General features: G+C 35.2%; 2 protein-coding genes across 2 annotated transcripts; one reads left to right on the top strand and one right to left on the bottom strand.

The window, feature by feature from the left end:
* Positions 1-5,493: 5,493 nt before the first annotated feature.
* CT83 (cancer/testis antigen 83) lies at positions 5,494-6,829 on the top strand. Its single transcript, XM_011977124.1, has 2 exons — positions 5,494-5,745; positions 6,507-6,829. The coding sequence occupies exons 1-2, from the start codon at positions 5,668-5,670 to the stop codon at positions 6,771-6,773; spliced, it is 345 nt and encodes a 114-aa protein (XP_011832514.1). The 5' UTR covers positions 5,494-5,667; the 3' UTR covers positions 6,774-6,829.
* A 230-nt stretch (positions 6,830-7,059) lies between these two features.
* On the bottom strand, positions 7,060-31,859 carry LOC105537505 (sodium- and chloride-dependent neutral and basic amino acid transporter B(0+)). Its single transcript, XM_011977123.1, has 14 exons — positions 31,677-31,859; positions 30,483-30,648; positions 27,349-27,480; positions 25,586-25,747; positions 24,644-24,791; positions 23,383-23,515; positions 21,522-21,662; positions 16,881-17,109; positions 15,367-15,492; positions 14,060-14,178; positions 13,420-13,519; positions 13,034-13,143; positions 10,722-10,889; positions 7,060-9,698 (listed from the first exon to the last, which is right to left on the bottom strand). Exons 1-14 carry the CDS (start codon positions 31,722-31,724, stop codon positions 9,552-9,554), a joined length of 1,929 nt encoding a protein of 642 aa, XP_011832513.1. The 5' UTR covers positions 31,725-31,859; the 3' UTR covers positions 7,060-9,551.
* Between the last annotated feature and the right edge of the window lie 19,741 nt (positions 31,860-51,600).

Genomic DNA, 51,600 nt, shown 5'->3' with positions numbered 1-51,600 from the left:
TAACAAACCTGCACGTTGTGCACATGTACCCTAGAACTTAAAGTATAATAAAAAAATAAAAAATAAAAAAATAAAAATAAAAGAAATATACAGTTGGCAAATAAGCATAAAAAACATGCCAAGCATCAGATATCATCTGAACAATCCAAATTAAAACAAGAATGAGATATTACTATGCATCTATTAGGGTTGCCAAAATCCAGAACACTGACACCAAATGTTGTCAAGAATGTGGAGCAACAGGAACTCTGATTTAATGCTGGTGGAAAGCAAAATGTTATAACCACTTTGGAAGACAGTTGGTTGTTTTTTACAAAGCGAAGTAAACCTTTACCATATAATCCATCTGTCATATTCCTTGATATTTACTCAAAAAAGTTAAAAACTATGTCCACACACAAAGCTGCACATGGATGGTTATAGCAGCTCTTTTCATAGTTGCAAATACTTGGAAGCAATCAAGATGTCTTTGAGTAGGTTAATAGATAAACTCTTGTACATCCAGATAGGACTAAAAAGAAATGAGCTATGAATCCATGTAAAGACATGGAGGAAACCTAAGTGCACATTAATAAGAAAAATAACCCAATCAGTAAAGGCTACAAATTGTATGATTCCAACTATATGATATTCGGGAAAAGGCAAAACTATGGATACAGTAATATGATCAGTGGTTTATAAGGGTTGAGGTGAGGGAGGTGTAAATAGGTAGAGCACATAGGATTTTTAGGTCAGTGAAACTACTTTGTACAATACAATAATGGTGGATACATGTCATTATAAATTTGCCAAACCCATAGAATGTAAAACGCTCAAGTGAATCCTAATATAAATTATGGACTCTGTATGATAAATAGGTGTTAATTTAGATTCATCAGTTGTGACAAATTTACCACTCTGATCATGGGATGTTGAAAGTCAGGGAGACCATGCATGTGTGAGGGCTGGAGGCATATGGTAAATATCTGTACTTCCTGCTCAATTTTTCTGTGGATCTGAAGCTTCTCTAAAATTGCATATTTTTAACTGGTAGCTAACGGAAGTCAACAGAATACATTAAAAAATATACACCATAACCAAGTAGAATTTATTCCTGGAAAGCAAAGATAGTTCAATATATAAAAATCAGTCAGCGTAATGCATCAAATTAACAAAATTAAAAGGAAATAAGCACACAATCATGTGAATTGATGCGGAAAAATATTTGACAAAATTTAACGGCCTTCAAGATGAAAACCCTCGACAGACTAGGAATCAAACATCCTCTCAATGATAAAAGGCTAAAAGCTTTTCTTGCAGGACATGGAAAAGGGCAAGTATGCCCTCTTTTTCCAGTTGTGCTTAACATGGTACTAAAAGTCCTTGCCAGAGCAATTAAAAAAGAAAAAAGAAACAAAAAATCTCCAAATAGAAAAGAAAGAAGTAAAATGATCTCTGTTTGCAAATAACATGATATTTAGTAAGCCCTAAATATTGCAAACACACATACACACACACACCAGTACATACACAAATGCCTTGACACACACACTCAACATTAGAACTAATAAAAGGATGCAGCAAAGTTGCAAGATGTAAAATCCACACTCAAAAATCACTTGCACTTTTGTCCACTAACAATAAAATCTGAAAAGAAAATTCAGAAAACAAGTCCATTTTCAATAGTTTCAAAAACTGTAAAACACAGAAATGCACTTAACAAAGGAGGCGAATTACTTGTACACTAGAAACTACAAAACGTGGCTGAAGTAATTTAAAGAAGATACAAATAGATGAAAATATATACTGTAACATTGGAGTGAAAGTGTTAATAATCTTAAAATGTCAATACTACCCAAAGGGATCTACAGAGTCAAAGCAAGACTTATGAAAATCCCAAAGATGATTTTTGCAGAAATATCAAAATCCATGCTAAAATTTACTTGGAAACACAAGAGACAGCAAATGGCCAAAACTATCTTGAGAAATAAGAATCAAGTTAGAGGACACACATTTGTTGATTTCAAAACTCACCACAAAGCGATGGTAATCAAAAAAAAATGTGCTGCTAACATAAAGACACACATGAGCCAACAGAACAAAACAGAGAGCACAGAAATAAATCCTTGAATGTACGGTCAATTGATTGTCAACAAGGATGCCCAGACTATTCAATGAGGAATAAGTAGTCTTTTCCATAAATGGTGCTGGGAAAACTGATCTCCATATGCTAAAGAATAAAGTTGGACCCTTTAGACAATATGCAAAAATTAACTCAAGGGGATCAAATACCTAAACTTAAGGGGTACGACAATAACACTCTTAGAAGGAACATTTGAGAAATGCTTCATGATGTTAGATTTGGCGATGATTTTCAAGATATGACACCAAAATTACAGGCAACAAAAGAAAAAGTAGGTAAAGTGGACTTCATCAAAATTAAAAGCTTTGTGCCTTGCAGGACATTATTAAAACAGTGAAAAAGCAACTCACAGGAAGAAATAAAATATTTGCAATGCAAATATCTGATAAGAGATTGGTATCCAGAGTATATAAAGAACTTTTACAACTCAATAACAACAGAAAACAAACAAACAAATTAAAAACCAGGAAAGGACCTGAATAGAGGTTTCTCCAAAGAAGATATAAGCACGTAATACATTCAATATCACTAATCATAAATGCAAATGAAAGTCACAGTGAAATACCTTTCATAACATTTAAGATGGCTACTATATAAACAAAAGCAAGAAAACAGAAAATAACAAGTGTTGAGGAGGATATGGAGCAATTGGAAACCTTGCGCACTGTTCATGGAAATATAAAATGGTGTAGCTGCTGTGGAAAACATCATGAAGTTCCTGAAAAATTAAAAATATAATTACTATATCATCCAGCAATTCCACTTCTGGGTATATACCCAAAGGAATTAAAAGCAGGGTCTTGAAGATATATTTGTACATCCATGTTCAAAGCAGCATTATGCACAATACTAAAACATGATAACAGCACAGGAGTTTATCAAAAGAAAAATGGAAAAGCCAAACATGGTATACACATACAGTGGAATATTATTCAGCCTGCTCTTCCTGAAAAAAAAAGAAATTATGACACATGCTACAACATGGATGAAACTTGAGTATATTATGCTCATTGAAATAAGCCATTCAGGACAGGACAAATATTGTGTAATTCCACTTACATGAGGTATCTAATGTAGTCAAGTTAATAGAGACAGAAAATAGAAGGGGGGTTGTCAAGGACTAGGGAAAGGGGAAAATGGGAAGTTAATGTTTCATAAATACAGAGTTTCAGTTGGGGAAGATGAAAAAGTTCTGGTGATGGATGGCTAATGTTTTACAACCATGTGATTGTACTTATTGCCACAAAACTATACAATTAAAAACAATTAAAATGTTAAATTCTATGTCATATATGTTTTACAATAAAAAATAAAAAGATCAGTGGTTAGCAACAGTACTCTAATGTGTTTGATGAGAATATTTTCAAATATTTCTGAAGTTTTCACTTAAATACCAGTAGGATCAAAATTCAAAATCCTATTGTTAGAGATAAGGTTAATGTGCTGCACTCAATGTTATTCAGTGAAACAGAAAATTTAGATGTCAGGAAGCCCACAATCACATACTAATAGAAGTGTTATTGCCCAGTTATTAAATATTAAAATCTTTCAATGCTCTATTCAAATTTCTCTTCATTTGTACTCCCCTAGACTGACATGAAGAAATTTCTTTTACATCTAGAGTGTCAATTATGATTTATATGTAGATGACTCACAAATTTATGTCTTCACTTATCTCCCTGTGAGCATTTATTTCATGTCTCAAAGCCACCTGAAACCGGATTTGTCCAAGACTAAATTCATGACCAGCAACTCCGTACTTTTTTATCTCCTATTCATCCAATTGAGTAAGCCATAAAGCCAGGAACTTCACTCCTCTTTAGATCCTATATTCTATTATGAGCTCCCACACCACCAGGTACTTTTTGGTACCATTTATCTCAGCACTTTCACATACATTTCTGTATTTGATGAATGTCTGTCTCTTAAACTAGACTGCACATTCCAGGTGGAGAAATACTTTATTTTTGCTTATAATCAGATTCTTAAAATACAGAACAGTGTCTAGTATATAAGGGTTTAATAAATATTCATTGAATCAATAAAACTTTAAGCTTTGTACTCATAACCAGGAAATGGTGTGATATTAAGAAACTTAAAAATGTAATTTCTCCCCATCCCATCTATATGAAGATGAGGGTTGTTTACCTAGCAGAGTTACTGGGTTGCAGTTGGACACTCACCTTGAGATTACTGTGGGTATTATTTTTAGTTTCGGGTCTTTAGGTCAGTGTCATAGTCTACATTTAACTGAATTTCCTGAACATTTGTAACTTGTCTAGTGCAATCATTCCTGTATGTGTTACCTCCCATTAATACAACTCCAACTACAATGTTCAGTACCTTGGTAGGAGAATATAAAATACTTGATGCTCACAAGTCAGAGTGGAGGTGGGGATCATGTGGATAATGACAAGAATGGGGGAATTTAGAGCTCAAACTCCATGGATTCAAGTCCTGCTTTTGCTATTAGTTTCAAATGAATTTAACACCTGAATCTGTTTCCACATTTGCAAAAATAGACACAGTAGTAAAAATACCTTGGCTCTGGAGAACCAAACACCGTATGTTTTCACTTATAAGTGGGAGCTGGTGAGAAGTAAATGATTAGAACACATGACACATAGTAAGGGGTAACAAAACGCACTGTGGCTGTGAGGTGGGGCAGGATCGGTGTGGAGGAAGAGCATCAGGAAGAACAGCTAATGGGTGTTGGGCTAATACGTGCTGGGCTTAATTAATACCTGGGTGATAGATTGATCTATACAGCAGGCCACCATGGCACACATTCACATATGTAACAGACCTGCACATCCTGCACATGTATCCCAGAACTTAAAAGTTGATAAAAAATAAAAGAAAAATAAATGTCATGGTATAAACTTGAAATTAAAAAAAATAATTTTAGTACAAATTTGTTGTGAGATTTATAAGTGAAAATGTCCCCCAAATTATTTCTTAAACTGTAAAATGATACACATGTACATAATTATTTCAATGTGACTAGGGTTGCAGTAAATGCTAAAATAGCAAGGTGGGCGTGGAGGAGGTAGTTTCTGGCAAAGATAATTTGTGGGTAACTGCTTTTTACAGTGCATTTTTGTCTTGTTTTTAAAGTGAATAAAGGAGTGGTTGTAGCAAAGACATATTTTTTTAAAAGGTAGGAGCACTTTAAATATTCTCTTTAACCAATCCCTTTAAAGCCTGTCCTTGTACTACGTTTCAGCTTCCCAGAAATCCCAAACTTCCTCACTGTCTTTCACTCTCCTCTCTAAGGACCTGACAGTAACCAGGTGAGCCGCACGGTTTCCTGCGGGGCCAGTTTTTACATCATCTTATTGTGGCGCAGCACTGCCACGTGTGTGCCCTACTGTGAGGTCTCGCGCCCTCAGCAGTACATAAAGCGGGACAACACAGAGCATCCCAGTTACACCAGGCATCCTGGCCCGAAGTTTCCCAGCTCCGGGTGGCTAGAGGCCCACTGCTTTCCAACTTCCAGCTAAGTGGGTCAGTCCCGAGAAGGGAGAAGAGGCCGAAAAGGAACCATGAACGTCTATTTACTCCTAGCGAGCGGCATTCTGTGTGCCTTGATGACTGTCTTCTGGAAATATCGCCGCTTTCAGGTAATGGCGAATGTAAGGGAGATTTGAATTAGATGAAGCTAGATGAGTATATGGACTGGGGAGTGTATATGTAAGACAGTAAAATATAGTAAAATGAGAGGTAAGGGGAGATCACCTCATTTCTCTTTTTCGCTCAAAGGAACCCCAGACTTTTACCCCCTCACTCCCGCAATTCCTGTATTCTGACCAGTGATTCGACAGTTGTGGTCTCTTCTAAAAAGTCCCAAGTCCCTAAGTAATGTGGTCAGCTTTTCACTCATTGGAGAGGAAAGTGCAGTTGTGCGTGCCCATTCTCCACCACCATCTCCCACTTTAAGAATCTTAAGATTCTCTTTCTTCTTTTGCTTCTCCTCCCCCACGTGTGTGTTTGCTAATCTCACCATCTTTATTTTACGGCGCTTTCTGGGCATTCACAAATAATTCGAGTGTCAATGTGGATTTCCTGGTGTTAAAGTCACAAGTGAGGTGCTCTTAGATAAGAGTCAAAGACAGGGTTCATATGTTTACCTACTAGGGTGCTCAGGAAAGGATATGGAACTTTGGCACTAACGACTACTTTCGTTTTTGGTTTTTGTTTTTTTTTTCTGTTTTTGGAAGAATGTATTTTTGAATTAATGTAGCAATTCAATACATTTTTAATCTCTACATATTAGGGGAAATCAGTTTATTTTTGGTAACCAAGATTAAACAAGTTGTTTTTCGGTAGTTTGGAAATTGCTTAATTCGATAAACCACATATGTATAATTCCCTTCCTTTACAGAGAAACACTGGTGAAATGTCATCAAATTCAACTGCGCTTGCACTAGTAAGACCCTCTTCTACTGGGTTAATTAACAGCAATACAGACAACAATCTTTCAGTCTACGACCTCTCTCGGGATATTTTAAATAATTTCCCACACTCAATAGCCATGCAGAAGCGCATATTGGTAAACCTCACTACGGTGGAAAACAAGCTGGTTGAACTGGAACATATTCTAGTCAGCAAGGGTTTCAGAAGTGCATCACCTCACCGGAAATCCACCTAAAAGCGTACAGGATGTAATGCCAGTGGTGGAAATCATTAAAAACACTTTGAGTAGATTCATTTGATTGTGTGTTTATACTAAATGAATTATTTTTTTAAGAGGGAGTGGATGCCAAGTCAGATACAAAAAAATCCAGATACTTCCCAAATTTCTTATTTATACTTTAAGTAATTGATTGCATATGGCTAAAATATACTTACTGGGGAAGGAATGGAAGCACAATAGTGAAAGAAAAACAGTTCAAAAGTTTCTTAACAATAAAAAAGTGACAGTAAACAAACTATAGTTGAGATATAGTGATTTTAATTTCACTCAACTGTGAAAAAGTTTTCATTAATGGTTCACAATACAATACCATAAATTATCTTCAAGTTTGCATTAAAGTAAGTGGGATTTGATGGAAATGTTTTCCATTATGTGGAATGATATTTCTTGCCACTGTTGAATATGAGTAATAATAATAAAAACCACCACTGAGCATCCTACAATATGCCAAGCACTCTATTAAGATCTGTGCTTTACACACTTGTGAAGACAGTGACAAAAACTTTTAACTACTCTTTGTGGTCAGCTTTTGAAAAGGATTTCTTTCCCTTCACACTTCCCCCAGTTAGATATTCTTTCATTAAAAATGCCCAAATCTTCCCTGAATTTCAAAAGTCACCTATAGAAAATTGCACACCTTAAATGGCACCAAAATGTAGTGGTAGAATGCATGTAACATAATGTGGATTAAAATTAAGGAAAAGTATTTCTAACTTCTTGTTAGCCATCTATTTTCAAATATTATAAAATCTGGTATAACTAAGGAATTAACAATCTCTTGAAGTTTACTAATAGCATTTGACCTGTCTTCAAAGAAAACCCTCAGAATGGGCTGGGCACGGTGGCTCACACCTATAATCTCAGCACTTTGGGTGGCCGAGATAGACAGATCATTTGAGGTTGGGAGTTCGAGACCAGCCTGGCCAACATGGGGAAACCCTGTCTCTACTAAAAATACAAAAATTAGCTGGTGTGGTGGCGGGCACCTATAGTCCCAGCTACTCAGGAGGCTGAGACAGGAGAATCACTTGAATCCAGAAGGCAGAGGTCGCAGTGAGCTGAGATCATGCCACTGCACTCCAGCCTGGGCAACAGAATGAGACTCTGACCCCCAGTCTCCCACCGAAAAATAAAGGAAAAAGAAAAAGAAAACCCTCAGAATGTGAAACACAATTTCAGCTTATACATTCATACATAACTTACAGAGGTGGTTCAATTAGAGGCCTACCTGTTTACCTACCTTCATGTCCCCTCCCCCTAAATAAATTACCAGTATAAATTAAACAAAGGCCTTAATTTCTTACTCCTTTCATCTTCAATCACAAGGAAGATAAAATGTTTTAAAATGTGTAAGAAAAATTATTTCTTCTATTGTCACTCATTTGCCAAGCACAAAAAGCTAGCAGCAGTGTATGTGGTTCTTAAACTTCTTTGGGTCACAGGTTTCCTTGATATTCTGATAAACCTATGGACTCTCTCCCTAGAAAAATGCATGTACATGTACACACAGAAAATGTTCCATATGATTTTGGTTTCATATGTTTCCTGAAGCCTAGGTTAAGAAATTTAAGAATTGATGAAAAGTTCTTTACATATGTAGGCAGTGTTTATCATCATAGGCTATGATGCTTAAACCAGTTGTCAACAATATATAATCAATAGATAAAGCTCTTAGTGATATATTTAATTATCCTTGGTAAGAAAAGTAGGACACAGGATTTTCTAATTTGGCTTTGCTAATTCTTGGCAAGTTTGACAAGTTTATCTTCCAATAGTATGTAAGTTATCACCTGTAAGTAGTAACTTATTCATGCAAGACAAAAATCACTCTATCAGCCGTGTATTACAATCATAAAATGCTAGAATTGATTAAAGCCATTTTCTCATTAACATTTAAGTCCATATGCTATTTGAAATTAAACCTCTATTTCAGAGAGTATAATGAACAACTCTTAATTTTGTGAAACACAATAGAAATTAAATGGGTCATAGTTTTCTTCCAGATTACCTAAGGAAGGAAGATTGTGTATGGGAAAAGAGGTACTCAAAACTCAATTTTCTAGATTTATCACTTACGGGCTGTAGGATCCTTATTTTTCCATCTTATTTCACTTTTTATAACGAACATTAATGACGAAGTTCATATAGAAAACATGAGCTATAACAAATGCATGAAGTTTTTAAACATATTTGGATAGAAAGTATTAAACTACAGTCCTCTTATAGTATATATAGTCCATTTGTCCATATATTTGTCACGTTTCTAATTAAGTGAGGCCGTCAGTTTTAACAGTTTCTTTTAAATGTACTGATTTATTTCCCACCCATATTTGTGGAAAAGAAAGATTGTATATTAAGAAAATACAAGTAAATAATATTTTTAAACTTGTGTAATAGAAAATATAACTATTCTCTAAGAAATTAGCTCAAAATAAAGCCTCCAATGTATTAAAAAAGCATATACTATTTACAAAGATATAATTGTGAAATAGAGACAGCTATGTGTGTGTGTGTTATACAGATACATTATCTAAAAAGAAATATAATAAGCACATGGCTGAGCATTAAGAGATTCACATTTTTATATTGCATTCCTGCTTAAATGTGAAAAAAATCACACCATCATGAACATAGTAAGTACATTTTCCTATTCAGTTAACATACAAATAAATAAGTTTCCCCCATTCTAAAAAAAATCACATTATACAATCCTATATTTTTTTCAATGAGATCTCATTCTGGTTTTCTGCTGCCACTAACAGTAGGTATTTCATGGTCAGCCTCTGTTTTGGGATCTACCATGCCTTTATATCTCTCCCCACGATGTTGTTCCAGGTATGGACCCCAGTTAGAAGCTGGTCTGCAGCAACTTATAAGGCGCTGAAATGCAAAAACAAAAAATCATTGTCTTAGAATTTAAGTGCTACAATCTATAAACAATCTAATATTGAACTGTACTTTCATTTAAATTGTTTCTTTACTAAAAATAAGAATCATAGAAAACTAAAAAGTGATCATCTAAATTCTTAATGCACAGTTTACCAAGAAAAAGGTATAATCAAATGTTGCTAGTTGTTAATAGAAGTATATTAACTACTAAACCAAAATAACTGAGCATGTAAATGATTTCAAAACAAGGTGTGTGAACCCATTAGAGTAACAGAGTGACTACTCTGTACCTTCACTGAATCAGATATTTCTATCCTGGCCTTAGGATGAGGACAAGCTGAGGATCTAAACCAGTGTATAGCTGGGACGTGTTTCAAGAACAAAGGAAATGGGAGTTCCAGGATCAAACCATTGATTTGGATCCATCGTTGTATGGACTTAGAAATTTATTTAAATCTAAGACTGCTGAGCCTACTTTGTCATTGTCCTACTGAGATGTCATGATGAACTTCATACCCCTAGGCCTCCATGGAAGAGGGATGACTCAGGCTCTAGATTGGGTTCAAGATATTTACCAGGTTTATTCCAGTATAAAAACACTATTAGGATGTATATTATAGCCAGATGAGGTTTAAAAGTAGTGACTATGGATATAAAGCAAACAGGTCATTTGCTTTGTGACATCTTCAGGGACAACTCAACATTGGTATAGATATCATAGCTGTCATATGCTAAGCACTGTAGCAAGGCGAGAGGATACAGCAACAAATACTACCAGACTTTCCCCACAATGAGCTTATAGTCTAGCATAGAGAAGCACAGCAAATATATAAATAATATAATACCATATTGTGCACTAGTAACGGATGACTGTGTCAGGTATAGAAGTAGCCAAGAGGAAGGAGTAATTAATTGTATTTCATATAATTTCATATTACCACCATGTGAGTAAATTAACCTCCATTTTGATCATAACTACTTTGTATAAAGTATAAACAATTTTAATGCACTCACTTGAAAGATGTTTCCTTTAGCCTGAATTATTTTTATGATAGCCATAATTGGAATCCAAATAATGCAGAAAATAATCATACACCAGCCTAGAGCAACTCCCCAGTCAGGGTATGGAATTGTGCCATAATTAGGTCTATGGAATCGCACCAGTGACCAAATAAATATCGCCTGTCAAAGTTAAATATGCAAAGACAAAGCTAAAGATTAGACGTTATTGCACTGATGATTAGCAATTTGATTCTGTTCCTCAGATGTGATTTATCAAAAATAATTAATATGAAAATATATTCAAATAATTAAAATAATCAGGTAACAAACCAGAAGATAACAATATGGAATGAACCAAAATAAATAACTTTTATTTTTACTTCGAATAAATTTTTCCAAAATTAACACCATCATATATTCATAAATCCAAATACTTGTTCAACATATATTTCAATAAAATACTTGACCATATATCAGATTGAAAGTAAAATAATATCTGAAATTTTCTGTTACTGAGCTTTTCACTTTGATTTATAATAGCATGATTTTATTCTATGCCATAGATTAAATCTACATGCCAGCATATAGATTAATACAATGAGAATGTGAAGTACACTTTAGTGGGCATGCTTTTCTCCTTGCTTAGGAATTGCTTCTATTCTTTCCCATTGCACAAAGCTCCCCTTTTGACACATCAAAAACACATATGCATTTACACACACTATTGATGAGCATTTACCAAAGCACATTTCACTTTCAGCATCTTACTGAGGGAAAAACAAAAAACAAACAAACAAAAATCCTCAATATATGTTTAGAAAATACAGTCAAATCTGAATGTTAAAGATGAACACATTTTAAGGCCAAGTTAAAATAAATCCGAAATGTTGAAGCATTAAAACTAATTAATTAGAAATTGGTAAAGCAAAACAAAACAAAACCCAATAATTATCAAAGAGTTTCCTTAAATTTGGCTGTCTTTGTTTTACTAAAATCAGTGAGAAAACAATAAATAGACCTATAAGTTTAATTTTAAAATTAAATGGCTTAGCTCCATTAATTTAATTACAGTAATTTAAATATATTTCACAGTTACTATAAATGTACATAACTACAAAAGAATCGATGAGGGATAGTGGAGTCCAATACACATGACTTTATAGAATATAGATGGCAATTTAAATCATTTCATATGTAATACTTTTGCATTTTAAATTAAATTCAGGTGTCAAACTTATGTAATCATTGAATATTAGCTTGTTAAGAGATCCAGCTAAACCTTCTAAGTTTACAAGGGGGTTTATTTTATTATGGAGACTTGTGAAATAAAAATATTTAGCATCATTTTCAAAATCTTTTAGCAAAAATATGGAGTATCCAAATATTTTAATTCAGCATTATCTCGTTCCAAACTGCTCACCTTTTGAAAGTGATCTCATAATGTTAAAAAATGTAATCCTCTCTACAAACAAATGTGATACTTTAGATTTGAAGGAAATCCTGGATATAATTACTTAATGGCCTTTTCTAGGAAAACCTTTGAAGCATGAAGGCAATGAGAACCAAAATAAATCTATGAAGCTTTGACACTGCCTCACCCCACCACCATTATTTCTAGTCCATAATCATTCTCCATCCAGTGTAGTGTTTATTTTGGTGCTCAGCCATTTACTGTCCTGAGATGTTATTTGAAGATTTTAAGTTGATAAGTTATGTCTCTCGAGTAAGACATACTTTTGCTTTACCTCAGCTCCTAAATAGTAATAATTATTGAATTTATTAACATAAACCATTGCCCCTATTGACACAGGTAAGTTTCTTTCACTGCTTTCATCTGTCAAATACCTCCCTCATTAAGAGATAAAATATGGATTAAAATAGGACTGTTGTTTCTCAGCAGTCAGTATATTTAAACTGAATTCTTTAAGGGAGGATCTGGGCCTTATGCATCTTTGTTTTTTCTGTGCCTGGCAGAGAGGTTAGGAATATTATTGATGGCTCAACATATTTTTTTAGGGAATGAGCAAATACATGTTTTATTTTCATTTTTTCTATTGATAAATTTTAAATTATTGATAACTTTTACATCCATATGAACCTGTTTATGTTCTCAAATGGTAAATGTTTAAACTGATGGCCTCAGAATAATACTGCAAAGGCATTTTTAATTTAGGCAACTTGGAGGCACCAGCCATAAATACTGCAAAACTTGAAAATCATTCATTTATAAAATTAATTTGCATTTCGTCTTCAATGTGAATTATTAAGTTCTTCTTGGAATGTATGTATTATTGAAACCAAGTTCATGGTATATTATTACTTACAATCAAAAGGATAGGCGTAATGACAAACCAGCAAGCTCTCCACCATAGCCAGAATATCCACCTCTTTGCGCCAATCATCATTTCTATATCCTCAATGAATCTGTTCCCTCCTAAAGAAAACAAAGAGTACATTGAGTCCTTGCTTATTATCTTCCAGTAACCATTGTGGCATCAATTATCTTTCTGTGTCTAAACATTTTTCTGTACGACAACAATGAATCATACACCTGTAATTATTTTTTCATAACATAATTTTGTCCAGTATATTGTACTTTGCTGTTATAATAGTATAAAAATTAATAGTATAATTAGGTAAACATAATGAAAATGAATCAAACTAAACTATTTTAATAAAACTGGAAAATAATTTTATAGTTACTATTTACCATAAATCCAGATGATTCCAACTATCTCCAGTATAGCTGCAATTAAAATGCCCCATCCAGCACAGAAGTGGTCAATCAGATGAACCCAGTAAATTCCAGCCTACCAAAAAAATATTAATTACTTCTAAGTATATTTTAATTGTTTTTATGATTGATGGGATGTTCAAATTGAATCTATTAATTTGATCTTGACATATGCTCCTTCAATTTCCCTTCTGCTAAAATGTGAAAAGCAATGTTTCAAATGTAAACCCAAATGTGACTTTAAATATCTCAAAAATCTTTCAATCTATACTGAGTCACTGGAAAGAAAATAAGTACTTAAATTTGTTGATTATCAGAATGGTATGCAATGTCTGTATGTTCTGAAGTGGCTGTGAGAAATGTAGTTTGTGTTTAAAGTCTATAATCTTATTGTAACTGAGGTAACTGTCCATTATTCGGCCTCCTCATCTGCAAAATAGACTTACCATAAAAGTAGGAATGGAGAAAAATGGGCTAAAACCCAGAAAACCTTGACCCAAGTCAGACCTGGACTTGTCACTAAGCATCATCTTAAGCTTTGGTTTCTTTAGTTAGGTTATAAAGTATGTTACAACTAATATGTTTCTATGAAAAAAAAAAAAATGCTATAGTATACCTGAGTCACACAGACGAGACCAAGGAGAAACAAAACCAAGCAGCAGCCCAAAGTTATGGGAACCCTCATTTTCTTCATCACTTTGGGAAATAAATCTTGGATTGTTGTTGTGATCGTTTCTTCAGAGGGGGAGAAATGACGTGTTATATGTCAACTTATTTGCCAATACTGTTAATCACAGAATTCAATGTATGTTAATCAAATTTACAAATATATGTTGAAAATAGACTCTGAGCCCTGTTCCTTGCTTTTAAAAACCCACAGGGTTATTTCTTTTGGCAGTCACCACTTGGTTCTGATGAAAATCAAATGCAGCTCTATTTGTTGTTTTTAATCTGCTTTATATGATTTTTCATTGATAACAAGTGTAAGGTAACAGTCCCCTGTGAGCTGAATTAGTCTAAAAGGATGAATTCTAGTAGGACTTTTAAATAAGGTAAATATTTGAATAAGTGGTGTGGAAACAGAAAGGATTCTAGGTTTAGAAATAAATGTGTTCATGAAATAGGGAACTGGCTAAGAGTAGAAGGATGTGAGAATGAAAATATCAGAGAATATGTTTGAAATTTTCAAGGACTTTGAAAGTCAACCAGAAAAGTCTGGATTTTATCCTATAAATAGAGTAAACTGAAAATATTGTATGTGAGAGAGTGGTAGGATGAAAATTGTTTCAGAATTTCTCTAGTCTTGTAACCTAGGTAAATCCTTATGTGTTCATGGAAGTATGTGCAAGGATGATCATTGCAGCAGTGTGTGTAATTTTTAAAAAATTGTATATCATTCATATGCCCATTATTATGTCAACAAAGAGACTGTGATTTAATTAGATCTATATGCCTTTGTATCAATGGGATTCATAATCAATGCAAAAACAACTTTCAGAGTCATATGTATGCTATGAAACTTCACATTTATGTGCAAATTTGAAAATGTATATGCTATGTACAGACACGTATAAAATGTATATAAACATGGACAGAATAACATACACAATCTATGGTAAGAGTTGCTTCTAGAAAAAAAATGTGACTTGTATTAGGAAAAGAAAGACAGAGGACTTCAAATTCACCTGTAACAGTTTATTTTCTTAAAATATCTGAAACAAGTATGATAAAATATTAATGTGTATTCCTTTTGAGTGTCAAGTATTTTTCTGTATTTAAATTTCATTTAAAACAACTTTCAGAAAGATCATTCTGAGATTAACAGCTAGAGGGGGTAATAGGGGTAATAAAAGCACGTTTTCAAATAGAGGAAATGCAAAAGAAATATAAGAGGAATACGTTACCTCTGGAAGTATTACTTACCAATTGAAGCAAACTGAGAATCGAGACCCAAAGTTAAAAGCATGAAAAAAAATAATATGGACCAAAATGGACCACCTGGGAGTTGGGCTAGAGCCTCTGGATAGGCAATGAATGCCAAATCAAAACCTACGAAAAATGTATGATATTTTAAATTATTCAAGAATATTCACATATTCACATATTTAAACATATGTGAATATTTAAACATTTAAACATATTTAAACATTTAAAACATAAGATATTAGAAAAATCTCATCTTATTTGACAACACAATCCATGACATAATTTTTTTTTACCAACTATTTCACATTCCCTTTTTACAATATTTAATTTGGTTGTTTTGTGATATGATAATGTGAACATGTGACATGAATTAAGTTAGCAAATAGACTACAATGTAAATGGTACATTCCTTACATAAGAAAGTTTGTTTTAATAGTTTTATTTAACTTATCTTATTTTTTAAGATTGACAAAGAATAAAAGCTGTCTTAAATTCCAGAAACATAAATTAGTTCACGTTTTCTTAGCCTAGATACTCTAAAAGAATTGCACTATTAAAGAAAGATATATTTAGGGACTAACTTTTGTTTTTAACCTTCTCTCCAAATGTTTACCCAGAATCACTATATGCATATATGCAAAATCGTATGTAATGAAACTATAAATTAAATCTTGTTTTCCATTTGATGTTACCTTTAACATGCTTTTTAATTTTGTGCCAGTTATATTAATTATGTGATTCTCAGTTTTAAGTATTTTTAAGTTTCTTCGACCTCCCAGAGGACTAACTTAGGATTCATGAAAATTAGCTTTTAGTCTAGGCACTATCACTTCCTAAATATTTGACCTTCTGCTAGACATATATGACATTTCTGTGCATCAATCCTCTTCTCTGTAAATGAGGAGCTAGACACTAGATAATCTACAAGATCCCTGACATTCCATTATGAATCACCAGTCTTTCCATCATATGATACTAACTATAAACAAAATTTTAATGAAGCATCCCTACTTAAAACAACCCTAGTATTTTTTCCCCAGGAATCTGTAGCCAGATAATTAAGCATCCCTAGCTTATATCTGTAAAATTAGGGAGTTCACTAAGATTCCTTTAAAGCTAGACACAACTGGAAACTCAAAGTCACTTGACTCTCTCACCTATATGATGTTCATGTGTTTTAAAAATTCAAACCCAGTAATATAATTGCACAGAGGGAATTTCTATATACGTTTTGTTTCTTTTATAATGCGTGGGAAGTGCTTAGCAAGGACTAAACAAAATTAAACATCCTATCTTCTTCAGCAATATTTCCCTAATATACTCTTGTTTACATGGATAATCTAAGAATTGTTATATTGTTACAGCAACAAAATTATATAAGATGAAATGAGGAAGGAAATTCAATATTCTAAATCATAACTGTGTTAAGTAAATTTCTATAAATTCTAGTGGAGTTTCATAAGTGAGATACGTTGAATTAATCAAACTTGATAATATATAATATTATATACCTGATTTTACAACTTGAGAAACTTCCTTTCCAGATATATGGGCCATGTGTCCCAATATAGAAAAAATAGCAAATCCAGCAAACACACTAGTGAGACAGTTTGTCAAACAAACTACAATGGCATCAGAGAAGCAGTTGTTTTTGAACTTATTGTAAGATGATAGAGCAACTAAGCCACCCCAAGCCACTGAAAGAGAGTAAAATATCTGAGTGGCAGCATCTTTCCAGACCTATAAGAGAAAATAATTTAATATTTTAAAACATATACTCAATTTTTATTTGTGTAAATACTTCACATAAGCAAAGAATATATTATTAATAACAATGAAATGAACACCCAAATGCCCACTACTCAGCTTAAGAAATAAAATGTTACAGTCTTTTAAATCCTTTTTGTACCCCTTCCTCATCATTATCACCCTTCTACCCACCAGTGGTAGTTGCTATCCTGACTTTTGTGTTCATAATTTCTTTGTTCTTCTTTACATTTAAGTTTGAATGCTTTGTTTTGGAATTTATAGAAAAGTTATCTTAATGCATGTAAACATATACAACATGCCATTTTTTATTAGGTATTGTGAGATTTATCCATCATCAAGTTGAACTATATAAAATGTCCACTTTGTAATTCAAAAGTGAAAGAATATAAGCAAATTCATTTGGCTAAATTAAATATATGTAGTTTTAATCATTCTTTTCCACCTCTTTTTTGTTTGTTTTTGTTTGTTTGCTTTTGTTTTCGAGACAGAGTCTCTCCTTGTCATCCAGGCTGTAGTGAAGTGGTAAAACCTTGGCTCACTGTAATCTCCGCCAGACAGGTTCAAGCAATTCTTGTGCCTCAGCCTCCCAAGTAGCTGGGATTACAAGCATGCACCACCACACCCGGCTAATTTTTTTGTATTTTTAGTAGAGATGGGGTTTCACCATGTTGGCCAGACTGGTCTGGAACTCCTGACCTCAGGTGATCTGACCGCCTTGGCCTCCCAAAGTGCTAGGATTACAGGCGTGAGCAACCGCGCCTGGCCCTTTTCCACATCTTTATTGCCACACTGCATATGTCACAATTTATCCTTTCTCCTGTTGATGGACATTTAGGTCATTCAGTATGTTGCTATTATGGAGCTGTAAACATTCTTGTACATTCCCCATACGTAGGTGTGGAACTGTGATGCCGAAAAGTATATGCATTCCTCCCTTCCACTAAATCTTGCCAAATTGTTCTTTAAAGGGTCGTACCATTTTGTACTCCCACCAGCTGGCTGTGAGGGTTCCCATTCCTCCACCTACTTGCAAACACTTCATTTTCCATATGATTTGTTTTTTTCTGTGAAATTCCTGGTCATGTGTTTTGCCAGTTTTTGGTTTGGGCTGTCTTACTCCGTTTCTAAAATTCTTGATGTAATTTGGATTCTAATCTTTTGACTATTATATATGTTGATTATTTTTCCTCCCAAATTTGTGAGTTAATTTTGTTTACCTTTTAACATTGTGTCCTTTGATGAACCAAAGTTTTTGTTGTTGGTTTACTGTAGCTGAAGGTATCCATCTTTGACTATATGTATTATCTTTGATCTCTATTACTTTTAAAAAACAGCTTAGCCCAAGGTTATAAAGGTACTATTCTACATTTTCTTCTAAAGGAATTCAAGTTTTGCCTATATTGTTAACTTTTCAATTCACCTAATATTGATATTGTGCATATCAATACGTGTGATATGTGAATGATATGTGAAATTTCCAACTGATGTTGTTTCCTAAGTGGGATATCAATTTTTCAAGGATAATTGATATTATCAATTAAATCAATTAGATATCAATTCTATCAATTGGATTATCATCACTTATTGATCTGCATTGCCACCTCTGCCACATACCAAGTTCCATTTGTTTTTGAATTTATTTCTGAGACTATTATCCTGTTCCACTGGTCTATATGTTTTTACCTATGCTAACACCTCACTATTTTAATTAGTATAGCATTTTAAATATTGTTTCATATCTGATAGGACAAGTCCTCTTCACTTCAGATACACCTTGGGGTTTTGGCCTTTTTCTTTTTCAAATAAAATTTAGATCAGTTTTCAAGTTCCATAGAAAACTCTTTTGGGATAGACAGGGGGAGCTGGAAGTGGGTGTGGCAGTCTTGTGTTGTGTAAAAATGCTACTGAATACCATGATGTGTACCTAGGTTGTAGACAAAAGTGAAGAGAAATTCCAAACATAGTTTTAATCTCCGTATCTATTAATCTCATACCAATATACAAGATTATTACATTAGGGATTAGGAAATCGTAATTCAAATTTTACAAATTGGTTGTGTTCAATTGGCTAAAATTGAATCTATGTAAGTCTTAGTTTCATCACTGTAAAATGAGGGAGTTAGAAAAATAATCTTCGCATTGCTGAAGACTCCTCTATCTATATATTTGTGTGGTTCTCTACTCTCCTGGAGATCTAAATGAAGTTCAGATATTTAAAGGAAAGGAAAGACACCTGATTATGATTCCATGTTTAGAATATATATTGTGAGGAATTTAAAAAAATCTAAGAAAAACAATTGTCATTGCCAGCAAACCCCAAAAAGAAGGAGTTGGGTCATGTTGTGTTGGAGAGTAGAGGGGTGAGAAGATTAAATTGTTTGTCTCACAAGGAGCTTTAGGTTTCACTCTGATTTTTTAACGATGTTAGAGTCACTGAAACACAGACCAATATAAAAGTGTCATATAAATTTTTCAGAATGATTTCAAGAAACTACAAAACCCAGATATCTTAGGCTTGCACAAGCCACTAAAAGAATATCAAAGGGGATTTTTAACTAGGCTCAAAGTCATGAGTTTCAAAGAAAATGGTGAATCTAATTCTTAGGGAAAATGCTGCAACTCTAACAAGATAGTATAATGTAACAGAAATAATTGAAACAATTGTACATTAGCTCATATTTATATAAAAGCTTACTATTTCCAAGTGCATTAACATAATTTATCTTGTTCAATAGCCTAGCGTGGAGAAGGTGATGAATGCTAAGTTCCATTTTATTTGTTTCTTATTCACCATCCAAAATGGTCTTCAAATTAGGAAGAGATTAACCAACAGGGATAAAAAGAGTGAGGCCCAAGATAAATGAAGAAGCAAATTAGATGTCCTGTGGACACATCAACGTATACTAATCTCCAAGACAACAATAATAAAATTCCATAGATCTAAAATAAGTTAAAGCTATGTGATTAATCATTGAGTGGAAATTACTGAGCACCAAAAAAGGTAACCAAAGACCAAAGATTGGCATTTCAGTTTTCAGAACGATAATTGTAAATTAAGGACAGATTTCCACAACTAAAAGCTAATACATTTGGCACAGCTTACAAAACAAATTTACAAGAAATAATCACACATCTTCTTGTAAGCATTTAGAGAAGATGGCAATGGTTGGAAATTAGCATGAGTTCCATGAAGAATACTATAGCAAAGTAAAACTAATATCCATTTTGAATAGTACTACTAGCATGGCAGATAATATTAACATAATCTCTCTTGACTTCAACATAAAATTACAGGTTTTTAGTTGAACAGAAGCTTAATGTGTGCTAAGAATATGATGTGACTGGTAAAAAAGTGAAAGGGCCGGGTGCGGTGGCTCACACCTCGAATCCCAGCACTTTGGGAGGCCAACGCAGGTGGATCGCCTGAGGTCAGGAGTTTGAGACCAGGCTGGCCAACATGATGAAACCCCATCTCTACTAAAAATACAAAAAAATTAGCCAGGCGTGGTGGCACACGCCTGTAATCCCAGCTACTTGGGCGGCTGAGTCAGGAGAATTGCTTGAACCTGGGAGGCAGAGGTTGCAGTGAGCTGAGATCATGCCATTGCACTCCAGCCTGGGCAACAGAGCAAGACTCTGTCTTAAAAAAAAAAAAAAAAAAAAGGGGTGGGGGGGAAGTATTCTAGGCCATACTAATAGAAGCATACTATCTGTAGTACACTTACTCTTAATACTCTCAGCAGTCAAATTTTAAAAGATGTTATATGCCAGTGATACATTCAGCCATTATCCGAAGGTAAAGCTGAAACAGGGTTACCCAATTCTTATTCATGGCACATGTTTAAGTTTTTCGTATAAGTAACAATTTTGGTTATGGAATGCTTACTCCATGTCAAATTTATGTTTTAACTTCACAATTCACTAGACAAAATTTGATGATATTTTGGGGATATTAAATTTTGAAGAAAATTAAAATGTATATTAGACCATTAAACTTTCAGCAGTAATCTCTAAAGCTACTCTGAGCTTATTCAATAAATCACATAGCCCTAGTCATCAACTTGCAGGTATTTATGCATGAAATATTGGTTTTCAGATTAATAAGTCTGGAATTTTATTGGTCAAGTAGAATCAGTTTATATGAATAAAAATTACTTTTAAAATCCTATTTCTAAAAATTATCTCACTATCAATAAAAGAATATTAATGGCATGTTAAATATTAGCTAAGTCAGACATCCTAGTGGATACAAACTAACAAATTTAACTGTATATTTTTTTGCAAGCTATTACATTACTATATTCCTATGGAACCAAAAATGTTTGGCATTTGCTTTTAAGATTTACCTCCTCAGATAATTTGAAATCCAAATTAAGACTCACCTCAGCTTCCCTAAGTTTTGTAAAATTTGACTGTGCTCCAATATAGTATGAAATGCCTTTTGAAGCACCCTCCAGAGTTGCACCTCGTACTAACAGGATGAGTAGGACCACATAGGGAAAAAGAGCTGTAAAATATACCACCTACCAAGAAAAGTAACCAAAAATTAGTAAATTATTTTTTAAATCATGATGTATAATTTTATACAAGTAAAATTATTAGCCAGTTGAGATTAATTAAATAAAATACAGGGGATTTCATAGGGTCTGATGATATACCAAAGTTAGCATAATTTCTTATTTTAGTCGTCACTACTCTCAAGTGATTCATTTCAAAAATACTTTGATGTATTAATCCACATTTCCCAGGTTTATGCTGTAAATAAATAATATATCAGCAGTGATAACTTGGGATCTAAATGGACTGCTCTCATAAATACATCCTTATACATGTCTGAGGAGACTGAATGTCTTCTCTCAGTAAATTACTGCATTGAGGTGAGGAGAGAAATTATTTAAACCCTGCATTGATTAATATATATTCAGTCTTCAAAGAAAAGGAAAATATTTCCTAGCAGATGTTCAAATCCCAGAAAAGCATATTGAAGTGAATACTGGACACCTGTTACTGTTATCCTTACAGCTCCCATTAAGAAAGTTTGATAGCACACATACAAGTGCACTGCTTCTGTACTAGATAACACATGGTTCCAGATGAGCAGATTGCCTTTGAGACCAGCTTTGCCTTAATGTGGATGATTTCCTTGATCCGTAGATGTCCTGTGTTTTATAATACATCCAAGGAGACGATTTAAACAAGTCATCCAGAGACCAATAAAAATTAATTACCTGGGTAAATGGACTTTAATGGACTCTTTCAATATTAGCATGAAAAGGAAACCAAGGGTTTAAAAAATGTGGAACTAAAACATTTTGGAAAGTTTTCACTTGATTTGTGATATTCACAGTATTTTTGTAATGTAACAGCATGTCTCATCACAACTTAACATTAACTGAATGTGCTAGATATTGTACTGAGAATACAAAGACAAGATCCCCAGTGATTCCTGTCCTCCACCTTTGGGGAAATATCCATTGACTAGTTAAAAACACATAAACATTTTTTTTCTGGGTATTGTGTAGCTGTTCACAGAGAAAATTTCATGTTGTTCTCTTAAATTACCATTATTCTCTCTGAAAGTTTATAAAAGTAAACAATGAAGTGAGAAAATATAACAGAATGTTTTTCAGAAGAGGCCCTTTCACTGAGAGAAAAAGTTCTGTGTCCATTTTGGCAATCTTTAAGAGAATGAATACATAGTTTGTGTGTGTATATATACATATACATATATATACACACACACACAGACACACAGACACACACACACATGCACACAAACACACACATTTCTCTCTCTCTCTCTCTCTCTCCCCCCCCTCTCTCTCTTCCCCCAACTGGGGGATTCCTGATACTATTACTCTATACAGAACAAGAATCTAGACTTTCCAAACCATATATTGCAATATATGATTCCATTCAAGATGCTTCTTTATATAGTAGGATAGAAAATTTAGTAATATACTCTTAAACCTCAGAATGCTCTATCAGCTAAAAGAGTCCATGTTTTTAGGAAATGTGCACCTCTAGTACTAGTTTTTATTTTGTTTGTTTGTTTTGTATTTAGCAATAACAGAGACCCTATGTGTTTACTTAGAGCTTAAAATAACTATTTAGAAAGCTTTTCACACATTTGAATGCTCCCATTATAGAAGGAAAAAAACATGTTTTTGATAATGTTTGATATTGAACTACAATGAAATTGGAAAGCTGCTATATCACTATCTAATGTGTTTTTCAAGTTACCTTGCCAGAAGACTTGATTCCTTTAAATAGTGCTGCTCCAACTATGAGCCAAGCCAGAAGAAGACAAAGTGCTAAATACCACACAATTTCTCCAGTCTCATTCATTCCACTTGACCGTTGGAGCGCCACTTTACTGAAATACATAAGTCATTTTATGATCACAGAATCACTTGACTTAAAGAAAATACATTGAATTTTGTAATACCATTTATCCAGGTGGAAGTTTCATGAATATTGTATCTTATTAATATGTCGAAGTTCGGTGAGCCTTTATTGATAGATACTATCAATATGAAGAGGCACAGATAGTTCATTAAATGGCCAAGCTCTGAATTCAGTTAACCACAGCCAATCCAAAGTTTCAAACCATAGAATAAAAGATCTACTGATTCTTTTAGTTATTACTTTCCTCTATTTCAAGATCTTTTATATAAAGAAATTGACTTTATGTCAGATTATTTTATTTTACTATTATAGTATTTTCTCATGTTAAAATAATGAGGAAAACATTTAAAATTATATTAAATATTTCCTCATTCCATACTTATAGATATCATCAAACTCAAATGATCCTGTTATTCACACTTTTTCCACAGACTTTCTGTAAAATTCCAAGATTCTCACTAGGTACATGCATGAATCTAGGATCTTATTTCTAAGCTTGAAGTTTGAGAACATTTGAAGATCCAAAGTTTAACAGAGTTACAAAGGTCATTAACAGTGAATGAAGAAGAGGTCATTTAGCAGTAGAGTCAACAATATTAGGTAAGGGTAATGGATAGATATAGAGTAAGTAAAGAGATCATTTGAAATTAATGAAAGTAAATATAACACTACATATCTATTCTTACCATATAATGACAACAGTAAACAAAACTGCTGAAGAATTACACTTTTTTAAAAAGCAATATTACTCATCACCTAACGATTTATCATTACAACTTGATCATTGTAGTCTAAACTTTGTATGTGTTTTCTTCAAAGCAATTTTCTAACTCATAGCTAATAAGTGCTTAATAAATCATTACAGTGTTGTGACCATTTAATAACTAATTTATAAAAGACACATTGCTGACTATGAGCTAATTTTGCAGGTAGCTACTAGTCACCTGGGATAGGTAGACATTTGAGTTAAATGAAATATAATTTGTCCTGATTTTCCTTTTTATGTGTTAAGGAAGGGGGGTTGATTAATATTTTGTTGTTTTATATAAATTTTAAGATAACATATGCTTAAAAGTAAATCATCTAGTATACTTACTTCCAATATTGTTCACTGGGAAGCTGCCCTGGCTGATAAATTTCACTGCCATTGATGCAGGTAAAATTGTTGATGTCTACCCAGCTTTTATTCATTTGGATGATCTCCTGTATTCCTTTATTCACTGTACTCACATTACAGTGAGTTACTAAAGATAATAAAAAATATAGACACAGACATGTACTTAGTTTTAGAAGATTGCTTTCCTAGAAAAAAAGTTTTAATGGTAAAATATTTAAATTATCATCAAAATTGTTACTTGAAAAAAGTGGAGTAGAAACCTTACAGATGGAATAAGCTATGTACATTCAGCATCTTAAAATCTTTTCTACTAAACTAGGAGGGATTACAAAACTGTCTACCCTTTTAAGCTGTGATTGTATTTACAGTAACAACAGGTATAGAGTAACAATTGTTTCAGTTGAGGTTTAGTGCGCTAACAAACTTTTGTGTGTAGATTTACCTATCCAACCTATGCATATACACAAATTAAGGCCTTTAAACTTCTCAGTAGCATTAAATATTTATAAATTTATCCTCTGATGTACATAGGTAATTAAAATGGTAATAGCCTACGACATGGATGGTACATTATCCCAAAGATTAGCAACATATGACATGAACAACACCTACTGTCTCCTGAGACACACACAACCATCCTGGATAGTACTTTTCTCCCTTTATCATTTTCTCAGTTTCTCCTCTCCTGCCCAGGACATAGGCCTGAAAGAAGTACTCTTAGGCATGATTTGGCCTTCCTGGCTGCTCTCAGGGATTAACACATTGTATTAATCATTTTTCCGATTATATATGCTATCTTCTGCTTTCACCAGTAACCTTTGGACCATTTAAAATCATACCTAAGTTGCTTAGAGAATGATTTGACCCTTCAAGCTTATAAAAAATATATAAAAGAACTATTTGGTGGTTGACAAATTTTACCTATTGGTGATCTGCTACAGTTTTTATCTGACCACGAAGAACAATTTTTCCATGGTAGTTCACTTTGAAAAGAAGCAAACATGTAGTAAAGACTATAGGCAATTATGACATTGTAATAGATTGTCACAAAAATGGATATCAGGACCATTGTAATTCCCACACCTGGAAAGAAAGAACAATTAAAATAAAAACCAAACTCAAGTGAAATTTATTTTGCTAATTTATAAAATAACTGATCTCAATTACCACAAAATCTATTTTAAAATAAAAAAGACTATTTCAGGCAGGGTGCGGTGACTCATGCCTATAATCCTAATACTTTTCAAGGCTGAGGAGGGCGGATCACTTGAGGTCAGGAGTTCAAGACGGTTAACATGGTGAAACCCTGTCTCTACTGAAAATACAAAAATCAGCCAGGCGTGGTGGTGCATGCCTGTAGTTCCAGCTACTCGGGAGGCTGAGGCAGGTGAATTGCTTGACCTTGGGAGGTGGAGGTTGCTGTGAGCCGAGATCCACCACTGCACTCCTGCCTGGGCATCAGAGTGAGACTGTGTCTCAAAAATAAATAAATAGATAGATAGATAGATAAATAAATAAAGACTGTTTTAAATGACTTTTTTCCTTTTTCTTTCTGGGAGAGTAGGGGCTAATGTTATCTGAGTAATTTTCTTCTAAATTTAAATTTATTTTTATGATTGGCTTTCTGATGCAGTTTCTCAGTTGATTAGAAAGCGTATTAAGGCCAAGGCCAGAAGACTTGTTGTAAGCACATCAAATTCACATAAACAAAAACCCATGTCTATTACATTTTCTTATTAAGCCTGCAAATTCTTGTCAGATCATGCAAAGTCGACATCTTTAGACAAAAAATAAAAATAAAAAAAATTCAAAGCTCATATCTTATTTACTCACTGACCAATACAATATTCATCTAGACATCAACATTTTGAAAAGTAGAAAATGAAGCCTCTAAAATAATGACCTGGAGGGATGGTGTACATATATCTACAACCATGTGTAAAGAAAATTAAATAATTCAGTAACAATCTGAATTTAAATATCCAAAGTTTCCTTAACTAAGTAGTTTCAAAATGCAGTTTAGCATGCTGAATATAACGCCTATGCTTAAAACTAGCTTTTAAGGTAGTTTCTCCACTCTTCCAGAACAATATTCTATTTACCTCACTATGAATTTATTTTTGATGTTGCATTGAAAACAAATAATTTTCAGCAGCTAGCACATACCAAAATGATATTTAATCTTCAATCAAAAGAGGTAGTTTGATGTTTAATAACAAGGCATTTTTAAGCTTTATCAGCGTCCTATTCTATTAAGAGCATCCAAGAAAAAATAGTGACGCACCCTTCAACTTTTCTGAATGAGGCATTGTAAAAGATATGCAAAGGCAGTAAGACACAGACTACATATGAAGTAGAAAAAAGTTAGAGCCTTTAAACTAGAGAACAAGACTATGTGGTAAAAGAATTCACCAGGTGAAAATGGGAAAATAATGACACCCTTCTAACCGTTCTTGGTGTGCTTTCTAACCCTTCCCATTTCTGCAGCCCATGATAAACAGAAATAAAAACATTTGATTTTTTAAATTCTGCAGTGACATACTGTACAGCGAAACAACAATAATGCATGTTTTCTTTGCCTTAAATTGTCAGAATTTTAAGCAATTTTTTGTTCCTCACAGTGAAGGTAGCTATATGCACAAATATACAAATAACCATGGTGAAGAAAATGCTTTATTACCAACCTTGAAACAATGGAAGAATCCTCCAAACTGAAACTGGACCTAAGCTAGCAAATTGTCCCAGTGAACACTCAAGAAAGAACAAAGGTAAACCAGCCAATGCTAGCATAATTGCATAAGGTATCAAGAAGGCGCCTAAAAAGGATGAGAAAGAATCAAAGCACTATTATAGCTCAGAGTCTTGATGGCACTTTGACAACCAGCATAACATTTTAAAAGCATCCTGATACAGTGGAATCAGAGAGTGCTGGGTTTGGGCCTAAAATTCACTACTTTCTATGAATAAGTAGTTGATTTTTTAAACCTTGGATTTCTCGTCTACGAAATGGGGATGCTAGTATTACCAAATGAGGCTGTTGTGATTACTAAAAAGTGTAGAGTATAAAAAGTAAGCCAGAGGAATTGAGCGATCCCAGGCATTGGAACCAGATAGACCTAGGTTGAAATCCTGGCTAGACCATTTACCAGTTATGTGACCTCCAGCAATTTGTCTAACGTCTGAACCTTCGATTCCTTATAAAAGGGGAGAACAATGCCAACTCAGTTTGTGGTAAGGGTTCAAATACAGGGTCTATGTGAAAACACTTGCTAAAATGCCAGGCACATGGCCCATGTTCAACATTGGTTTTCCTCCTTTCTCCTTTAAAGATAAACGGTATATTTTTAAGACTTGGGGTAAAACTGCTAATGTGGCTCAGAATATAAGTTACTGCAATTAAGTTTATTATTCTCCAAAGAGTCACAAGGTTCTTCACTCAGTATTAGTACAAAATGTATTGGTTTTGTTTGAAGACTCTGAACTTTTGAGAAATACTTGTAGTTAACTTTCAATTTCATAAGGAATAATTCTCCCACACTAGACAATTCACCTCGCCCATACTTTTAACCATTTATCATTTTCCTTTTTCTTTCTTTCCACTTTTGGGGCATGGTATTTTTCATTAGAAACCATGCCAAATTATAGGTTGAAGCAAGGGCAGAATATTAAGCTTACTAATAAAACATTCCAGAAGTATTGGCAAAGTTTAATAAAGAATGTGGGGATCAGTGGATAAAAATGGGTTTTCAGATTATATACATTTTATTTACTCATGTTACAGTTTTGCCTCAAGTATTTTTCATATTATGATACTGTAACATCGTACCTAGGAATAACATTTTTTCAACTCTCAAAATGCATTCTACTAAAAATGAGTCTATAAAGTACTTGTTATTTATTCATAGGTAAGTGGTTTACTTTAACACTAACCCTGGAAGTCACTAGACCACAGGGAAAAATATGTTTGTATAAATGTTGCAATACACATACCATCTTTACTACGACTAATAGAAGTTTAAGTCCTATGAATGACAAATATGAAGAAAAAAATTCGGAATATCCCTATTTAACTACAACAATAAACAAGCTTTACCAGCTGAGTGTGAACAGGTATTTTTCTTTAAAAAAGATTATTTTCTTCAGTGTTATACCTGACTTTTCACCTATTATATTATTTTATTATTAATACTATCCATAGATGACAAATTGTTAATATAGTGGCCACAAATTGTCAATACTACAGACCTAGACCTTAAAGTGGTATGACATTTCTCTTTAATAAACTGTTAAAAAGAATATACAGATAAAAATATTTCCAGACTTTAGAAATAACTTTTCAAACCTGACTATATTTTTAAACCTAATTCGCATTTAACAAATTTTAATTTCATTTTCCTCTTCCACTCTTGGATAAAAGAAGAAGGACTGAAAGTGTCTAGATCATCTATTACCCAAATGATGTTATTATAAAAAATTGAAAGCCAATATGGCATATTAAATTTCAGAGGAAATAGTGAAAAATATAATAGCATACAATTAATATTATTTTTTGACTATATTTTCAAAGTTTCTATTAAAACTAGTTTAATATAGTTCCTAAAAATTCATGGCAATTACTGGGCTTATGTATGATGTCAAGGCACAGGGAATTTCTTATCCTAAACATGAGTTACAAGAGGCTCAAAATGATCCAGAATGCTTCTCTTTACCACACTGGACCTTATGACACAGACGGAAATAAAATTGTGATTTCTGATGCATTTTCCAGCTAATATTCGATACCAAGACGACTAAATGACCCAGCTTCTAGATAGGGGAATTCATGCTACTGACACTTAAAGTGTTTAATAAATGGAGTTCCTTTCTTAAGTCTCTGAAGACCACTGTGAATATTTTAATGTAATCAGTTAACAAGAAATGTGATTGAAATATCACCACACAAAATCCTATTATACTAAGAAAAATAATTATAGTGGCACAGTCTCACTGGTACCCAGTTATGAAATATAAGGGCATGCCACCTCTATACTTCTAATAGAACCTGTAATTACAAGTAAATAAAATATGGTGTAAGTGAAAAGTTGTTTGGACATTACTAGAGAATTGTGCAATTCATTTTATTTCCCTTTGTGTGTCACCTCAAAGTTATTTTTCTCTCCTTTTTCTAATTGAGTCTACTCTAATGATCTACAAGGTATACACAGTGGGTTTTTTTTGCAGGAATAAAACATCAATTCTTGAACTAAGTTATTTCATTTTAGAAGGATCTTCTACATAGTCAGTCCAATTTGGAATACATGTAACTCAATATTGCAGCTTAAAATACTAAAACTTTAATTACTTTTTAATCATCTTTTTCCACACTTAAATCACCAAAATATAATGCATTTAGTTAAGGAAATAATTTATTTGAGCTTCTTAATAGAACTTATTTTTCTGTTTCTTTCTGATTCAGCTATAAATTAAGCAAAGCACAACTTGAGTTTGAACAGATTATCACAGAAACATGCATAAATTTGGAAAAGTATGTCATAGTTGAAGATTACGTGAGATCTCAAATCAGAAGCTTAGAAGTGCTAAAAATAAAGCTTTTATCAAGTTTATGTCTGAGGATTTTGTGAAACTAGCTTTCTAACTTGAGCTAGTAGCTCAGACTAATAATAAATTCAATATGCTTATTTCTCATTCTCCCACTAACCCAAACCATCAACTATCATATGCCTTCCTTCAACTGGTAAAACATCCTCAGAGGCCATACAGCACCACACTTAAAACTGAAGGGAAAAGCGGGGGTGGGGGTGGGGGTGAAATAGAATACCTCCACCATTGTTGTACGTCAGATATGGAAATCTCCACACATTTCCTAATCCCACTGCATATCCAACCATAGATAGAAGATAATCCGATTTTTTGGACCAGTTACCACGGTCCTGATTCTCATCATTTTCACCAACATGGAAATTCTCTGATGAAGCCGACACTTTCTGGGGAAGAAAAAATATCAACAGCTTGCCTTTCTACCATTACAAATTCCACAGAAGCATAATTTCACAAATCCATAGAGCAACAGAAAATGGGGGGAAGAAACCCTGAAAACCATAGCTCAGGGGAATGCTTTACAAAGTTGGGAAGATTTCTGCTGATAGCTGCTTTTACTTTACAACATTTACCCCTTAAAATAAGCAAAGTTCTGTAAGTAGATATGTTTAATACTCCATCAGTTGAGATTATCCAAATTTTGGTAAAAATGTTAAATGTGACACCAGTGTGAGACACAAATGAAAGCAGACAAATCAGGTTTGAAATACAAAGGTTTTGTCACACCAGTGTGAGGGGAAAATGAAACTAGACAAATCAGGTTTCAAATACAAAAGTCTTAAAGATGAATTAGATAAAGTCATTACTATTGATATTGTAGCAGATCTTTGAGCAGGATCAAATGTAGTGTCTGCTGGAAGAAAAAGCAAGAATCTATAAACTTTTCTTATGGTTTGATAGTATTGGATGTATCAAGTTAAGGGTAGTTTAACTTTTCTCTGTCTTACAGATTAAAATCAGTGCCTTTCTAAAAGCCACAGAATAATATGCAGAGACAAATGGTCCTGTCTCAGCAGAGGAAGTAGCTGTCTCCACTTGGGAGGGAGAGAAGGGACAGGGTTCTCTCCCAACCTGCTCACTTCTCTGGGGTATGGAGGGTTCCTTGGGTCAATTAAGAACCGTGTGTACTTTTGTACTTTCCTCTAGCATATGGACACAGTTAGGAGACGGACAGAGAACAGGATTTTGTGGGTACCCCCAAGGCAGAGGATGAGGTGGCCCTAAGTCTTCTAGCTATGAGAGTAAGAGCTTTTCTTTCTTCTCTACTCTATAGGTATGTCTCAGGCACACCTAATAGTTGAACAGAAATGTGGAGCACAAAGAACAGCCACAGAAAGCAAAAACAGACTAGCAACCCCCCTTAAGTTTTCCACTCTCAGGTCCTCCACACCTCCCGCAGCTCCCAGACCCCTACCTCCTTCCCCCTGCACTTGAAGAAACTCGAGCATTTCAACTTGTCCATGGTTCACTCCCTCGGCTGGCTCCGCCTCGCCTCCTCTTGCAGTCTGGCTGAGCTTGACTGGTGGCAGGTGCACACTCCCCTGTTCCTACCTGCCAGAGTGAGTGAGCCACCTTGCCCAGGGGTGGGACCATTTATGAAGAGAAGCTCTCTCCTCCCCCTCCTGGGTGTCCAGTAGTGTCAATTACCGGAAGGGACTAAAGTGAGGCTCTGTTTTTTCCCCAGATAAGCCTACATGTAGCAATCTCCTGCCCCAGCCCTGGGAAAGGGCTGGGCTGCTGGAGAGCAGAGCAGTCTGAGTCGAGATGACTGACAGCCTTTGACTCAGAGCTGTGTAGGTGCGTTTGCAATCTAGCCTCCTTTCCTGGGTCCCCTGTTTCCTCCTAACCTCGCCTCTCAATCTGGTCTCTGTTCTGGGGCCAAGTGCTGATCTGCACACGTGCTGGAGGGAGAAGGGGGCCATTCTGTTCCCCAAAATTCTCCCTAACAGACCATACCACCCTGGGTCCTCAGATTTCCCAAATTTTTGCCCCTGACTAGAAAGCACTTGATTCCCTGGGGCAAATGCTGCTCCCAGAGGAAAAGCCCCTGAATTGGGCACCTTGAAAAGCAGCCATCTGAGATAAGATTACCCACCTGGCTCTGCCTGAAAAAAGCAACCTGGAGCCTATGTCTCAGGCTCCTTTCTCAGCCTTCAGGACAGCTTTGCCTTTTACAGGGATTGCTTTGTATAGTATTTCAAAGAAGCCAAACAAACAAATTATTGAGCAGGTTTATGGGAAATTCTAACCTTAACAAAGGAGCACTCTCTGTAAGAAAGATGAGGCCTAGAAAGTAAACTATGAGGAAACATCCCAGCTTGACCAGGGAGGAAATAATTATTATAATGCTGTTTACCAGTGGAATGCCTTTTCATCAGGAAACTCAAAGGATTTAAACTCAGTCTGCCCAGGTAAGAGATAGTGACGGTGGTTCTATGAAGCAAAGCACAAATTCATGCACACAGAGGAACGAACAAATAGGCAAATTCTGTACCCTATGTACAGCTGCTTTGTTCTCCACTGACTGAAAGAATTTTCCATTTGCAATAGAAATATGCCCTGGGGAGTCTTGGCAGGTAAGGTAGAGAAAAGTCCATGAAAGATGTAGGGTGGTAGTAAGGAAAGTATCAATAAGTTTTATTTAACTTTGTCTTGAACGTAACAAAGGCTAGTGTGCGTGTGTGTGTGTGCACATGTGCATGTATCAATGGGACATTAGGGGAGGGAGAGTGCTAATGCATGAGTGTGTGCCTATTAGTACTATACACTACTGGTATGACCTAAAGGTTAAGATGAAACATAGAAGGGAGAGGAGCAAGAAGGGCTTATAAACCTCCTTATAAGAGGATGAGCTAAAAAGCAAATCCAATAGCATTTACTAAACTATCAAAGTCCCATATAAATGAAAGGAGCCAACCGTGGGGCCCTTCAAACAATTGGTAACCAAGGGAATAGACAGAAAACAAGAATCCTAAGGATAGAGAGATTATGGGACTCACAAGGTGTGTTAGTTCATTCTCATGCTGCTATGAAGAACTACTTGAGACTAGGTAATTTATAAAGGAAAGAGGTTTAATTGATTCACAGTTCCACGTGGCTGGAGAGGCCTTGGGAAACTTACAATCATGGTGGAAGGGAAAGCAAACACGTCCTTCTTCACATGGCAGCAGGAGAAAGAAGTGCCAAGCAAAGGGAGAAAAGTCCGTTATATAACCATCAGATCTTCTGAGAATTTACTCACTATCACGAGAACAACGTGGGGGTAACCACCTCATGTTTCAATGACATCCCACCGGGTCCCTTCCACCACGCATGGGGATCATGGGAACTACATTTTATGATAAAATTTGGGTAGGGACACAAAGCCCAACCATATCACAAGGAAAGGGTATCTGTTATACAGGGAGACCAACTCTCCCTGCCTGTTACACAGTAAGGTTTCTATTACCTTTGAGAGTTGGAGCATTTAACACATAACATGTGAGATTGATTTTAGATAATATACTTCTGTTTGTTGGGGGGAGGGGGGAGGATTATTCCCATTACCATGCTTTGCTTTTCATGACCTGGCTCCTGCCTACCTTTTTAGTATCATCTCTTTCCATTTATTGTCTCAAATGCTTAGTGTGTATGTCCTTTTCTGTAGATGCACAAATATGATGTTTCTCACCTCAGTGCCTTTGCTCATGCTATTGCTTCTTCTGGAAATTCCCACCCTCCTCTTCATTTGGCTACTACTCATCCTTTAAAACTCTGCTTAGGTGTCCTCCTTCAGGTATTTTCACAGTATTTCCTCCTCTATTACAGGGAACTAGATTTAGATGTCTCTCCTCTGTGTTCCTATGCACCCTGTATTCTTTTTATATTGTGTGAAATTACTTGTTTATCATCCACTAGACTACCAGTTCTTTGAAGGCAGGGAGACTGTGTTAATTCTTCTTGTATTCCACACATCTAGCACAAAACCTGATGCAGAGTAGTCACTCAGTAAATATTTGTTAGAAAAATTGACTCAGACAAGTAATTTAATGACTTTGTTGCCAAAAAAGGGAAAGGACACCTGGTCTATAATTCACTTTCAAAGACTCAAGAGATCCAAGAGCATATTTTCTTTTCTTTGGGTCCTGATTTATTAACTAATGAACAAATCATGTTTATGAATTATTGATTTGGAATTTGAAAGAAGCATAGAAGTTGAAGGTGTGAAAGAAAGAGGGAACTACGTAAACTCAATCACAGGGATATGAATGAGCATGGTGTGGGAAAACAGGAGAAGACTTCATTATTGGAGTAATAAAAAATAAGTAGAAAGAGAGAAAGTGTAACCACTCATCTGCCTTGCAATCTAGGCCTAAGCCACAGTCTGAAAGGCAGTAGTAAAGTGATTGTTAACTTGGGCATGACACATGGCAAGCTCTGTTTTAGTTGTGCAAAAACACCTCAACATTATAATTAATGACCCACATGCACTATGTTGTTCAGTGGGGGATTTTTAAACATGGGCCATCCCAGCTAGGACATACACAATAGCCATGAATCTGATTTGCTATTTTTTTTTTCACACACATACACACAAAAAGCACCGTCAACAATTGAGATGGTTTGCCTCTGTGTTCCCACCCAAATCTCATCTCTAATTGTGATCCCTGCATGTCAATGGAGGGACCTGATGGGAGGTGATTGGATCATGGAGGCAGTTTCCCCAATGCTGTTCTGGTGATAGGGAGTTCTCATGAGGTCTGATGGTTTAAAAAAGAGGCAGTTTCCCCTGCACTCTTTCTCTCTTGCCACTTTGTGAAGAAGGTGCTTGTTTATCCTTCGCCTACCTCCATAAGTTTCCTGCGACCTCCCCAGCCATGTGGAACTGTGAGTCAATTAAACATCTTTTAGTTATGAATTACCCAGTCTCAGGTAGTATCTTTATAGCAGTGTGAAAACAGACTAATACAGCCACCGAACTATTTAGTTAGTAATAAGTCCCTAGCAACTAAAAATCAGCTCATAATTGTGATTTTGTCCAGGAAACAAGTTAAAATAAAAATTGATCCAATAGTTACATCCCATATTCTTCTTCTTTCTCACTAAGATTATGTCATTAACCATGGAAGTTGTCTTCAGTCTCTTATTTAAGATGACGGATATCCCAATTACCCTGATTTGATTATATGAATATATCAAATTATCCATCACAAGTACCTCCAAAATATTTACATCAAATATATAATTTTAAAAATAAAAATAAAAAAGAAGGCATTTGAACACTTTCATGAAACCCAATGCCTTATTGAGCAACCACATTGTTTTTTAGACATCTCCTGAAAGAACTCTTTTAAACTTCACCATCTGAAAGTGTGAAAGAATGAAGAAGAAAGACTAGTTAGTCTACAGTAAAAATAAATAATATAAATTCCTATTTTAGTAAATGTGTATACATGAATTAAGCATTTGAAGTTTATGGTTTCAGACATTAACCACTTTACTAAAAATCAGACTCTACCCATAGTCAAAACATTAGTAAGTTTTTCTAGAAAAGGTTCCTATAATTCTAAGAAGCAAGACTTATTTAAGAAAGAAAATTTTGTTGTCAGCCAAAGAAGTAATGATTCTCTAGCAGTATTAACAACTAGTGAATTGACAGAGAACATGAATCTTGCTTTCTAAAGAATATAAAGGATAACATGCCATAGAATCTTGAAAGAAAATAATAGCTCCTGATGTGTAATTTCATATTGGTTCTTTCCAAATAGGGAAGGTGAATTTGTTAAATTTCATGTTTTTGTTACATTGCCTTTAGCATAACATAGAGCTTTTAGTATAAACTTTATATTGAAGTATAACATGTATACCAAAATTGGACAAATTATAGATATACAGCTTGATGAGTTTTCACAAACTTAACACTCCCATGCAACTAGCAGTAAGCTCAAGAAACAACATTAGCAGAACCTCAAAAGGCCTCTTATTACCCTCCCCAAGATTAGCCACTATCTTGAGTTTGACCACCGTAAGTTAGTTTTGCCAGTGTTTGAACTTTTAACAAATGGGATATTGTAGTATATACACTTTTGTGTCTGACATCTTTGACTCAACCTTATGTTTTAGAGGGTCTTTCATACTGTTACATGGACCTGTAGTTCATCTATTATCATTCTGTATCACATTACAATGTATGAATATGCTACTATACAATACATACTAAATTCATTTAACCATTTCACTGATGAACAGTTGAGCTGTTTCCAGATAAGAGCTATTTTGAATATTCCTGCTATGAACTTTCTTTTAACATTTCTTCTTTATGTATTTCTGTTAGGTATAGACCTGGAGTAGAATTTCTGATCACGGGGTATAATAAATTCAGCTTTAATATACGTTACCCAATAGTTTTCCAATGTATGTTTCCATCAGCATCAGCACTATAACATAGACCTTTAAAGGCCCCATGGCATGGAATGGGCTGTGGCAAGAGAAGAAAGAAGGTAGAAGAAAGTGAGTGCCCTATGAGAAAAGAAAACCATTATTTACTGAGCCAGGTACTGTGTTAAGAGATCTACATTTATTCTCTAATTTAATTCTCACAGAACCCCTTTGAGGTAGGAAAAAGTATAATTCTCATTTTACTAATGAAGAAACTAAGGCTCAGAGAAGTTAAGTGACTTGCTCAAAATAACACAACTAGTAAGTGAAAGATCTGATATTCGAGCCCAAATGATCTGACTCTACAGCCTATGTTCTCAAACTATTTTACTATAAGAAAATACGGTAACATGTTAGAAAATTTTGTTTGTTGAATCCCTGCTGTAATCCACCAACATTTATGATAACATGGAATAATTAGGCATCACTTGACCCTCCATATCTAATAGAGCACCACACATAGATGAAACTCTGTTTAATATCCACTTCAGTTAGACTGAACACATTTATTTATATTTCCTCCTTGAAGAGGTCACAACTTAAACATTTGTGCCTCCTTTCCAGCTGAATCTCACATTGTCAATTTACAAGTGCCACCTGCAAGAAGTTTGGATCCACAGGACAATCAGTGCTAGGTGCTCAAGGTGAGGGCTGGATTTCAGTAGCTATGGCTCAGAAACAAATATAGACATATATTGTTCTGTAAGGTATAACAAGCAAATCGGTTCGGAGACTCTGGAACACTTGGGTGCTTCACTAACCAACGCATGCAATGCACCCTTTTTCCTAAATATATTTAACCAAGCCAAATCCTTAATATAAAGCACACCTAAATCAGCTGGGCAATGGAGCTAGTGTGGCTGTTTGACTATCTTTTTAAACAAACAATGAATAAACATTTTAACATGACCTAGTTACCTGATACTATTGTAACGATGCATTAAAGGAGGGAGGTACAGAGATACTTTAGAGATACTGCAGTCTCAGTTCCAGACCACCATGACAAAGCAAATATTGCAATAAAGCAAGTCACACATATTTTTTGGTTTCCTAATGCATATAAAAGTTATGTTTGCACCATACTATAGTCCATTAAGTGTGCAATAGGATTGTTTAGAAAACAATGTGTATGTCTGAATTTAAAAATTCTTTATTGCTAAAAATGGTAACAATCATCTGAGTTTTCAGCAAGTCACAATCTTTTTGCTACTGGATGACCTTGCCTTGATATTGATGGCTGCTGGCTGATAGAGGTGGTTGTTGCTGAAGGTTGTGGTGGTTTTGGCAATTTCTTAAGATAACAATGAAACTTGCCACATAAACGGACTCTTCCTTTCACGAAAGATTTTTCTGTAGCATGTGATGCTGTTTGACAGCAAAACTTTCAAAATCGGAGTCAGTCTTCTCAAACCCTGTCACTGTTTTATCAACTAAGTTTGTGTAATATTCTAAATAATTTGTTGTCATTTCCACAATATTCACAGCATCTTCACCAGGAGTAGATGCCATCTTAAGAAAATTCCGGCCATGCGTGGTGGCTCACGCCTGTAATCCCAGCACTTTGGGAGGCCGATGCAGGTGGATCACCTGAGATCAGGAGATCAAGACCAGCCTGGCCAACATGGCAAAACCCCGTCTCTACTAAAAATTAGCCAGGCGTGGTGACAAATGCCTGTCATCCCAACTACTTGGGAGGCTGAGGCAAGAGAATTGCTTGAACCTGGGAGGTGGAGGTTGCAGTGAGCCGAGATCGTGCCACTGCACTTCAGCCTGGGTAACAAGAGCAAAACTCCATCTAAAAACAAACAAACAAACAAACAAAAAACAAACAAAAAAAACCTCCTTGTTCATGCATAAGACATAACTCCTTATTCATTCAAGTTTTATCATGAGATTGCAACAATTCAGTTACCTCTTCAGGCGGTACTTCTAATTCGAGTTCTCTTGCTATTTCCACCATATTTGCAGTTTCTTCCATCCCTGCCATCTTGAATCCTTCAAAGTCATCCATGAGGGTTGGAATCAACTTCTTTCAAACTCCTGTTAATGTTGGCATTTTGAACTTCTCCCATGAATCATGAATGTTCTTAATGTCATCTAGAATGGTGAATCCTTCCCTGAAGTTTTTCACTTTAATTTGTCTAGATTCATCAGAGGAATCACTATCTATGGCACTTATAATTTTACAAAATATATTTCTTAAATAATAAGACTTGAAAGTCAAAATCACTCCTTGATTTATGAGCTGCAGAATGGATGCTGTGTTAGCAGGCATGAAGAGAACATTAATCTCCTTGTACATCAGCGTTATTGGGAGCGTTATTGGGAGTGTTGTGGTTTGTTTTGTCTGCTATCCAGACCACTAAAACTTCCTCCATGTCAGTAATAAGGCTGTTTCACTTTCTTATCATTCATGTGTTCATTGGAATAACACTTTTAATTTCCTTCAAGAACTTTTCTTTTGCATTCACAACTTGGCTATTTGGCACAAGATGCCTAGCATTCAGCCTCTCTCAGCTTTCCACAATCCTTCCTCAGTGAGCGCAATCATTACTGGCTTTTTAAATTTAAAGCGAGAGACGTGAGACTGCTCCTTTCACTTGAACATTTGTAGGCCATTTCGGGGTTACTAATTGGCCAAATTTCAATACTGTTGTGTTTCAGGAAATAGGGAGGCCCAAGGAGAAGGAAAGAGATGGGAAACAGCTGGCCAATGGAGCAGTCAGAATACACACAACAGTTTGCCATCTTATACGAACATAGTTCATGGCACCTCAAAATAATTAAAATGTCAACATCAAACATGACCAGTCATAGATTACCATAAGATATAAGAATAATGAAAAAGTTTGAAATATTGTGAGAATTAGCCACATGTGACACACAGACACAAAGTGAACACGTGCTGTTGGAAAAATGGCACCAATAGACTTGCTCAAACCAGGGTTGCCATAAACGCTTCATTTGTAAAAAAGTGCAGTATCTGCAAAGCACAATAAAAGTGAAGTTCAATAAAATGAGCTATGCCTGTACTTAGACTTCACCTTTGGTATACTGGTATTCCTCCTTTTAAATGCATTGCTGCAAGGTATGCTTGCTGCCGGTTTTCATTTACAAAAATAAACTTTATCAAAACTATGTATCTTAGTTCTTAAATCCAAGGCCTTTCAAACAGCCAAATGCCTACTCTTACTTTCTTACCTCAGGAAATTATTTGCTTCACAAGATCCACAGAATAATTGTTCTTGTTAACTTATTAAATAAAAACAAACATAAAGTATAATTTATTATGAACCCTAACCTACCTGAGTTCTTTGAAGAGATAAAAAAAATTAAAGAATAGTTATATTAATATTATCTGTGTTCATGTGCAGGCATTTTCAATATGTTTTTCTAATTAATAAAGTTTAAATTGCATCACTACATATTCTAAAGAACTGAAAAAGGAGGTGCTGCAAGCAGAACTAGTCATAAAGTATAACATTTACTTTTTCTTGCTTGCCTGAAGTTCTTTAATGTAAAAGTGATGTCTAATATGTGAATAATACAATGCAATTCTTTTTTCCTTCACCATACATAGCAACGTTCTAGCTTCTTTCTAAAACTGACATATGGAGGGCTATCTGAGGCATCCTTCATTGACGCACTTTCTTTTTTTTTGCTGAATGTCATGGCAAGTAATTAATTTGTGCTTTCATACTGACAATTAATATTGTCAGTAACAATAATAATGTGACTGCCTCTACCAATAACAATAACCACTATTACCACAATATCAGCTACCCTTTTCTTTGAGTAGCTACCATATGCCGTGTACTTTATGTGTGTTATTTCTAATCTTCACAACTCTACCAAGCAAGTACTACTACTATCGCCATTTTTACATATTAGCAAATAGAGATAGGTGAAATAACTTGTCCAAGGTCATAGGGCTGGACTATATAGGGGCTAGTATTCAAACCCAGATGTATTAACAAAACCTGAGTTTTTCCCAGTAATTTTGCTACAGAGCTTCTCCTTTCCACTTCAGCCTTTCTCAATTATTACATTAAATTGTCTTCCCTCTTAGTATTCCTCCCTCTTGGTTACTTCTATTTCTCCTTCCTCTACCCCATGTCATGCTTCACCCAGTCCTTCCAAACTCTTTTCCTTTCTCTTGGAAGTCTTCCTTCCTTCCACCTTTCCCCTCTTATCCGGTTTCTCCTTAAAACACAAACAAACAAACAAACAAAACACAAACAAAGGGCTAATTAGTATTAATTACCAGCCTGAACAGATAACACCTTAACACCGGATAGATATCTCACTGCTCCAAACTGAGGATCCCTCTCAGGAGACTGCTGAAGAAAGGAGGGTCGATTCTGTGCATAAGGCAATTGGATCAGTTACATAGACTTTTCAACTGACAATCAGAGATCAGTTTATGAAACCAGCACCAGGACCTCCACCAATATCCATGGAAGGGAGGACTCATAAACAATGAAGTGGAGTCCAGCTGTATAATCAGTATTATTATAGTTGTTAACATCAGTGGGGTGCAGCAATCAGTTACAGGTGGTCAGGCCCATGACCTGTGTTATTGGAATACTGTTGTTTTCAGGCTTAGGAGTGGTGATACACCTGTCTTGTAATTACACAACACCAGCTAATGCCTCAGTGTGGGTTACAGTCTGACTCATTTGTTTAGATCGTTTTTGTCTAGAAATGAAGGGAGCTATGTGATTAAAACGTACTAGGAAGTAATGAAAAATGTAAAAAAAAATTTAAACAGTACCTCTTACCTAGTACCTTTCCATTTAATCATTTTACCAGCTTGAATTGCTACTTATAATCAGGTATAACAAGTGAAATAGGTACAGTGTGTCCTAGTCCTTTTTGTTAAGTAGTTCAGAAGAAAACACTCACATTGTTGTTACATAACTTCTTGATGCAAAAAAAAAAAAAAAAAAGGTGTAGATACAGACAAAAAATAGCAACGTTTTGTGACATAGGTACTAAATCCTATTGCCTATTCTGACTAGGGTACCTTTAGGAATTAAAAAAAATATATATGTATTGATACTCAGTTTGTTGAATTGTGATAGGTACAAATATGTTATTTTTTTCTGATTACTACCTTTAACCATGATGTGTTCAATCTGCATTTCCTGACCCCTAAAAACACCTCAGGCATATCCCCTAGCTTTTTTTTTTATCACTTTTAGTTATTAAAAAGTCCAACCCATTTTAAAAATTGTAACCCATTGTAAAATTTCAATTCATTGCCAGTTTACTTCTTCCCTTCTCTCAGTAATGGCCAAACTTCAACGCAAGAGACTTGGAGTGGTGATTGAATACCACCTGAACTTTCCTCCTCTTTCTTCAGAGTTCCTTTCTACTCTGCAGGGTTGGAGTTAGAAGGCACCACTGGTATAATCTAAACTCAGCTGTCACTGCTTCTCTGGCTATGAATGGTTGGTCATCAATGCCCTCTGCATGTCAGGTATCCAAATAATGGGTGAATGTGAGGTCTTTTGGAGCTATGTAAATGAGTGACTCCCCCCTCACACTGTTAATCTGACAATGAGTTTCAACCTCTTCAAAGCTTCCCTCAGCTCCTGCCTCTGGCAGGACACCTCAAAGCCTTTGGCTGTTGGGGACAGCTTCATCAATTGATAGCCAACTTGGGTAGCATATTGGAAGAAAGACTCAAGCCTGGCTACCTCTGGTGTCATCCTTTTGATCAAAGGGAAACACCTATGTACTTTCTGTGACAAACTGGGAGTTCAGACTGTTCCACTAATATCTCTTTTCTGCTGTTTTCTCCTGGTGCTCAGTCATAAAGGACAAATAAGATGGTCCACCAGAGAAGCAGAGGTTAAAACAAAGCAAAACAAAAAGCCAGTGCCCCCTTTTTGCCAGGCCCTGCAATTTATGGCAAGCAGTTATCTTGGAGTCCCTTTTACCTTTACTCTTTACCCTTAATAAGCCCTCTCCCTCTTTAAGAGGAAAGTGGGAATCTATAACACTTCATGCGTGTAACTTGTTTTTTTATGCTTTAAGTTCTGGGGTACATGTGCAGAACGTGCAGTTCTGTTACATAGGTATACACGTGCCATGGTGATTTACTGCACCCATCAATCTGCATCTACATTAGATTTTTCTCCTAATGCTATCCCTCCCCTAGCCCCCCAGCCCCCTACAGGCCGCAGTATGTGATGTTCCCCTCCCTGTGTCCATGGGTTCCCATTGTTCAACTCTCACGTATGAGTGAGAACATGTGGTGTTTGGTTTACTGTTCCTCTGTTATTTTGCTGAGAATGATGATTTCCAGCTTCATCCATATCCGTGCAAAGGACATAAACTCATCCTTTTTTATGGCTGCATAGTATTCCATTGTGTATATGTGCCACATTTTCTTGACACAGTCTATCATTGATGGGCATTTGGGTTGGTTCCAAGTCTTTGCTATTATTCAGGACATTGAATAATCAAGTTCTAAAGTGTAAGTACAGATTTAAGTGTTTAGACTATTGTAATAGCTGGGGGGGGAGCTTCACAGGAGACTTCAGATAAGCCCTGACTGAAAGGATTAGGGCTTATGGGACAAGATAACTGTAATTAAGTAAGAATGATTATAAAGCAGCACAATACAGATCTGATTAGAGCACAAGATTTTGTGGTGGGAGTGGGAATAAAAGAAATGGTTGGCTCATTGCAGTAGAATTATCAGACTGCAACTTCAGATAGGAAGGACTTTGTCTTGTACAACACAGTATCATCATTGCCTTGAAAAAGTTCTGGAGCATAGCAGGCTCAATACATATTTGTTGCTTGCTGAGCCTGAGACTAGAAACACCTGAATCTAAACATCATGCTGTAGGTAGGAGGGAGCCTTCAGAGCTATCACAAACATAATCACTTGAGAATTTTCCAAGGTACATTTGGCATTATTTTGAATTTTATTTTTTATTCAGTGTTCATTCCACACCCTTATTCTATCTGAGGATATCTCATAATAGGTAAGGGTTAAATTGCAGTCCCAGCACATGAAATAAGGCTGAAGAATGACAAAAGTGAAACTCATTTCTATTTATTTGGCTGTCAGAATTGAATTTTATTCCAGTATTTGTGTTATTTCTTGTGGTTTGAAAATCCCGATTTATATTTATTTGCATAGTTGATGGGACCTCAAGTCAGCATACACTTCTGGAGGGCAATTTGACAACGTAAATTTAAAACCTGAAGAATGTTTATACCATTTGACCTGGTACATCGTAATGTTAGGAATCTATCCCTAAATAAACAAAGATGTTGACAAAAAATGAGCTGGAAGGCTATTCATTATAGTGGTGTTTGGAATCAATAAAAACTAGTAACACTCTGAATGTCTACACATTTTGTGAATGTTTAAGTAAACTTTGTATTTTTCACCCGGTAAAATGTCTGTTGTAGAAGAATACATAATGATATGGAAAAAAATGCAAACCCATATATAAATACTTTGGAAAAAGTCTAGAAGAAATTATGCCAAAATATGAAACAGTTTTCTTCAGGTGGTGAGATATTTAGTAATTTATATTTCCAATCATCATGTATGTGTTTTATAGTCAGAGAAAAACTTTGAGTTTTTTTTTTTAGTCTACATTTGATCTTATCTTCTCATCCTTTCCATACAGGCAAAAAATGAAAGCAGACAGAGAAATGGAAATGATAAAGAAGTTAGTGTAATTGAGGAATATATCAGTAGGTATTTAAGGACCATGTCTGGGTATTTAAGCCTATTCCTGTAGTAGTCTGACAAATTCCTCCCTCATATTAATGTTCTTGCCTCCATTGGGCTGTCCATGCAAATAACAACAGAAAACAAAAAAAAAAAACAAACAAAAAACAAAAAAACAACAGGCAAACACAAAAAATAAAGAAAGAAAATGTTCAAATCATATGGCTCTGTGTTTTCTAATGTTACAGGGAGGAAAGACGATGGTGTATGCACCTGTAAGCCTGAGAATCTCCCGAAATCCCAGTCTAAACTTTTATTCTTCTGTGTCCTACCCTTAAAGTTGGTCCAAACTTTAAAGCAACAAATGAAACAAAGAATCTAGAAACTTTGTGCATTATTATATACTTCCTCCATACTTCTCAATAATTGGGAGTATTAGAAAATAGGGCTACTAACCTCAAGCAGGCAGTTTCCTGCTGATGTCATCTAAGGTAATGGCTGGGTAGCAGAGAGAAGGGCGGTTCTTTGCTGAACTCCATGACCTACGGCCAGTAGCCTTTTCCCTTTCTTTCTCCCTTGTCTCCCTCTCTGCTCTATGTCTACTGCTCACTAGTGCTCTGTTAACTAGTTGGACTGCAAAATTGCAACAGAGTGTAGCAATTTCAGGGTATAAACTATACACAGATTAGTTAAATTGCAGGTACACAGCTTATTGTTTAAATTAGCTAGACACAACTGACTTATTAATTAGGCTCTTAAAGATGCTGTTGCTTTAGATTTTTCTCCAATGCTGGACAGCTCACACATTTGGCCCTCCCCTGTCCTGACAGACAAGGTAGCCCACTACTCAGGGCTAATATAAAACTGTACCTTTTTAAGTATTCCAAAACTATATAGCATACAGTATTTATTTTTTCTACTACTAATAAAAAGTGTTTCTGTTAAATTTTTTTATAAAATAAAATTATAAAGTAAAAACAAAAGTCCTTTACAATTCTTCCACCCAGATACAACTGCTGCTGCTTGAATATATGCTTTAAATGTATGAACAAAATCAAATTGAATTTATGTTGTAAATGATTTTTTGATCCCTTCTTTTGTATGTGATATTATATTTTAAACATTTTCTCTTGCCAACGTCTTTAAAAATGGCCACATAGCATCTTATCACACAGGTATAGCACAATTTATTTGACCTATTCTTGGTGATTTATAATTTTTTTAGGTTTTCATTGTTATAAGTCATGGTTAAATGAGCATCTTTGTCTAAAAATTGCCAAGAATTATTTCTTCAGGTTGGATTTCTATATGTGTGATTAGAGAAAAAAAGGAATGATTATTTTAATATTTAAGAAACATTGCTAAATTACCATCCAAAATTATGCCAATTTACTCTACCTCAAACTGGCTGAGCAATTCTTGGTATGTGACAACGATGGGGCAGTATTTTCAGTATGGCTTAGAAACTCTAACCCTGTCCCAAATATACAAGGGTCTTACCTATTTATTCGCATCCTACATTTACCGTAATTTACTACCTGTTATCAGAAAGATTTTCTGTGGGTTTCTACAGTCCTTTATTGAAAATGACTTTTTGATACAGCCATTAAGTCAAATTAGTGGCTTTGTTTTCTGATATCTCTTAGGTACATAACCCTATAATTCTACCTATATTGTAAATCTCATCAGAAAGTAATAAAAATTACAGAACGAGTATCTATGTGAAAGTCTTTACAAGCTGCTCTTGTTATTTCAGATAGTCACAGAGACCACCAAATAAACTTAAAGTTAATTCCATAATGTTTTGCATTAGGTTTCATAACTTCCAGCAACTCCTGTGAAGATTATGTGGGAGAAAACTAACACTTCTTGAATGTTAACATGTGCAAGAGAATGTGTGCTTCTCACTTTACATGCAGAGTCCCATTTAGTCCTCACAAAGCTCTTAGGTGGAAATTCTCAATATGTTGTTTTACTGATGAGGAAAGTGTGGCTTAGGAAGGCTAAGTAACTTTACTGCAATGACTAGAAAACTGCAGAGCCACAGGGGAGACTGAGGTTTATCTGGCACCACAGCTAGAGCTCTTTCCACTTCACAACATGAAATTTTGAAAGATTAAATTGAAACAGAGATATCATCTCTTATGATCAATCATTTTCATTTTCCCCCAACACCTCATACTATGTTTGATTCTATAGCCAGCCAACAACCTGCCATGAACCACTAATACCCCAGGAACATTCTGAAAATAAACCAATATGTAACCGCAGAGCACATTAGAAGTCTAAATAAAAACCACCTGATGACCCTATGCACCTATATAAAATATATTATATTAAAGTTTTATTGTAAGGCAAAATGACTTATACCCAGTGGTCCCAACGTGGTTGGAGCTGGAGGCCATTATTCCACACGAATTAACACAGTAACAGAAAACCTATAAGTGGTAGCTAAACATTGTGTACACATGGACACAAAGAAGGAAACAATAGACACTGGGGCCTACTTGAGGAATGAGGGTGGGAGGAGAGTGAGGATCCGAAACTATGTATCAGTTACTATACTTATTACCTGAGTGATGAAATATTCTGTACACCAAACCCCCACCCCCGACATGCAATTTACACATGTAACAAACCTGTAAAGGTATCCACTAAACCTAAATTTAAAGTTGGAAGAGAAAAAAAAAACAATTTTAATGTTTTCTATTAGTCTATCTTTAGATGTACACTTGCTTATTTTACAACATTGAGATAGAATATTTATCCTCAGATACCTTCATTGTAGATCTTTCTGATGTCTAAGAGTTCCATACAAATATCTGAAAAAGATTTTGATTATCTGTATGTCAAGATACAATTTACTAAAGATGAGGTCAGAGCTAATCTAATGTATGAATCAACTTCTGTCAGAGCTTCTCTCTCTTTTCCCATCCCCTTATAAGGAGTGGCTTGCTTTTTCACTTGTTTGTGTCTTATTTCTTTGAATAAATTATTAACCACTTGCATTTATAGGTTAGTATAACCTATACATGGTTATAAATATAACCATTATATTAACCTATAAATGTTTGGGAAACAATCTTTGAGACAGTTCTTTCTGTGTACAAGAGCCATCTTGTACATTAAACTGCCTAATCTTTAAAGCTGTTGGAATTTACGAGATAGCAGCCTAGTTACAGAACTGGCATTGTCCTAGATAAGCTCATGCAACAAGCCATGTAAGGCAAGTTATGATTATACCTCCAAGTTAGAGTTTCTCAACCTCAACCCTATTGGCATTTTGAGCCATGATGTTTTTTTCTTAATGTTTTAATATCTTTTCAGTTTTATTGAGGCATAATGGACACAACTCTATATGTTTAAAATGTGCAACATGATTTGGTATATGTATACATTGTGAAATAATTACCACAATCATGTTAATTAACACATACATTAGCTCACATAGTGCTATGATTTGAATGTGTTCCCCAAAGTTCATGTGTTAGAAACTTAACCCACAATGCAACAGTGTTGAGAGGTGGAACCTTTAAGAGGTGATTCATAAGCAGAGCTCTCATGCATGAATTAATATTGTTATTGGGAGAGTGAGTTTCTTATAAAAGGATGAGTTCAACCCATTCTCTCTGTTTCTCACTCATGTGATGCCTTCTACCATGTTATGACATAGTAAGAAGGCTCTTGCTACATGAAGGTCACTCAGTCTTGGACCTTCTAGCCTCTACAACTGTGAGCCAATAAATTTCTGTTCATTATAAATTACTCATTCCGTAATATTCTCTTTAGAAGCACAAAATGGACTAATACATATATTTAATTTTTTATTTTGCTGAGAATGCTTAAGATGTACTCTCAGCAAATTTCAAGTACACAATACAATATTAATTATAGTCACTATGCAGTACATTTGATCCATATAACTTACTGATCTTACAACTTAAAGTTTATGTACTTTGACCAACGTCTTATTTTCTCCACCCGCCCAACCCAGCTCTTGAACACCATTCTGTGAAGGGAAATTCTGAGCATTGTAGGATGTTTAGCAGCATCCCTCGCATCTGCCTAGTAGATGCCAGTAGCACCCCCACACACACCAAGTTGTGATCATCAAAGATGCTATGAGACATTGGCAAATGTTTCCAGAGGTGAGAGGACAAAAACTTCTCCAGTTGAGAACTGCTGCTCTCAGCAAAGCATCCCTAACTTTTTTGTAGTGAGGTGCTGCTTCTGGTTTCCACTCAAAGCTTGAGGTTGGGGATTAAAAAAACAGAGAGAAGGCCGGGCGCGGTGGCTCATGCCTGTAATCCCAGCACTTTGGGAGGCTGAGACGGGCGGATCACGAGGTCAGAAGTTCGAGACCATCCTGGCTAACACAGTGAAACCCCGTCTCTACTAAAAAATAAAAAACTAGCCGGGCGAGGTGGCGGGCGCCTGTAGTCCCAGCTACTCGGGAGGCTGAGTCAGGAGAATGGCGTGAACCCGGGAGGCAGAGCTTGTAGTGAGCCGAGATCGCGCCACTGCACTCCAACCTGGAGGACAGAGCGAGACTCCATCTCAAAAAAAAAAAAGGAAAAAGAAAAGAAAAGAAAAAGAAAATTGGTTGTAGAGAAGAAAATCCCTGAGTTAAGCAGATGTGATTAAGAGGGTGGTACAGTGTAGAAGAGTTGCCGCCTGAAAACTATAGGAAAAAATATTTAACTATAGGATTGATTAATATGACTGATCAATCTGATAGATAAATCAGTTGAAGGCCTTTTGTGTGCCATATCGCCAAACACATTTTAACTGTTTCTTTTGCTAATGTTCTTTTGTATAAGATTAGGCAGGTTAGCAAACCATTATAATCCTCAATTTCCTCTTCTATAAATTGATACAAAATTAACTTCCCCCCAAAGGATTGTTATTAAAAAAAAAAAAGGTATATTTGCACTACTAGATGGCACTATATATATATATATCTGAAATACGTTATAATGGTTAAGAATTTAGTCTCTGGAACGTATGAATCATCATGTAAATTCCAGTTCTGCCACTTCCTGGCTGAATGACTTTGGACAAGTTGTTAAGCACTCAGTGTCTCAGTTTCTTTACCTGTAAAATGGGGACAATAATATAGTACTTGTTTCACTGGATTGTCGTGAGGATTCAATAATATAATGTAAATAAAATGCCTGTCAGAACGGAAAAAAAAAAGCTCATTTCATATAAATAACAAAGACAAAACTTCGGGCCTGGTGCAGTGGCTCATGCCTGTAATCTCAGCACTTTGGGGGTTCTGAGGTGGGAGGATTGCATTAGCCCAGGAGTTCGAGATCAGCCTGAGCAACATAGGGAAACCCTGTCTCAAAAAAAAAAAAAAAAAAAAAAAAAGACGAGAAAAGAAAAAAGAAAGAATGAAAGAAAGAATAAAAAAAGAAAGAAAGAGAAAAAACTTTGGAAAAGAAAGAAAAGCCATTTGATTAGTTTTCTTGCTTTTCCACCTTGATGTTTTGATTTTGGAAATAAAAAAAGGAGGTACTAAATCTATTTTTTGAACTAAATCATAGAAATAATATATTTCCTAGACAGTCTAATAATTTCCTTGCCTAAATTGAGTTTAACTTTCTAATTTCTAGAAGGGAAATGATTTCCTGAATTTTTAATTTATGTATGATTATCAAAGGATAGTCCAAGACAGTGGTGAAACTCATTGAAGCTGACCAAATAACCTGTGCCTCATATGCCCCATGCACCCAGAACTAGAGAGCCCTAGCCACTCTGGAACCACTAAAAGGATTATTTAAAGTTTGTAAAGTAAAAGATTGCAGCAGAGGCTGGCTGGCCTTTGGCCAGTAAAATCATGTTAGACCTGTTTTGTTCATATGTGATTGAATTGGCTTGCAACAAAACATACAATTATGAGGCCAAAACATTGAGCTTTTCTGAATCACTGAGAAAAATCCACCAATTGAATTGAAAACCTCAAACTCCAAGATTATGTACCTGCTCCTTAAATCACAACAAATTTAATATCTAAGTTCCAACCACAAGGTGGGCAGTAATGCGTTTGGAGGGAAAATAAATAAATTGGTTTCAACATACACAGATATTTAGCAGTCAAACATTTTGTTACAAATATTTCCTGTACTATGCAGCCCTTCTCTTTTCATTCTCTTTCATAATGCCGTCACGTCTAAGAATATCCCTCCAAAATTAAGAAAAAAAAATAAAACTTTTAACAAACTAGGAAGAAAGGAAAATTGCTTAACCTGATATATGATTATTTAATCTAAAAGCCTACAGGAAACATTAGGTTTAGAAGCCCTTATACACAATACAACTGAGGATGTGACAAGGATTCCCTGTATCAATCTATTTACCAATATGCCAGAGGTCCTAGACATTACAACAAGTTAGGGAAAAAGTGGTATAAGGACAGGAAAGGAAGAAATAAAACTGTCATTATTCATGGATGAGATTGTGTATGTAGAAAATTCCAAAGAGTCTATAAGCTATTGAAATTAATAAGTGAATTAGCAAGGTCACTGAATATAAGATCAAATAATTATGTTTCTGAACTTTGTATAAATAGAATTATAGAGTATGCACTTGTTTTTATATCTAGCTTCCTTCACATCTCATTAATTTTATAAGACTCATCCAAGTGGTTGCCTAGAAGTAAATTGTGTGAATATACAATAAGTTTTTTATTCTTTCTATACTTGAGCATTTGAGTTTTTGCAGTTCTTGGCTATTATGAATAATGCTGTTAAGAATATTCTTGCACGTATGTTTAGTGCATTTATTTTTACATTTCTCTCGTATATTATTAAGAGAAAACTTGCTGGATCATAGGCTATTCACTTTAGTATACCATGCCAAAGGATCTTCTGAAGTGGTTGCATAAATTTACATTCCCGGACCGGCCCGGTGGCTCATGCCTGTAATCCCAGCACTTTGGGAGGCCAAGGTGGGCAGATCACGAGGTCAGGAGATTGAGAGCATCCTGGCTAACACACTGAAAACCCGTCTCTACTAAAAACACAACAAAATTGGCTGGGCATGGCGGCGGGTGCCTTTAGTCCCAGGTACTCCGGAGGCTGAGGCAGAAGAATGGCATGAACCCGGGAGGCGGAGCTTGCAGTGAGCCGAGATCGCGCCACTGCACTCCAGCCTGGGCGACAAAGCGAGACTCCATCTCAAAATAAATTACAAAACATTAGCTGGGCGTGGTGGC

This window comes from Mandrillus leucophaeus, unplaced genomic scaffold (genome assembly GCF_000951045.1).
Source record: "Mandrillus leucophaeus isolate KB7577 unplaced genomic scaffold, Mleu.le_1.0 Scaffold174, whole genome shotgun sequence".
NCBI lineage: Eukaryota > Metazoa > Chordata > Mammalia > Primates > Cercopithecidae > Mandrillus > Mandrillus leucophaeus.
Note: the sequence above shows the minus strand (reverse complement) of the source record. Positions and strands in the feature narration are given on the sequence as shown.

Bases quoted from the DNA above. Each gene is read 5' to 3' on its own strand.
- CT83 (XM_011977124.1), top strand. From the start codon at position 5,668: ATGAACGTCTATTTACTCCTAGCGAGCGGCATTCTGTGTGCCTTGATG. The intron at 5,746-6,506 runs GTAATGGCGAAT...CTTCCTTTACAG, and splicing joins GGAAATATCGCCGCTTTCAG to AGAAACACTGGTGAAATGTC.
- LOC105537505 (XM_011977123.1), bottom strand. From the start codon at position 31,724: ATGGACAAGTTGAAATGCTCGAGTTTCTTCAAGTGCAGGGGGAAGGAG. The intron at 27,481-30,482 runs GTATTCTATTTC...CATCCTTTTTAG, and splicing joins GACGTACAACAATGGTGGAG to GCGCCTTCTTGATACCTTAT. The intron at 23,516-24,643 runs GTAAGTATACTA...TATGTATTTCAG, and splicing joins CCCAGTGAACAATATTGGAA to TAAAGTGGCGCTCCAACGGT.